Source organism: Cajanus cajan, chromosome 4, assembly GCF_000230855.2.
Source record: "Cajanus cajan strain Asha chromosome 4, NIPB_CcT2T_4, whole genome shotgun sequence".
NCBI lineage: Eukaryota > Viridiplantae > Streptophyta > Magnoliopsida > Fabales > Fabaceae > Cajanus > Cajanus cajan.
Window position 1 is genome coordinate 43,143,070 of NC_138520.1, and position 69,326 is coordinate 43,212,395.

At 32.3% G+C, this 69,326-nt stretch overlaps 2 protein-coding genes across 3 annotated transcripts; one reads left to right on the forward strand and one right to left on the reverse strand.

Annotated features, from left to right (window-relative positions):
- The first annotated feature begins 10,623 nt into the window (after positions 1–10,623).
- On the forward strand, positions 10,624–20,713 carry LOC145957305 (DExH-box ATP-dependent RNA helicase DExH10-like). The gene is made up of 12 exons (XM_083073537.1): positions 10,624–10,636; positions 10,728–10,960; positions 16,581–16,763; positions 16,878–16,922; positions 16,986–17,036; positions 17,592–17,681; positions 17,783–17,875; positions 18,106–18,259; positions 18,357–18,485; positions 18,530–18,684; positions 19,375–19,467; positions 20,106–20,713. Exons 1-12 carry the CDS (start codon positions 10,624–10,626, stop codon positions 20,214–20,216), a joined length of 1,350 nt encoding a protein of 449 aa, XP_082929663.1. The 3' UTR covers positions 20,217–20,713.
- Positions 20,714–42,276: 21,563 nt separating this feature from the next.
- UNE10 (basic helix-loop-helix (bHLH) DNA-binding superfamily protein) lies at positions 42,277–48,659 on the reverse strand. Of its 2 annotated transcripts, none has more exons than XM_020347297.3 (6): positions 48,279–48,659; positions 47,239–47,878; positions 46,156–46,257; positions 45,987–46,052; positions 43,813–44,199; positions 42,277–42,633 (listed from the first exon to the last, which is right to left on the reverse strand). In XM_020347297.3, the coding sequence occupies exons 1-6, from the start codon at positions 48,377–48,379 to the stop codon at positions 42,550–42,552; spliced, it is 1,380 nt and encodes a 459-aa protein (XP_020202886.1). In that variant the 5' UTR covers positions 48,380–48,659; the 3' UTR covers positions 42,277–42,549. The 2 variants fall into 2 exon arrangements, with proteins under 2 accessions (XP_020202886.1, XP_020202885.1); XM_020347296.3 differs by having other exon boundaries at positions 47,236–47,878; positions 48,279–48,653.
- Between the last annotated feature and the right edge of the window lie 20,667 nt (positions 48,660–69,326).

The following is a 69,326-nucleotide window of genomic DNA, read 5'->3' on the forward strand; positions in this document are numbered from 1 at the left end:
TATGCTGAAGAGTTTTGTTTTAGTTTGTTGAGACAATCATTGATCTTAAAAATGACTAGACATCTAAAAAAGGACTACCCATAGAAGTTTCTGACCAATGAGGAGTTGAGTGAAGTGTCATTGTGTGAAGTGCAATCACTAAGATGTCAAATCTAAGGGGTGTTACCAATTACCTATATAAAGGTTGGAGTTATCAATTGTTTCACCTTGAAAAAAACTTTTTACTTTCCATATGTTTAATAAGTAAAGGGGATGAAATTTTGTTTCCTATTGTAAATTAAGGACAATTTTCTCTAATTTTTGTTCATGTACCACTCTTCAACCTATATATGGGCTTAACAAAACTTGGGCTCACCTCAATTGTCAAAAATCGCTAAAGTTATCATTATTGTCATCATAATTTCCTCTTTTTTTTCTATGTTGTTTAGTTTCCATAATAACTACATCATTAAATCTTTAATTGAGTGATGTCAAAAGAACTACCATTGCACTAAAAACCTTGAAACTTGTAACTTTCTGATTTTAACAGTAACTATTTTATCAAGGATTTAAACATTCAAATTTTGAATTCAATTTATCACTTCATCTCTTTATCTTTATAGAAAAATTGTCACTCACTTTAAATTATATTTCTCTTTACTCTTTTTAAATTGTTGCATTAAATATTTCACATTTGTATCACTGTTTCCTTCGCAAACCCTAGACATGGCTTCTGTTTCAACTTTTGATTCTCAAAATTGCAATCAATCTCCCAAACCTTAAGAGACGCTAATTGAAAAGGAAACAACTAGTAGTACTATTCTAGTTTTGGTGGTGGCAACAACGTTGGTAGTGACAAAGATGATGGTAGAGGGGGGGTAGTCGCAATAGTTGTGTTGGCAATGATAATGATAGGGAACTACAATGGTGGTAATACATGATAATTTAATTTATAATCTTTTAATCCAAGTTACTTATGTTAATTTAAGACTTGAGATTGAACATTTTCATCATTATCCTTGCTACTACCACCACAATTGTCATTGTTATACCATTGTTGTTGCCACCACTTTGATCTTTGTAGTATATGTAACTTAAGGTTGAGTGAATCAGTATAAAATAAGAGTGTTCTCTTCATTCTCCATAACACTTGCTTTGGATGATTTCCTTTTGAACTTATATTTGTGTGTCGATTGTGAAAACAATTTTAAAATTTCACTACACATTCAACCTCATTTATTTATTCATTCATTGTCTCAAATGGTATTAGAGCTCTTGGGATTGAGAGAATCGAACAATGAAGGGGAGAAAATCCAAGGATGGAAAAATATTCAAAGGAGTTAAATATGACTACTCACTAGTGAAAAATAAGTGTACAACATCACCTATTTAAGGTTTTAGTACACCTAAGTAGTATAACACGTGATGGTATTTTTGTAAATATTGACAACTTATATGTATATGTCAGGTGTCTAATGATTGACATAAAATACTATATTCATTTTGGTTAAATTAATAATCAATGTAAAAATAGTATTTTATGTCGTTCTTTAGACAAACCGACATATTACTCTTTACTAATTAAGACATAGAAACAAATTTGACACTCTTCTCCTTCATGTACATTGTCCCTCTTGTTCTTTGTCTCGTTTATTGCTCCTCATTATTGTCACTGCTTATTTAGGTATGCATTTGCTTATTTATTTCCATTTTGTTTGTGTTCTATTGTTAGTGGTTCTATTTACATTTTTCTATTGTGTTTCAGGTATGAAAAATGGTGCATGGGGGAGTTTGTATTTTATATTTGGTTCTATTCTTCCTCTTCTCCCATTTGGAATCATTTTTTATGCATCGAGGGAAAAGGGTTTTGGTGGGTTTTGAAAAAGAGAAGATTTTGGAGAAGGGAAAAATGAATTTGTCGAACGCGGATGGGTCGGGGTGGAAGGGGTTTTGGCACGTCAGATGTGAGGGGAAATGGGCTTGATTGGGGAGACAAAGGCTGAGAGGATAAGCCATGGGGTGGGGGATATGGGTTTGATTCTTTTTTTGGGAGGGGGGATCAAAGGATCGACAAAGAAAGAAGCGGGGGATACGGGTGAGATACGCTAGAGCGTTTAATTGTAAGTTGGTTACAATTTTATCCAACTTTACATTTCATGTCACCGACATCTACGTCAGTCATAAAACCAACTTAAAATGTCTATTTCAAACAATGTAAAAAACCACTTTTACACTAGTGACTGGAAGTAGAGAATGTTTGTGTTCTTCAATACATGCCACATGAATATGTGAGACGTTCTAGAGAATGAAAACAACATCCCATTTAATGAGTATGGAGACGAAACTTCCAAAAAGTAGGAGGAATGATGAACAAGAGCGAAGATATCATTAAAACTCTAAAACACGTAACTCTATAATGTGCGCCCACTTTAGAGAAGAAGAATACATGAAAAGGCACATCTTCAAGACTGCTAAATAAAAATGAGACATCATAGCTCTCACATATGAAGGGCCTATTGATGTAAAGTGTAACAAGTTAAGCTTGTTAATACATAAGTATGAATTATTTATAGAAAAAAAAAATCAATATGGAGAAAGAAAGATGGCTTTTAGTAGAAAAACCTAAATAAAAGGTCTCAAAATAAGATAAAAGAAAAGGGATTAAAACATGTTTGCATACAAGTTAAAATTGTTTTTCACTAAAAAGTTTTTAGTAAAAAAGTTATCAAAGACGCTTTTAAACTTGTATCCAAATAGAATTTTAGTCATCCACTACGAATGTAAGAAACTTGGGAACTTCAAATTAGAATATCCTAAGCTCAACAAAGACAAGAAGAAAACCATCATCAGAAAAACAAGAAGAATAGACTTATGGATACATGGAAGGATAAGGACTTTTTTTGCATTTAAAAGGAAAGGAACATCATGTATTTGAAGAAACATGGAATATGTGAATTTTGGATTTTCACAAAATGCCAAAATCCAAGATTGCAATAGATTAGGCTTTTATTGCTTTAAGTGTCTAGAGCTCATGTAAAAGAAGTTTTCGTGATTAAAATGGTTTCTAAGAATTAAAAAAAAAAACTTAAAACATTAAAAGAACAAGTTTTCTAATATTAAAATGAATAATGCCAAAATTAAAAGAAAGAAAAAATTTAGTGATTGTGTAACTAATTATAAGAAAATAATAATCAATTACACAATTGTTTGAAAATTTCTGAAGAGAGCAAAACACTAAGATGTATTTGATTAATTGAGAAACACTCAATTACACAGTTAAATTTAGATTTTCATGAAAACTAAGGATCACTCATGTAATCAATTACATCACGTGATAATCAATTACATAGTGATATTATGTTTCTTGGCTAAAATGGTTACTCTAATGTAATTGATTACATGGGAAATAATTGGTTATGCCAAAAATCATATTTTACTTATGTAACCAATTACAAGAAAAATGTAACCAGTTACATTAGTCAGAATAAATGATTACATGCATGCTAATATAAGTTCTGGAAAACCCAGAGTTTTATAAGATCAATTTAATTAATTACATAAATGATTTAACCGATTATATCAGTTACTAATCTTTTTTCAATATAAACTATTGTGCTCCATAACACTAAACACATGTGATATTTTTCAAAGTGCATCAAAAGTTAAAAATATTCTTTAAACTTAAAAGGAGAGAAAAACACATGTGAGAGAGAACAAGAAACACCATGAATCAAAAATATTAAAATATTTGAAGCTTTTCACCAACAATCAAGTTCTAGTTTAAGAAACCATAAAGATCATTTGATAAAGCTTTAGTCAGGTTTATTCAATTCATATTGTCATGTATAATAAATTCATTTTTAATTTTATGTAGTTCTTATTCCATTTTGAAAATGGTGTAATCTTGAGATAATGTTTCTAAAGTGTATATATTAAGAATGTGTTTGCAAATTGTAAATATGAAAACATGGATCTCTACTAGGGATTTTAGAGAGTCTCATGATTAATTGTTGGTCTAGTTTGATTTTTTAATTACATCCTTGCTCGAACAGAGGAGGTTCAGTAATCAATGGTAGATTACACAAGATTTGATGTAGCTTTCAATTTGAAAGTAAACAATATAAATCTTTTGTGTGCTCTTCTTTTTCCTTCTCTATTTATTTCTGACCATTCTTGAATGTCTTGATTTATATGATAATGTTTGTTTAATTTATTCATATAGTTGCTTGAGTTCAAAATAGTCTAATCAACCCCATTGAAGAAATCTTGGTTGTTAAAGAAATTTTCTTTTTTTCAAAGAATTGATCTTAGGGAATAATGTTTTTGTGAAAATTTTAGTCCACCAATTCTACACCATTTTCTTGGTGAGCTATTGTTTTAGAATTGGTATCTAAAACTTGTTCTTGTAAGTCATTAAAGTCCAAATTTTGGAAAAGAAAATGGCTCACAACCAATAATTTTTCAAAGAGGGTGGATCAGTTAATAACCCTCCAATGTTTTCCAATGAACATTATGCATTTTGGAAAATTAGAATGAAAATCTTTGTTGAATCAGTTGATCTCGGAATTCAGAATACAGTAGCTAATGGACTTTACATTCCCACTAAAAAATGGATGGAATTATTGTTAAGAAAGAATGGAAATCTCATATCGATGATGAAATAAAGAAAACTCAATATGAATATAAAGTAAATAATATAATAACACATGTTTTGTCCTTTGATAAGTTTTTTCATGTGTCATAGTGTCAAAACACAAGAAAAATATGGGATGCCCTTGAAATTACTCATAAAGGGACAATCAAGGTGAAGAGATCAAGGAAAAACACACCCTAACAAAAGTGATAGATGTTTTAGATGAAATGTAGAGAGACCATAGTTAATGTTCAAGAAAGATTCTCTCATATACTCAATAATTTTACAATCCAAGGTAAGATTTTGATAATTAGGAACTATTTGTGAAAATTTTCAATTGTTTTAACAAGTTGTGGGGCAGCCTAAGGTGACTATAATGAAGGAATCCAAGGATTTATCAATCGTGTCACTTGCTGAACTATTCAAGAATCTAATAGAGCATGCATAAGAACTCAACAAACTACAAGAAATTGAATAATGAGAAAAGAAAAAGAAAAGGAATAACAATCAAGGCTAAAACTTCAAAAGGTAGTGAATCACTTGATGAGTCTTTAGAGGAGAAGAAGACAAAGGATTCCCTTTAATGGTCAAGAAATTTTAGAGGTTCCTTCAAAAGGGCAACACAAATAGATGCTCAAATGCTAAAAAATTTAACAAGAAAGATGAATCCACTCTTAAAACCTTTAGTTGTTGATTCAAAGAGGAGGATGACCCTGGAGAAGATGTTTTCATTGCGTTTGAAATGAATCCCAGTAGTAATAATGGACAAAGTCCAAATATCGAATCCAAAAGAGTAGGTTCAATAAAATACCAACTTATTCATGGCTTTTAGAAGTTTGAAGAAACAAAATTTGATTGAGAAAAATTTAAATTAAAAATTTATTATTAAAATTTAGAGGTAAAAGCCCTAAAGACCACCTATATAAAAGAGCTTCAACATTACAAAAATGCATAGAACAGCATTGTAAATCAATTAATTCATTTTTTTTCTTTGTAAACTCTTTGTAAAGCTTTTTTTTTGTTTAAAAGTTGTATCACTTTGTGTGACTAAGACAACACTTTTTTTATCTTTACCTAATTTGAAATTGTGTGTTTTAACTTAAAGCATGAAGAGGCTTTGTGTTTAAAGAATACTTGGTGTTCAAGCTCGGAGAGGCTTCATTGTTCAAAGAATAATTAGGTAGTTTGCTTGAAGAGTGAAATAAAAAAATACTTAGATTAAGTAGAAGTTGCTTTTGTGAATGAATACTTATATCTTTGTGAAAGATAGTAGAACATGATCAAGTTGATTAAGAACTGGATGTAGTCTCGATGATTTAGATGAACTAGAATATAAATATCGTGTTATTTGGTTTGCTTCATTTGCATTGTTTTAGGCTTACGTTACTACTTCACTATTTTGAAAAAGTTTTAAGTTTTCGATTGAGATTATTCAACCTCCCTTCTGGTATCTTTCTTTTCTCCATGCTCATAAAGGGAAAAATAACAGGAGCATGTAAGATAGGTATACATTCTTCTTTCTCTATAAATAATGTCCTTTATGTTTAAGGATTATTAAGATACAATATTTGATTAACATAAGCCAATTGATCACCATAAGAAGGTAGAATGATCTTTACAAGGTTAGGCTAGATGAACAAACAAATCGAAAGGTTTCTTGTTTAACTTTCATGAATGAAATCCACTAGATAGGGCACAAGGTGCTTGGACATGCAACTTTTAGCCTATTTTAAGGTTGGAAAAGCATAACCTCTTCGTCTAAATCTTATTTACCACTATGAGATTTTAAGTGAAGCTTGTTAGAAAGGTAAACAAAGTAAAAACATCTTTTGCCTCCAAAAATATTGTTTCCCCTTTTAGACCTTTCAAACTCTTAAGCATTTATCTATTTGGTCCCACCAAACCCATGTTTATCAATGAAAACACTATGGATTAGTTGTAGTGGCCGACTATACCCTAGATTGACATGGGTTATTTTCCTTACCCACAAGGATGAGTTTCAAACACCTTTTGCTCTTGAGTTTCTCTTGGTCAGTTTCACAAACACCCCTTTCTCAACATTAACCTAGAGTACTGTAACCTCGTAGTGATGTTGTTGGGGAGAGGGCAAGGATGGTGGCATGAGATTACAATGGTGGCCAAGGAAAAGACCCAACAACATGGGGGGAGGTTGTTATGGGGCAACCTCAACCCATTAAGCACTTGCCTGAGATCGTTCATGTTCATGTTGATGTTGAAGTGTTCTTGTTGTTGTTGATGTTGGTGGTAGAGGTGGTGGTGGTGGTGGTGATGATGATGATGGTGATCTTCCAATTCCATGAATGAGACTTGAGAGGGTGAGAGGGAGAAAATAAGGGGAGACAAAGAGTGAAGGAGAAGCAGCAGAGTCGGATCCTAGCCTCCATGACTTTGCTTCCACCAACCATGATTCTTTTGCAGCCACCATTATCATCACTGTGCCCACTCCACCCGCCACTAGTGCCTTTGATGCTAAGGGTGCAACTTACATCGGTACAGACCCCTCCATCGAAAGATGGCCTAGATAGGAGACTCTAACTCTTCTTGAGATTAGATCTCCCTTGGACGTTAAATTCAAACCTGAGGCCTCCATCAACGTGATGCCACTGCGGGCCCTAGCCGATCTTGGAATGAATTCCTACAAGCTGGCTAAGTTAGACCAAGGTGACTATTCCAGGGTACAATGCCGACTCACAAAGAGCCATCGACAAGATTCGTCTCTTATGTGTGTCGGATTTGAATACTGAGGTCACTTCTTACGTGATTGATGGTGACACCTCCTAAACTTCCTGCTTGGATCCATAGTGTGGTACCTTCTATCCTTTATCCATGCTTCAAATACGTTGATGAGAAAGGAGAAATTGGGTATTTATCGACAAGAAGCCTTTTTTTTCATTTTGAAGGAGTCTATGCATATTGTCTGTACGGATGTGTGTCTTTATAATGACGGCCCAGCCAAGACAATGATGGATGACGAAGCCCACCAAAAGCCGAAGCACAGGTTCATAGACCTTTTCGAATGCCAAAGTAAAAAAGCTAAGGGAATTACGGTCAATGTTATCTCAAAGAGCATGACCCCGTTGATAAAATCTCTAAACCAGGGCTAGGAGAATTGCTTCAACTCTTGATAAAGATGCCATTTCCTGCATTACAACAACCTTCTCAAGTAGAGGACCCTAATGGAGCGACATTTGTCCTCTCAATGGAACATTTTTTTTCCTCATCTTTCATAGGGTAGCTCGAAAGTCTTTTTCTATGCTAGAAAGAATCGTCACCGATGGTGAGATAAGAAAGAGAAAGTACAGTCTGATTCCTTAATTAATTACCAAGAGAAACTGAAGAGCAAAAGGTGTTTGTCCAACGTGGCTCTCATTTAACACGTTGGTAAACCCATTCAGGACCACGTGGGCACTCCTTAAATATCGTGTGTGAAATTTAGATGGAAGGCAAACATTGCAAGCATTTTTTACAAGTGGGACTAAATTGAGTCCAAAAATTAAAGTGAGACTAAATTGAAACTTTATAATATTGTAAGGGACCAAATTAGAGTTTTAACCATTTTTTTTATTATGTAACAAATTTGAGATTTTTTGTGTGGTAAATCAAATCAAAATTGTTATAATTTAATATTTATTTTATTATTTAGGTACACTAATTTATGTGAATCTTTTAGAAATTGAGGAAGAAATATGTTGAAAGAGATACCCAAAATAAATATGCAAACTTTTTAATTTTTTTTGATAGGTTAGGATGTTTGATCTGTTTTCATTTGACAGGCCAATTGCATCTAAAACTTTTATGGTAGGCCTAAACGGGTTGGGTTGACCCATTTTGCACCCATAGTCTTTATATATAGAAAAAGAGATAGTATTAATAGTCTTTAACAATATAAACTATATATAATATTTGATAAGATGTTGCAAAAATAAATTAACAACATTTATACATAATTAAATAACATTTTTCAAATGTTGTCTAAAACTCCTTTGGTTGAATGAAACTAGGTCATATAAATTAATTTGTTTGTATATTATATAATTCATACCTCATGTGTATATGTATGTGTGTGTGTATATATATATATATATACATATACATACATATATCTATATATACATATATATATATACATAAGGAGGGATTCGTTTACTCTAGGAATGTAGACACCCGATTTTGTCCAGACTCGAAAATAAAGAATGGACTTCTATTATGAAGGAAAGGAACTCTCGAAGAATGAAAACAATATAATGTTATGTCAAAAGGCCTAAAGCCCAACAAGTTTGATTTAGTAGCTCGAAACGGACCGTTCCAAAACTAGAACAGGTTGTTCTAAAGATGGAACTGGTCGTTCCTAATCTGGAACAGGTCGTTCCTAATTTAGAATGAGTCGTTCCAAACTACTAAAAAGACTTGAAACCCTAGCTGAGAATAGGCTAGAATGCGTCGTTCTAGCATAGGTTGTTGTGAGCCAGATACAAATTTGGAACGGACTGTTCTGGAATCAAAACAGGTTGTTCCTAATTCAAACTTAATACATAACAAACTGACCCGGAACAGGCTGTTTCAGTCAGTTCTGATGTCTATAAATAGTATACTCGGGCACTACTCCAAGGGCCATAAAAAATCACCCAAAGGGTCTGATATAAATTCAAATTTTCTCTCTCTCCTTCCTCCTGTATTTCTTGAGATTCTGTGAGGTATTTTTTAGTGTGAAAGGCAGCCAAAAAGCGCCTAAAGATCCCAAACTTTGAAGATCTAATACAGCTCAATTAAGAGGTATTTAAATTAATATGCTTCTCTCTCCCTTATCTCCCTTACTAAAATATTGTTCTAAATAAATAATCATCATGTAGACGTCTTAGGGTTAACCGTGTAATTTAAATTTCAAGCATGTAAATAACTATTAATGAAAAGGATCTAATATTAAATTCATTAATTCTTATCATGTTAACTTCATCATAGGGTACCGATCTAGGGCGCTGTAAGGGTGCTTAATACCTTCCCTACACCAAACCGACCCCCGAACTTAATTTTAGTTGTTAAGGTCATTATTAGACTTTTGAAAATCTTTTCTTTTTACAATGTTTTGGGTAAAACATTGGTGGCGACTCCATGAACCATTATTCAAAGCCATTAATTGAGGATTAGTGTAGTTTTTTGGGCATTCCCTAATTAATGAGATTTTTCAAACAAAGGTAGTGCAAACCATTAGTCGTAAGATCAGAATTTTCCGAGTTATGACATATGGTGACTTTGTTGGGGAAGCTTATAGAGGGTCAGGCTCAAATAAACGATGAAGTTAAAAAAATAAGAATAATAGCTTAAATATCTTTTCCCCTTTACTTTGTTTGTTTATTGTTTGGCTTTGCTAATGGTCCATATGTTTAAATTTTGCACATATCTAAAATAACAATTGTACACAAACCATAGCACACAGCAGTTCCCTCTATACCCGGGGGCATGAGAGCGTAAACATAGGGAGTGGTTGACATACGACCGGCCCAAGACTGGCCTTAGAGCCTACGAGCCTTGTCAAAAATAACACTCAAGATGATAACCAGATACTCTAGCCCGAAATACTGCAACAGACCTTAGAGTTTGCCAGGTGACGGCGATAGAGGTACTGGGTCCCTATAAAGGGGGCACCTTGGGGTCTTTAAGGACTAGTGAGGAAAATTATAACCTTCCTATACAAAGCATTTTGTTTGACAAGGACCCCAGACCACAGATTTATGCCGCTCATAGATTCGTTTTGTTTGAGCATATGTTTGTTGCATTTGTTGTTTCATTTCCCAAATGAATGAGGATTAGAGCCCAGTCAAAAACAAAATTTATCCTTCTATATGGCCCAATTTAAGCATCATATAGGCTAGCTTATTCTATAAAAAATACAAATTCACGCATCATAATCCTTAGAAAAAAAACATGATAAAATGTAGGAAGAAAGAATCCATCATGCATTTTTGTTAGAGTAATAAACCTCCTCTTTAGATATGGAAGGCATAGGTAATAGCATGCATGGACCATTGAGGAAAGTGAACATTCCAAACTCCGCAATGCCAAGAGTAAATGACTTATGTGCCGTAATGCAAAAAAGAAGTCAAGATAGAATTTGAAAGACGCTATGGAAGAATCCTCGACTTGTTGAGGGTGTCCGTCGATCCTGCTTTCATGAGAGCTTTGGCACACTTCTGGAAACCAGGGTTCCGTTGCTTCCGATTCCCGCATTTCGACACAGTGCCCACCCTTAAGGAATATGACCTAATGATTAAGTGGCCCAAATCTGAGGGAGTCTACTTTACTCAAGAAGGACGTATATCCTTAAATAAGGTAGATGAGTTAATTAGACTACCTCCTCACCTATCCGTTTTGGAAGGCAATGGGGCGGTCAAAGGATGGAAGCTCTCCACTTTGGAAGAACATTTTTCCCTTCTAACTCATTAAGGGAATTGGACAACTTTCAACAAGACCCTACCTTTAATCTTGTTTGGAATAATCTTCTTTCCTTTTCATGAGAGGGTGGTAGATCACGCTATAATTGACGCTTTTTTTGCTTGGGATGCACACTTGAAAAGCCCAGTACCTGTCATCCTTGCCAATACCCTTATCGCAATCGACTTCTGCAACCAGAAATCAAGGAAACAAATGAGATGCTGCAACTTACTCCTTTATGTGTGGGCATTTACTCATTTCTTCGCCAAGAACCATATGGGAAAGCTACCTGATCCTTTGAGAAGTTTTCCTAGAATTCCTGCACCCACTACTAGAAAAATTAATATTTGTGACGAATTTTGTGACGGAAAAAATAGCATAGCTAATAGTGACGCATTTTGTGAGGGAATTTTAAGTTCTGTGACGGACAAGAATTTATTGACTTTTGTGACGGATTTTGTGACGGAATATATTCCGTCTCTAAAAATCCGTCACAAATTTCGTCACTGAATCAAAAAAAAAATATTTGTGACGGATTTTGTGACGGAAAAATTTTCGTCTCTAAAAATCCGTCACAAATTTCATCACTAAATAAAAAAAATGTTTGTGACGGATTTTGTGACGGAATGAACTTCGTCTCTAAAAAATCCGTCACAAATTTCGTCACTAAAATGAAAAAATTTAGTGACGGATTTTTCCCTCTCAAAATTCCGTCACAAATAGGTTAAAATATTTTGTGAAAAAATTTGTGACAAATTGTTCCCTCTCAAAATATTAAAATTTATTTATGAAACTTTTATATTTAAGAATTATGCATAATTAAAGAAAATATGTTAATTTTTTTAAAAAAATAATAAAATTAAAAATATTTTATTTCATTAAAGGACTGAAAAAATTATGAAATTCATTTAATTAAATAAAAATTGTCATTTTTGAACATAAGAAACTAAGACATTCATTAAAAATAATTTAAAAAAAACTTGTGAAAATAAAAAAAATATATTAATTTAATTTTGGCTTAATTACATTTTTTATCCCTCAAGTATTGTAATTGTGCAATTTTTATCCCTAAGATTTTAATTGGATAATTGTAGTCCCTAAAGAATTGTAATTGTGCAATTTTAGTCCTTTAATTTTTAATTGAACAATTTTAGTCTCTCAAAAATCATAATTGTGCAATTTGAATCTCTCCCATTAAAAATTTAATAATTTTAAAATTTCAATATATATATATATATAATAATTTAAAATTATACCATTATTTGCTTATTTAAGTTAACATATACTATAATTTTTATTAATGTAACAAATGATATATATTTATTATTTCTAAATAAATAAAATTTATATATTATTAATAATTTATTATTGCTAATAAATTAATATCAATAATATTTTTAGTATATTTATAGATAAATTGATAATTTGATAAATATAACTTAGTATATATTAATATACTTTTACAAAAATATAAATATAGTACATAAGATATGTATATTTATATTTTTGTAAAATTATATTAATATATAATGTTATATTTATCAAATTATTAGTTTATGTATAAATATACTAATAATATTATTGATATTAATTTATGAATAATATTATAAAAATATAATATATATATATATATATATATATATATATTTTATGTATTTATTAATAATAAATATATATCATTTGTGTGACACCCTCTACCCCACATACCATAACACAAATAACAAAAATTGAATAACATAATCTTTTTCATAATTGAAATACCAAACATGTTTAATTCAAATCAAAACTCATGTATTTGTGGAATTTAATAGATATTCATACATCTCACGCAACAAGGAATACAACAGAACAATCAAAAAGCAAAATATAAACTTGCATAGTTTATTTGTTTCTCTCAGGGTTCTCTTAAGAACCCACAAAGTACTTTAATCCATACAATAAACATCTTACTCATATAATTGTCTCTTACAATTGCATTCCCTTATGGTGTGTTTGGATGAGTAATTTTACAAATTCCAGGAATTTAAAATTCTTGGTATTTGAATTACTTTGATTTCAATTTCTATCATTGTTAAAATATTTTGTTTGGATAAGTCAATTCAATTTTTTTAAATTTTAAATTGTTAATTTGGATATGATAATTTGATTCTATCATGATAAAATTGCTTTTAAAAATATATTTATATATTGAGATTTTTAAATAAAATTTTATAAAAAAAAATGTTAACCAATTTTTAAATATTTAATAATTTTAAAAATTAATTTAGATAATATTTAATAATTTATAAAGTATTTTTGAATATTCAATAATTAAAAATATGAAGATATAAGATAAAATATATGAGTGAAATAAGGGGAAAAAAATATGAGGAATTTCAAAGTGTTACATTTTTGGGAGAATTTGAAATTCTACTATTTCAAAGAATTTCACAAATGCTCTGGTAATCGCTTACAACACTTGGTAATCGATTACAAGGGTTTAGTTTCAAAATGGTTGGGACGTTGTAAAGTTTAAATTCAAATTTTGAAAATTTCTTCTTCTGGTAATCGATTACATGTAATGGGTAATCGATTACCAGAGTACGTTTTTAAGAGTGACTTTGCACATATGAGATTCATCCTTTGGTAATCGATTACAATTAATGGTAATCGATTACCAGTCTCTTAAAAACAATAATTGCCTTATTAAAACTTAAAATATTGAAAACCCTTATTTTCAAAACCTTATTAATATAAATCATATTTGGGTTTTCTTTGAAATTCTTTATTTTAAATGGCCAAGAACTTTATGCAATATTTCTAAAGATTTCTTTTTACATATTAAGCTAGGTTGACAAGACTTATCTAAAATAAAAAATAAAAAATAAAAAAATAAAAAATCTTTCATGAGAGTGATTATTCATCAATATTAAATTTTATTAGAGGTTTGGATAGATAAATTTATAGTAATATCATATTATTTAACATTGATTTTATCTTTATCTATAAAAAAAATGATATCTTATTAAAATAATGCATATATAATAATAAATAGTTAAGTGAGTTGTTAGTGGGTTTAGGGGATGGGTTGGTAAGTGGGTCAGGTGGGCCACCCGGCCCACCACGGGTTCAACCCGGGTGGGCCGGGTCGAAAGTGGGCCGGGTCACATTTTTTGACCCATCATAAATTTTTTCATTTTTTTGGCCTGGCCCGACCCTTTTTCAAGGTGGGCCAGGTTGACGCACGGGCTGAAGCCCACTTTGACAGCTGTAACAAGCAGACACATACTGGTAATCGATTACATGACCATGGTAGGCCACTAGGCCAAAAGGTATAGCTGATAGTCAGAGCGCAACTCTTTTTACTTAAGGTCGTAGAAGCCCAAGTTTGAGAACGACCCATTTTGGGCTACTTAAAAATCAAAATATTACAAAAATTAATTTTCATAAATATTCATTATTAAAATAGTAATAATTATTAAAAACCTTTAAAATATTCTATAAAAGTCATTAAAATAACTATAAGAAGATAATGTCCTCAAATATAAAATAAATAATAATTAACTAATTTAGTTATTTATTGAAAAATATCTTTCTAATTTCATAATTTTTAATTTTAAAATTTAAATTTTTAGTTAAAAATTAAAAATTTCTTATTTTTTGTTAATAAAATAATATCCGTTAATTTCTTAATTTTTATGCTTAAAAGCAAACTTATAAAATAATCTAATTTAGATTTATGAAAGAAATAAGCACAACCTAAAAAATGGAGATATTTTATTTTGCATGAAAGTTATTAATATGACAGGTATTACTCGATCTTGTGTTTTCAATTCATTTTTTAAAATTATTACTTAAATTTGAAAATAAGAATTTTTCAATTCATCTTCCAGTCATGTCAACATTATCCACACAAATCATACTTCGGGCATTGGGATGGGAATATTCTGGTTTCCATGTATCCGGAATCGTTCCCTCAAACAGAGTACCTTGATCTTTTAATTTTGATAAATCCTGGAACAGAGATTGATTTATCACTATTGGAAAATAATTAAAATATTTAATTTAGCATCATAAAAAAAATAACCATTATAAAATATAATTTAATTAATTTCATTATTTATTATAATACTTTTAGTCACTATATTCGTAAAAACATTATATTTTAAAATTTTAGTTAATTTATTATCATTTGCTCACTTTATTAAAAAGTGATAAAATATAATTAATTTTGAATTAATTTAATAAAATAAAAACTTGAAAATATATATTTAAAATCTGTAACAATTTCATAAATATAAATATTTAATTAATTTTAATATATACTAAATTTATTATCAAAAAAATTATTATGATTTTAGTTATAATTTTTATTATCTTTTAATTTAATATTGAATATGTTTTGATTATAAAACATAGTAAATAAAATCTAATATCTGTATGAATTTCTTTGATAAAAATATTTAATTAATTTTAATATATAATAAATTTATTATCAAAATATTAATTATAATTTGAGTTATAATTTTTTATAATCGTTTGGTTTAATAATGTCTAAAATTGGCATAAATTTGGCTTAGTTTTTTTCATTTTTGGGCTCCCGCTATTTTTTGGGCTCCCGCTATTTTTTGGGCTCCTGCTAGTTTTTTGGGTTTATGAATTTGGCTCATAAACCCACTCAGAGAGGAACCAGGGGAAACCCTAAACATGTTAAAACAACACATCTCCTTCCGAAAGACATCTCATAAGAGCTCTTGCCCTCGCCAGCCACGACGCCTCCCTCGCCAGCCACGACGCCTCCTTCTCTGTTAGGTATTTCATCGATTCTCTATTCTGTTTGTGGCTTTCTTCACTTGTCTCAGCCATTGTCATTTCCTCCGTTCGAGTTCCCTTTCGTCTTCTTCACTTGTATCAGCCATTGTCGTTTCCTCAGTCTTCGCGGACGCCATTGGGTTAGGTTTTGTCGCGAACGCCACCGCCATTGTCGCGCAAGTCGTCGCCTCCCGTGACGCTGTAACCCAGAACCAGAAACAGAACAGAGGCAACGAGGTTTCACCCTCCTACCTTAGACGCATCGCCAGAACCCTAGTCAAATCGAAGCGTTACCACCATGCTCTTGAGTTTCCATTTTCATTTTCATTTACTAAAAGAAAAACTTATTTCATTTTTTTTTCTCTTAGAAGTGTTTATGAAAATGTTTATTTGAACATGCTTATAGTATTGTTATTTGACAAGAAAGGAGAAAAGAAAAAAGATTTAGATTTACAATTTTGGCATTGGTTTTATTCTTTTGGCTAATTACTAAGGTATGTTGTTTACTACAGAGACTACAATCGTTATTTGAGGAGCAACAATCTCAAACAACAGAATCCATAGATTGAGGTTGGTGAAAACTAATCCATAGATTGGTGAAAACTAATTCAATATATTTTGTAACCTACAAATTTTTATATTTCATTTTTTTTTATTGTTTACTGTGTCTTCAGCTCTTTTTCCTTATTGTATTTTACTGAGTTAGATGGACCTTTTAACATTTCAGATCAAAGTAAAAGAAGGTGGAACTGATTGGGGCTGGGGTGTTGTAGTCAATGTTGTTAAGAAACCTTCTGGTGGTGGTTATATTGTTGATACTTTACTTCATTGTTCACCTGGTTCAAATGAAAACAGTTTACGGCCAAAACCATGTCCACCCCGCCCTGGAGAGAAAGGTGAAATGCACGTGGTAAGTTGACATTTCAAGATTTTACATGATTTTATTCATGGCTTTTTGTTGTAACTCTAACTATATCAGAAAAAACTTACGTTGCTTTCTCTTGTCTGCTTCCTTCTGTATTAGGTCCCTGTTCAATTACCATTAATCTCTGCCCTTGGTAAACTGAGGGTATCTATACCTTCTGATCTCTGACCCTTGGAAGCCAGGCAAAGTATACTGCTTGCTGTACAGGAGCTGGGCAATCGTTTTCCCCAAGGGCTTCCAAAGCTTAACCCTTTAAAGGTAATTTTTTTCCTCACACATGCCACAAGTTGCTGGTATGTTATTGTTCTCTATCATATAAACATAGAGTTAGATAAATAAAAGTTGTCAACATTTGACCTCAAAAGTAGGCTTGACTGCACTATATCCTTTAGTGATTCACCTGCTAATAGATGCATGCTTTTTACTTAAACTACATAACAACAAAAGATTTAGTTAATTGATTGTTTTCTGACATTCTATCTTCTCATTATAAGGTTTGTTCCGGTATTTACATTGCATAGCCAAAACTGTGAATTGCCTTTCTGTGTCATATTTTATCCTTCATTTCATTTACCTTGTAACTTCTCTGTTTCATTCTCCTGCTTTTAAATGGATAAGGTTCTTAAATCACATGATTTCTATTAAAATAAAGTACAATATTTTTTTTTTGGTAAACTCTAGTCACAGATTTTACTAGGTACACTATTTTCTGATTATTTTAGAGAACAAATTGGAAGACAATAGAGCTTGACTGATCTTTAACAGAATCAGAACAATAATTATGTTTTGTATTCTCTAAAATAATATTTCCAGGACATGGATGTACGGGACGCAGAGATAGTTGAACTAGTCAATCAAATAGAAGAACTTGAGAAAAAATTGTTTGCCCATCCTATGCATAAGGTTTGTTAAAATGAACACTATTTCCCCTATTTTTATGTTATAAATGTGATGTTGCTTTTCCTTTGGTTTGAGTGTTACCTTAATATTTTGTTGCAATTTAGCATCAAGATGTGGATCAAATTAAATGCTTTGAGAGGAAAGCAGAAGTGAATCATGAAATTCAGCAACTGAAGACAAAAATGCGGGATTCCCAGGTATGACTTTGCTAATCTGTCTTTCTTTGCTAGATTTACATATTAAGTCAGATCACATAAGGTTGGAACTTGATGGGAGTCTAGATAATGTCTGCATTGAATTGTATGTTTTCAATCTCCATGTGACTTTGCAAATTAACGACTTAGTAGTTGATAGATTGTTAATATGGTGATTTTATTCATGACAAATTTTGAATGCATTACTATTTAATTACTTGAACTCTTTTCAGCTACAAAAATTTTGTGAAGAACTAAAGAATCGCTCACGAGTCTTAAAGAAGCTTGGTCATATTGATGCTGATGGTGTAGTTCAGTTGAAGGGACGGGCAGCCTGCTTGATTGACACGGGCGACGAACTCCTTGTTACCGAATTAATGTTTAATGGTGAATCAATATTTGTTTCCTCATTGTGCTTTCTGTATAGTTTGCAGTTCAATATATTTTGTAACCTTTTTTTTCTTCATTTCCCCTCCTCCATTAGGTACTTTTAATGACCTTGACCATCATCAAGTTGCTGCCCTTGCGAGTTGTTTCATACCAGGAGATAAATCAACTGAGCAGATACAACTGAGAACAGAGCTTGCAAGGCCTCTGCAGCAGCTTCAAGATAGTGCCAGAAGGATAGCAGAGGTAGATGTTTTATCACTTAACCTGAATTTTTTTGGGAGTTTCTGTATTTAAATATAAATGGGATCATCACCCTTTTGTCACAGATACAACATGAATGCAAATTGGATATAAATGTAAATGAGTATGTGGAATCAACAGTGAGGCCATACTTGATGGATGTGATCTACTCATGGTCGAAGGTTAGTTACGCCGTATTTTTGGTTTGAAGCCTTGTCTACTTTTAAGTCATTTACTTGACATCAAAGCCTCTATATGACCAAGTGGTCTACAGTTTTTGATCCTTGCTGCCCCATTCCTCTAATAAAAAATAGTTTAGTTTCAACACCAAGTTGGTTCAAATAAAAATTGCCCCTTGACACTATTTTTTGTTTCATGACATTTCATATTTACCTTAACATTGAAAAATAACTAGAAATTGGTCTGTGCTGAATGCTAATTGTTGAAGTCATGATGATGTTTTAGTTTTTTTCGTGTAAGGACAAAAAATGTAGAGTTTTTTAATAGGGACCAGAACAAAGCAACAATGTTTTATTTTAGGTGTCCTGACCAGTGTGTGGGTTTTTATAAATTTTAACTTATTCTCTAAGCATGACCTACGTTATGGGTTAGTGACAAGCTCCATGGTCTACTAGTCTTAATTCATTACCAAGTAACATATAGTTTCTTCAGCATGGACTTGTGCGTTCATTGTGGCCCAAAAATTCATTTTATGTTGCAACCCAAGACATGTATGTAGTCATCTTAGCTGCAGTGAAACTAATGATGGGTATGCATTCTCATAAGAGTGGGAGAAAAAAGAAAAGAAAAATATGCTCTTTTTAAGTATGTATATTAATTTCTCTCGCCTTTCCTTTTAAAATTTTCTCCAGGGAGCAAATTTTGCTGATGTTATACAAATGGCTGACATCTTTGAGGGAAGTATCATTCGGAGTGCTAGAAGGCTTGACGAGTTTTTGAATCAGGTATACAAATGTCCACTCTTTATAAAATAACCACTTGGTTTCATTTTTGACTATGATCTAGCTTAAAACTTGCATCTTGCAAATGGGCCCTTCTATTCAAGAATTGGAAAAGAGCAAGTAAATCTGAAGCTGGGGGTTTGACAGCACGACTCAAAAAGTGTGCTAATCTAGACCCTTGCATTGTCAGTTGTTTTATAACTTAATTACGGATGGAATATCTGATATATACTTGAAGTTTGAAGTGTTTAATTGCCAAAAGTGAAAGTGTAATTTGCTAGAGTCAAAAGTAAGTGGTTCACCTGTATTTTTGATTTAGTTGGAAAATCTTTCCAATTACGCTTTAAACATTAGCAATTCTTTAAATTCCTTCACTGTAGATAACTCGTGTTGTCATAAATTATACTGCTACTTATTGGGACAAAAGAAAGTCATTGCGCTTTGTGCCTCAACTCAGTTATTTAAATGTTGCAAAATATTCAAATTTTGCCTTTAGGGGCTTATAAAATTAGCATTCCGTATGCTTGATCATTCTCCAAGTTATCTTGACACATTTTTGGTCGATTTCAAAATTTGGAAATTAAAGGAATACAGTTATATGATGAATTTCATAGAGTTCTGATTGCCTTACTTCTTTGCAGTTGCGTGCTGCTGCTAATGCAGTTGGAGAGGCTGCCTTGGAGCAGAAATTTGCAGCAGCAAGTGAAAGCCTTCGACGAGGTATTATGTTTTTGAATTCTCTGTATCTGTGACTTGTTTTCCTCCGGGCCATTCGATTGGTTATATTCATGGTTATTTCGGGTGGCAGAAAGTTTTTACTTTCCGGGTGCGCTTACTTCCTTCTCTTACAAGATTTCTGGTGTATTGATTCTGGGTGCGCTTACTTCCTTCTCTTGATGTTTGTATTGTTCTTTTATCTTCATTTTAAATGATATCATGCATTTTCATAAAAAAGACTTGATATTTTTGTTTTGATTGAAATTGTTTCAATAATAGGCTCTGGTAATCGATTACAATAAATGGGTAATCGATTACAAGAGAACCTTTTAATAAGTAAATTTCGAACATATGATTTTCATTGTCTGGTAATCGATTACATGTATAGGTAATCGATTACCAGACTCTTAAAAACAAATGGTTCCCTCAAATTTAGTCATCAACAGTTAGTGAGGGATTCATCCCAGTTAGTGACGGATAAAATCCGTCGCAAATTGTGACGGATTTAATCCCTCACAATTTGTGAGGGATTTAATCCCTCACAATTTGCGAGGGATTTAATCCCTCACAATTTGCGAGGGATTTAATCCCTCACAATTTGCGAGGGATTTAATCCCTCGCAGTTTGTGAGGGATTAAATCCCTCACAAATTGTGACGGATTCTACTTAATTAAAGTCATCACAGTTTGTGACAGATTTAATCCCTCACAAATTGCGAGGGATTTAATCCCTCACAAATTGCAACGGATTTTTATTAATTTCTAAACATTTATTATTAGAAATTAGTGACGGAAATTATACTGTTTGTGATGCCTTAATTCCGTCACTAATTGTGACGGAAAAAATAATCCGTCACTAAATATTTTGTGACGCCAAATTTTGTGACGGAATCATTTCCGTCACAAATTCCATCACTAATTGATTTGTGACGGATTTTATCAAAATTAGTGACGGATTTGTTCCCTCTCTAATTTTAATTTTTCTAGTAGTGACCAAGGAAGTATGCCATGGCGTGGAAAGCCGAGATGGAAGATTGTACCGAAGACACCCTCACATGGATGTGTCCATGGTTTCGGCCGAGTCAAGTGTTAATCCGATGTGGAAATTTCCCTAATCTATCTTTACTAGGATTAATAGGATGCATAACCTATTTCCCAAAGCTGGTGTTAAGGCAGCTCGAGAGAACATAGACCCTACCAAACCAAGAAGATCTTGGAGGGATTTGTTTCCTCTACACCTCAGGGCAACAGTCACAAATTGACGTCATAAAGGAGGCTTGGAATAGGCCACTTTATTTCGGAGATGATGAGCTTAGCAAGCTTCAAATAGCTTCCTCAAGTTATTATTAGAAATGGAGAAACTAGAGAGAATCCATAGATACGACCAGAATGACAAACCAAAGCTAGCAACATCAAACCAATTCCTTAACCGAGAGGATGGAAATTTTGGAAGCCCAGATAAAGGCCTTTGAAGAAAAAGAATGAGGAATCCAAAATATACATTGATAGTTTGGAAAGGAAATGCAAGAAAAAGGACATGGAGATCGACTAAAGGATGAATGCACCGACAAAATTACAAAGCTGGCAAAAAACTCCAAAGGTCAACTTAGACAAGCAACTCATTGAAGCCTCGTCAAATGTGGCACAACTCGAGGTTAGACTCCAGGAAGACACATTGGCAAAGGAACAAGCACAAAGGGAGTTGCTAAGGCCCAGTCCAAGATTCAGTTTTGGTGGGAGATCATGCAAGAACAAGCTATGATCATTTTCAAATTTTAATAGAAAGAAGAAAAGGGGCCCGAACTCTTCAGAGAAGTTACCCACCAAAGAGACCAGGCTCTAGAAGAGATTCAAGAGCTAAAAATGATGATCGGATACTATCAAGAAAAGTCCAAGGAAGCACAGTCGACCTGTGATAACATGAATAGGGTAGTCTATGAAAAGATCAAAGCAATGAAGAGACATGTCTTAGAAGTAGAGAACAACTTACCTATGCATCAGCCCAATTTAAGTTTCTTTAGACTTCTACGATTTTGTCAAAACATACTGAAAAACACTGTATGAAGAATGTTCACTAAGCAAACAAATCAATAAGAATGATATTTGTTGAATTCCTTAATTTTCTTTGCATCCTATACTACATTTCATTTAGAACATACGCCTTTCTAGTAAGCTAACAAAGAATAAAAAGAGAAATTTAATCTGTGCATGTCAATCAGATAATGAAATCACTTGTGATCAAATACCGGAACATCACATCAGGAAGTACTTTGTGAAAGGTCTGCAAGCACACCAAAAAACGAAGGGAAAAACATGCTCAAGCTGACCATTCGAATGCCAAGTCCTTTCCCTTATGAATGTGACAAGGTAATGCCATGGATCTATGACGTGCAAAGTTCACCGTCATTGGATTCATCGAACATTACCAGAATTAGGGGAATGACTAGGAACAGACGCATTTATACTCCCAAAGACTCAGAAAATAAGTCCCCAAAAGGAAACGACAAAGAGGAAAGAAGGATGAAACTCGACAAGGAAGATGAATTCCTCAAATTCATTCAACAAAGCGAATACTCCATCATCGATCAGCTTAATCATACTCCCGCAAAGATCACATTGCTTTCGTTGATCATGAGCTCGAAACCACATCGAAAGGCTCTGTTGAAAGTCTTGAACGAAGCCTATGTTGCACACCACATATCTCAAGACAAATTTGAAGGGATCGTAAGCCACATCACGGCTAACGATCACTTAACCTTCACAGATGACGAGATACCCAACACTACAAGAAAATGACGATTTTGCGACGGTTATATAGCCTACATTGCGACGGTTAGAACTGCCGCAAAGACAACATTGCGACGGTTTGGGAACCGTCGCAGAATTGTCCGTCACCAGGCAATTTTGCGACGATTATCAGAACCGTTGCACAAACTGTCGCAAACTTGGAATTGCGACCCTTTCATTAACTGTCGCACCAACTGCCTCTATATTAACATTGCGACCCTTTCATCAACTGTCGCACCAACTGCCTCTAAATTAATATTATGACCCTTCTTTTAGTCGTTGAAAATTATAATTTTTTTTAATTTTAATAAATTTATTAACGTAACAATCCTCATATTTGGCCTCTCAAAGGTTCTATTTCACGATATTTCACTATTTAGCGTGTTTTATCCTTACTTGTGCAATTTCTGGGAAACTTCCCGGAAGGTCACCCATCCCTGTACTACTCCAGGTCAAGCACGCTTAACTGTGAAGTTCTGATGAGTAGGCTACCGAAATGTATATGTATGTTGTCAGTATAACTTGTACAAATTAATTCATTTAAGTCATCCTCAAATATACAATCTCATATTTGTACTATAATAATAATATATAATAATTTTATATTACGAATAATAATAATAATAATATATTTAGTTATTCTTTATTTATATGTACTTACTTTTATAATTAACATCTACTTATTTCTATTTAAAATTATAATTTAAATTATTTAATTTTATAATTTATAATGATAATATAATTTATAAAATTATAAATATTTATTTATTACATACTTATAAATTAAATTTTAATATTTTAAATAATTATTAATTAATTTAATATATTTATTTACCTTAAATCAAACATATAAAATTCAAAAAAATGTATTTATCCTTGTTTTATTTTCTAATTATAAACTATTAATAAAATACTAACTTAAAATCTTATCTAATTATATATAATATTCTCATATCAAATTTAAAACCAGATATTAGTTATACAAAAATATTAAGATCATATAGTAAATTGTCAATAAGATTTTAGTTAAATAATTTCAAATAATTAATGTTTCAATTATATTGTTAATTAGCAAATAATTTATTCCAAAACTAATTAATTTTTTTATATTAATTATTAGTAAAATTTAATAACTTTTAAATTAACAATTAATTGGATCGATGAAATTCAACACATACCATGAGTTATTGAGCGGAATAACTTTACCAAGAGTTATTTTGTAAGTTATCTTAAATCAAACATATAATATTCAAAAAATGTATTTATCCTTGTTTTATTTTTTAATTATCAACCATTAATAAAATACTAACTTAAAATCTTATCTAATTATATCATAATATTTTCATATCAAATTTAAAACCAGTTCTTACATTTTCGACAAATATAAATTTTTCTGAAATATTCCATCAATAATATAGCTTTTCCTACAAAAATTTTATCATCGAAAATATAAATTTTCCGACAGATTGAATTTAATTTTATAAGAAATCATCTTCGATTAATATAACATTTTGTATATATGATTTAAGAGTAAAAGATTTTCAATTTAACGGTTGAATTTACAAAATTCACATTTAATATAAAGTTATTGAGCGGTGTCACACTTAGTAAAATTTAATATAATTACATTGGCGTAAATTTTACTAAGTATTACACCGCTCAATAACTTTATATTAAATGTGATTTTGGTAAATCCAACTGTTAGATTGAAAGTTCATATCTCTCATTGATTATATATACAAAACATTATATTAATCCAAGATAATTTGATACTTCATTTTTATAAAACAAAATTGATGTAATATATTCATTTCAAAATACACTAAAATATAAACACTTTGATTACCTTCTAGTTGTTCAATTTTAACAAAATTTGATATACAATTATAAAGTGATATGAACTTTCAATTTAACGGTTGGATTTACAAAATTCACATTTAATATAAAGTTATTGAGCAGCATAATACTTAGTGAAAGTTACACCAGTATAATTATAATCCCCTATATTATATATATATATATATATATATATATATATATATATATATATATATATATAGGGACGGATGCACGTTTGGAATAGTGGGGCACTTGCCCCACTACTATTTGACATATACATAATTTTTTATCTAAAAAATAATATATTTTAAAAAATAAAAATTATATTCTAATAAAATAAAATATAGATTCAGAAAAAATATTTATTTATTTGATATCTGTCAAATTTTTGAAAGAAATTAATTCTCATGTGACAAAAAAAATTTCTTAATAATGAATTAATTTTTTAAAAAAGTTTAATTATAATATATATTGATATATATATATATATATATATATATATATATATATGTCTTAATATTCACATATATAATGTAATATATTAAAATAAATAATTTTTTGATAAAATAAAATTTGTACCATGAATGTTTATCTTTTGTGTTTTTTATTTTCCATTTAGAATTGTTATTATAAGATATATTTTAAAATAAATTATCATCTAAAAATATATATTAGATATTAAAAACATATTTATATCATAAATAAATTAAACTAAATTTTTATAAAATTTAACATATTTATTTTTATATTTTTAATAGTGTTAAAAAGATGGAATTTAAAATAAAATTTATAAAATTTAACATTGTAAATTATTGAATAATATGTGATCTGATAACTAAAAAATTAAGTTATAAAATGATAATTATATTTATTTATATACTCTAACACATCTTACATACAAGATAAATTCATAAGTTTGTTGAAAGATAAATTTATATTCTAGTGACGATTTTGAAATTATATAAAGAAAAACAATCGTGTACCTCATGTTAAAGGAAGTATATACAAAATTGTTAATAAAATATAAGTTTATTATGATAATATACATAATACTTCAAAAAAATAATTTTAAATTTAATAAAAAAAATTGTCTTGTAGATTGCGACGGTTTATAGTAAACCGTTGCAATGCTGAAAATTTTGCGACGATTTATGACTAACTGTCGCAATGTTATAAAAATTTGCGACGGTTTATGATTAACTGTCGCAATGTTCAACAAATTTTGCAACGATTTACGATAAACCGTCGCAATGTTGAACAATTTTGCGACGGTTTTTGATAAACTGTCGTAATGTTAAACAAATTTTGCGACGGTTTATGATAAACCATCGCAATATTCTACAAATTTTGCGACGGTTTACGATAAACCGTCGCAATGTTGAACAATTTTGTGACGGTTTTGAAAAACTGTCGTATGAAGGGTCGTAATATCAAAGCGACGACGGTTTCTAGATAACCGTCGCAATTTGTCCGTCGCAATTTATCATTTTCCTTGTAGTGCAATGGTCGACTAGACCATAATAAATCCTTACATATATCTGTAAAGTGTAAGGAGTTTCTCATTATCAAAGTCTTGGTAGATAACGGGTCTTATTTGAACGTGTTGCCTAAAAGTACCTTCGACAAACTAATGGTCAAAGAAGCTCAAATGCAACCAAGCAATATGATTGTTCAAGCTTTTGATGGATCTTGAAGGGAAGTGATGGGAGAAGTTGTCTCCTTAGAAGGCCATGGATACATCAAGCAAGGGCGGTACCTTCCATGCTTTATCAAAAGGTCAAGTTTGTAATAGATGATAAGCTGGTAGTCATTCAAGCAAAGGAGGATATGATTATCAGTAAGCCATTGACCATCCCTTATGTAGATGCAGTTGAAGAAGCATTAAAAACAACCTTCCAAGTACTAGAAATTGCTCATGTGGAAAAGATCCCAAACAAGAAGAACCTGGCAGCACAAATTTTGTTCAAAAATGGCTACCGACCGGGGTGAGGGCTCGGTAAGAATGCCCAAGGAATAAAAGAATTACCAAACTACATAAGCAATCCAAGGCAATGAGGTTTGGGATATGAACCAAAAACAAAGCTCGGAAAGGAAAAGCCAATCACCCCTACTCTATATGAGATTTTTTAGAGCGCCAACATCCGAGCAAGCGGAGGAGCAACCTTGGTGATTAGATCAACTAGGTCCCTTTCAAAGGATGGTTTTCCCATATTCTTGAGTATGAATCACGAACTCGGGGCTGGCCCTAGGCCCTTGAGCTACATTTAAAAAGGGCACGTGTAAATCAAGATTTTATTCTTAATGCCATTTTTTTATATATCACTCCTTTTACTATATCTCTACTCTAGGCCTCTATAAGGGTATCATATGAAGAAAAGCCTTACAATAAAATCTTGAAAGCCTAATTGGAGTTAATAAAATAAAAAAGGGGAATCCCACATCTCAAACGAACACTACAAAAAAAAATGATGACGAGCCCAGCAGGAAACCCACTAAAGGAGGCTACACATAAGAACTAGGGCAAGGTTCGCTAGGGGACCTACTAACAAAATGGTAACCTAGGAAAAAGCAAGGATCAAAATAAAAATATCCATTAGGAAACACATTGCGAGTAACCTAGTCAAAAGTTAGGACAATAAAGCAACAACCTGAGTCAAAAATCAAAAGGCAACTTAGGGGGGATAACTCAATCAAAACACGACCCTCTGATATCACTTAATCTCTTAAAAAAAGAAAGGCTAAGTACAAAATCATTTCCCTACAACGGATACGCCTTGTTTATTAGCCTAAAACACTAGCCTACCTCGGCCAACCGTTCTTCTAAAAACCATTTCTAAAAAAATTTCCTTCTAAAAATTTTGCAAAAATATACTTATAAATATCCTTTCCACCCTTTCCTACATGGCATTTAGATAATCTTGAGAGATACACGAAGAATGCATAGTAAATACTCACAGGGAACGGTTAAAACATCTTTTCAAAAAGGGGGGTTGAGGAACATCTTAACCAAGACATTGTCCATAACAAGCAAAGAGCGGTAAAATAGGGACAAGAAGAATATTTCTCGGTAATCAAAGGAACAAGGGCACAAACAGGCAACAAGTAGTCTAAGTACATGGACAGATTGGATTTCCCGAAAATAAAAATAAATTTGAATTTAGGACAGAAATTACATGCATGCTGTAGGGACATATGGAAGGGTTTAAAAAGGGGGCGGGGGGGAGGGAACGGGTCATTCTAGACCAGAACACCCCGTTCCAAGTAGGCAAAAATCAAAATGGGTTGTTCCAATCCAGAACGGGCCGTTCCTATTGAAGGCCATCTAGAACGGCCCGTTCTAAAGGGAGAACGGGTCGTTCTGGGATCGGAACAGGCCGTTCTGCGCCCTTCGCCTATAAAAAGGGTTGTTCCCCCTCATAATCCTTATTCATTTCTCCAAAACCCCCTCACTTTCTCTAGAGAACTTTTGGCATTTTCACACACACATTCATCATCATGCATAGAGGTAGTTCTTCCTATGGCGTAGGCAAGAGGCTTCGCGTATCATCCCAACCATAGCATCCAATTGTACAACAACCACCGTTGCCAGTTGTACAGCCACCACCGTCACCAGTTGTACAGCCACCACCATCACCGGTTGTATAGCCACCACTACTGGTCCCCAGACCACCCGCTATGAGTGACACACAGCTTAGACGGAGACAACGTCTAAACGACTTCGAGTTCATGTTCGCACGATAGATCGACCTCCTCATTCTCAAGCAACTGGGCCTCTTGGGGAGAGTCCTAGACTACCTAGCGGCCATTGGATAGGTGTTTCTATTGGAGCCACTTGGTCAAGCCTATCGGTGGGCCACGATCAACTTCTTGGCATTTGCCAAGATGTACACAACCACAGCTCCAAAGAGGCCAGATGTGTAGATGGTCCTATTTTGGATGGGTGGAGCTCGCCACAACATCACGTTGGTAGAGTTCAACCGGATAGTTGATTTCGTCCTAGAGGAGCAGCTGATGATGTTGGAGTACACAGATAGCCTCCTTTTCCCCATGTTTAAGACCTTTATAGATGGCATGTGGCAAGAGCTCATCAGCCAAGCGGTCATGCTAAGAACCACCAAGGCCTCAGGGATCAGAGACTTGGCACTCTAAGTGGTTCACAAGTTGATGACGGGACCATCCATAAACGCTACCAGAGCCTGGGTTCCGTCACTCAGAGGGATCTCTTTCCTCTATATTGCATGGTTTAGGGGATTCAATGCAACCCCGGATGATGGAATCATGTCTAGGAAGGCAAGGGGTGACACATTGAAGGAGCCAAGAGGAATTGGCTAGACATGAAGGTTTAGGCCAGTCAAGGCCCAATGGGCCCGATGGGCCTGGAAGGCCCAATTTGAGCTTCACATGGGCCATCTCTTAATAAATCCATTTTTCTTATATTTTGTACATATTATATTAGTATAGGTTTCACATATTTTGGTCTTGTATTTTGGACCACATAGAGTAGCATTTTTGGGTCATAGGCTTATTGGGCTTAGTTTTGGGCTTCATGGGCCTTTGGACTTTTGGTACCCAATATTGGGCTCATTTTCATTCTTGTAATTTTTCCTATTCATTGTATTTGATTGACCATTGTATTTAGGTCATTAGATTAGGATTTAAGGAGGATTATTAGTTTAAGTGAATTAGGAAAAACTAGGTTTAATTTAGCATGCATTTAAGTTGCATTTTGAGTCACATGGATGGTGCCACCTTGGCTGAACATGTGTGACTCAAATTCAACCCTAAATGCACACTAAATCAAACCTAAATACACCTAGCATCAATGTGAACCGGACTTGCACATGTGAGTTAAGTTTTGAATTCAAAATTCAAAACTAGGTTTAATTTAGCATGCATTTAAGTTGCATTTTGAGTCACATGGATGGTGCCACCTTGGCTGAACATGTGTGACTCAAATTCAACCCTAAATGCACACTAAATCAAACCTAAATACACCTAGCATCAATGTGAACCGGACTTGCACATGTGAGTTAAGTTTTGAATTCAAAATTCAAAACTAGGTTTAATTTAGCATGCATTTAAGTTGCATTTTGAGTCACATGGATGGTGCCACCTTGGCTGAACATGTGTGACTCAAATTCAACCCTAAATGCACACTAAATCAAACCTAAATACACCTAGCATCAATGTGAACCGGACTTGCACATGTGAGTTAAGTTTTGAATTCAAATTCAAAATTTGAATTCAAAATTTGGCGCCACATGTGAAGCCTCCACATTGGCGCCAAGTGTCCCTAATTCCGGATCCATTTAAGCTTCCTCCTTCACTCATTGTATTCACTTTTGATATATGAAATTTGAGAGCAAATATTCTTCCAAGTTTCTTCTAAAAGTCACCAAGAGAGAGCCATCACTTTTTAGGAACCCTAGCTAGGTTTCCTACCTTTTGAAGTGAGCTTTCCTTTGTTCCTTAAGCTTGGATGCTTCCATCCATAGTCTAGGAACCCTAAGTCCGAAAATCTTCACTCCTTCAAGTGTCTTACATTCGGATTTCAAGCTCCATTGAAGAGGTCCAAGCATTGGTGAATCGAGGAGAAGAACACCTATCACTTCTCCTAATTTTTGCCATCACCGGAGCTTTCTTCTCACACCACGTGCAGGACTACGGTAAGATATCGGGCACAACAAATCGCACCGGTTACATAGTAGTCTGGTCGATGCTCGCACGAGTCGTCGAGCACTACAGGGTTTTCGACATCAACTCAGAGATGGGTCTAGACCCTCGCCCTATTGACGCACTCACACTCAGATCTATGGGCATCACCGAGCTTACCTAGGGAGGGTATACATCCATAAAGGAGCTCAATGTAGACGACATACTATTTGACTACATGCCTAAGTTACAGCCGTAGCAGCAACAACCACAACCTCAGTCATAGCAGGAACAGCCGGTACATCCACAGCTGCATGCAGAGGCGGATATCGAGGCCATCCACTAATAGATTGAGAGATGGCAGTAGAGCTTTGGCAGCCATCTCACAGGCATACAGGAGGAGATGCACCAGCAGCATCACCAATAGTAGCATTGGCATGAGCAGATGATGGCTTGGCTACAAAGGCGATTTTCGGATCCTCCAACTGAGGATTAGACTAGTGATAGGACATTTATCTTTTATTGTATGTTTATCTCACACTATACTCTGAAATTATGTCTTATTTATGAGATTACAATTTCGTGCCTACATACTTTTTCTTTTCAAAAGATATATAAGTATGCGAAATACAAAGAGAGCAAAATAAGCATGCAAAAAAATTATATAAAATAAAAGGCAAAAAATAATAACATGAGAAAAGGCAAAGCTTTCATACCAGAAAAAAAGCCAAAGCTATAAATAAAAAGATTGCTAGGAAGTCCTCAATCCAGGGATAAACCTACAAACAAGGTCCCTTCACAATAATGATCAGCTCAGATAGCTTGACAAGGTCAAGCAAATCCTCGATGACATCACAATGATCGATCATCCACAAAAGAAAAGTCACAAAATCCAAGTAGAAGGCGCCTGGAGAGGCATCACAATACTCATTTTGGCAAGAACAGCACCATATTCCAGCCAACCATCTCATACTCCAATGAAGACGCCTGGAGAGGCACTACAATACTCACATAGTGAGGCATCACTCATACCACTAGCCCTAGTTTGAAATGGGGGGCATCTCAAGCGTTCCCCTACTTATCAACCCGAGGAGCATCTTGTAACACCAATTGGAGGACACCGTCGAGTTCCCCAATTAGAAGAGCATTAAGGGTTTCTAAACCCCCAAAACTAGCATTAGGCCAGCTGAAGCCTCAAATATCAGTCCAGCTTGGAGAGTCTGAGCTCAGAACATACTACAAGAGTAGTAAGGGTTGCTAAACCCCCAAAACTAGCATTGGGTCAACTGAAGCCTCAAATATCAGTCTAGCCTAGAGAGGCTGAGCTGAGAACATACTGTCGCAACCCAAAAATTTCTGATCTCGCGACCTATGGTTTAGACATCCTTTTAAAGATCTCATCAATTAAGGAATGCCCGGACACCATACTAATCCTTAATTAATGGTTTTGAAAAATGAGTTCATGGAGTCGCCACCAATGTTTTACTCAAAAAATTGGAAAAAGAAAAGGTTTCTAAAAATCCAATAATGGCCTTGATAACCAGAATTGGGTTCGGGGGTCGGTTATGTGTAGGGAAGGTATTAAGCACCCCTACAGCGCCCTCAATCAGTACCCTATGATGAAGTTAACGTGATAAGAATTAATAAATTAAATATTAGATCCCCTTTATTAATATTTATTTACATGCTATAAATTTAAATTACACAATTGACTTAAAAATATCTACATGATTGCTTTTATTATTCCAAGATTTATCAAAGACAAGAAATAAAAGGAAGAGAAGAAGATTGACTAAAATACCTCTTGATCGACCTCTATTGAATCTTCAAATATGGAGATTTTTAGGTGCTTTGTGGCAACCTTTCACACTACAATATGCCTCACAAAAATCAAGAAATACAATAGGAGGGAGAGAGAGAAATTTCAAGCTCTAAGGAGTCTTGGACGAAATTTTGTGGCCTTGAGAACTGTGCTCGAGCTGTCTATTTATAGATGTCAAAAAGTTGCCAGAATGACCTGTTCCAATATCAGAATGGCCTGTTCTGAATTCGATCGTTCTGTGTTAATTTTGTAACTGGAACGACCCGTTCTTAAACTAGAATGACCCGTTCCAGAGATGAGTTTAACACATAACTGACTACAATGGAACGACCGTTCCAAACAAGGGTTTTTTAGGCCTTTTTAATAACTTAGAAAGGCCCGTAGCAATTTAGGAACGACCCGTTCCAAATTAGGTTTTAGCCCTTTTTTAGGAGCTTGGAACGACCCGTTCCAGATTAGGAACGACTCGTTCCAGTTTAGGAACAGCTCGTTCCAAACAAGGATTTTAGGCCCTTTTAGGAACTTGGAACGGCCCGTTCCGGGCTACTAAAACTAGCTTGTTTGGGCTTTTAGGTCTTCTGACGTCATGTCCTGTTATTTCCATGCTTGGGAGCTCCATTTCTTTGATTATGGACGTCCATTTCATTGTTTTAGTTGGTTAGGAAGAAATTGGGTGTTTACACATACTACATGAGTAGTAAGGGTTGCTACAACTTGCTAGACCCCCAAAACTAGCATTGGGCTGGCTGGTGATGGCAAAAACTAGGAGAAGTGGTAGGTGTTCTTCTCCTCGGATTCACCAAAGCTTGGACCTCTTCAATGGAGCTTGGAACCGAATAAAATGACACTTGAATGGAAGATGTTCACGGATGGAAATAGCCTAAACTATGGATGGAAGCATCCAAGCTTAAGCAACAAGAGATTGCTCACTTCAAAAGGTAGGAAACTAGGTGAGTTTCTAGGGTTTTGAAGGCACTCTCTCTCAAGGTGAATCTTGAAGAATTTAGCTGAATAATGGTTCAGAAAATTCAATATATCAAAAGTGTTTACAAAGAGTGAAGAAACAGCACTTATAGGTCCTAGAAGCAATCTAGGTGGCGCCAAATTCACTAGCCAATATTGGAGCCAAAAATTCAAATTTCAAATGGAAATTTGAATTTGAATTCAAGGCTCCATGAGCTTAGTCCGTGAATATGGGGCTGCCATGCATCTAAATGTCATTTAGGGGACATTTGAAGTGTATTTGGAGTTGCACATGTTCAGCCATGCTTGGAAAGAAACATGTGATCCAAATGTATCTCAAATGACTACTAAATGAAACCTAGATTTTAGCTTCTTGGTCTATTTTAGTATTCCTTCAATATTCCTATGCTAATGGCCTAAATACAATGGCCAAACATATACAAACATTAGGAAATAATAAAAGAAACAAAATGAGCCCAATATTGGGTACCAAAAGCCCAAAGGCCCATGAAGCCCAAAACTAGGCCCAATAAGCCTATGGCCCAAAAATGCTACTCTATGTGGTCCAAAATACAAGACCAAAATATGTGAAACCTATACTAATATAATATGTACAAAATATAAGAAAAATGGATTTATCAAGAGATGGCCCATGTGAAGCTCAAATTGGGCCTTCTAGGCCCATCGGGCCCATTGGGCCTTGACTGGCCCAAACCTTCATGTCTAGCCAACTCCTCTTGGATCTTTTAGGTTGTCACCTCTTGCCTTCCTTAGCATGATTCCATCATCCCCTCCCTCTTGAAAAGTACTTGTCCTCAAATCTCGAGGATGTATGGAATAAAAATTATCACCTACATACACAACATGCCAAGTATAAGAGGTAAAATTTTCATGATAAGAAAAGGAATTATGGATCCTAAGAGGAGTCCGTCTATCTAGCCTAAGAAAGAAAAATAAACTATCAAAATTAGACTCCCTAAAAATAGAAATAGGATCCTCTTCTAAGTATAACCTAGAATGAAATCCTAAAAATGTAATGACACTATGGTTAAGACAATGAAAAGAATGATTCTTAAAAACTACAACATCTTGCCTAAAGTACCCTAAATGGTAACCTAGGCTTTTACTAGAATATAAAGAAAAAATTACTAGAAAACGTCCTAAAAATTTTTGGATTTGATTGTTTATTGGATACTTATAATCATATAAACTAGATTTGTCTTGTAGAGAAGGAATCATATTAAGTTCAAAAGAGTAAGATCTTCCCATAAGAGCAAACAGAGAATATAGATTATTAAAAGTTGTATCCACCAAACAATGTAAACCAAAAATTGGGTGCTTTATTAAGACCACAAAAATACTTTCTTCCTTGTACACCTCCAAGGAAGTAGTATAAGGAGTAAAACTAGGAATAGTCCACTCCTTCTTCACTATATCTTGAAGTTGAGATTCATTTTTCTTTAAAATATTTTGTTCTAGAATCTCTACTTCATGACTAGTGGTAGCATAAGGGTAAGAGTTAAGGTCTTTATGTAAGAAAAGAGTATTTGGCAAATGATTTTCAGTGATAGAAAAACTCTCTTCACTCATAAGTCCTTTAGAGGAGATATTTTCCTCCTTACTCTTCCCTAAGATACATGCCTTTTTTATTTCTTTTTTTCTTGTTTTTCTCAATTTTATTTTTGCTAAAAGTTTTTCTTCCTTTTGTCTAATAATGTGAATTTCTTCCTCTAAGATTGCAAGTCGTGCTTTTCTTTCAAGTTTTTCTTTTTCTCTCGTTAACACTTCTGGCTTTGTCCAAAGTGTTAGTGATTTAAGCTCTTGAGTAGGATGTGAAAAACTTTTTGGGGAGCTTAGGTCACTACCACTTGAGGAATGTTTTCTCATAATTAAACAAAAAGAGTTTTCAAAAATAAGTTTTCAAAAAAAATTCCTAAAGAAAAGTTGGCTAAAGATTACTAGCTAAACGTGGTTCTAAACAACACTAAGCCTTTGGAACTTAGAAATTGTTTCCCTTAAACGTCCACAAGCAAGCATATAGCAAACTTGACAATTAAACACATTGAATTTAAAAGCTTAAAAACAAGAGAAAATGTTAAGCAAACTAGTTAAGTTTCAAGAATTTTTAAAATGCAATGCAAAAAGAAAATATTTTTGGTCTTTTCTAGGAATAAGACTAGCACTTGGAAGTCTAAGTATACAAGTTGCACTATCAAGGGAGGTGAGCTACTAAGAGCCACTTAATAACCAAGCCTTTTCAAGTGGAAATCACTAAACTTCCTTATGGTAATCTCAATTCCACAAAACTTTTCACAAATGTTTAATGATTTATGATTTTCACAAGTGTTTTTGAATGCTTACTAAACGTGAACAATAAACTCTACACAATGCTAGTCGAATTAAGGCAGAAAAGTAAATAATTTAAAGAACAAACAACTCAAAGGAAGCAAGATTAAGCAACTAGTCGTTTTGCCCTAAGTGGAAGCTTGAAACATATGAAATTTCCAAGCCACTTCCACTAGTACTACACGTGAGTGAGCTACCAAGGGTTAGATATACCTGACCAGCTTCTTAATACTCCCTCCAAGCTTTACAAAATTGATTTAAAATACAAGAGAAATTGCAAAAATTTAAACTACACTAGAAAACAATTTGTGGCGGCTTTAGTGACCAATTAATGACGGATTTGTTGTCCAATTTTTCTAACACTTGTTTAAGTGTTCCAATCCACCACTAATCTTTGTTTTTGCTTGCTCCTGGACCCTGCACAAATAACACAACAATGTGATGAATGTAGGCTGCTCACAAGGTTAAGGAAATGATCACTCTTGTGAAGGTAGTTTAGGAAAGTTTTGGTCACTAAATTAGGTCAAATTTCAAAGTAGTTTGTAACCAATTCTTTCCTACTTTTTGTTGAGTCAATGTTTGATCCTTAAGCAAGGATTTGAGGCCACTTCCAGCACATAATTTTTAATCAAAGAAAACAAGACAAGCAACAAAAGCACAATTTATAAAGCTTATACCAAAATTGAAGAGTAAAGTGTTTAAGACAAGACTCAAAGATATTCAAAAATTAAAAGAAGCTAGCACACAAAAGATAACCTATCAAAGGCACTAGAGTGGATTACAAAATCAAATCTAAGATTAGAAACAAAATTAAGACATAAAATATGTGGCTGGACTGAAAAAATTATAGACAAGAACACACCAAAACCGAGAGCTAGGTATACAAGATTTTTCACTCCTTTTGGCTTTTTCTTTTGCTATTTTCTTTCTTTTCTTTTTGCAAAATATTTTTCACTTCTTTTTCTTTGATTAATCAGGAGTTTAAATTCCTTTTTAACACTTATAGGTCTCAGCCTTAGGCTAGAAAAACTGCAGTAAAAATTTTCACACAAAACAAGAGGTGTTCACTTGCATTTTGTAACTAGTGTTTCACAATTTTATAGTGTTTTTAGGTCAAATTTTTAAGCATTCATTCTTTTGTTTTTTTTCTCATGCATTTAGAACACAAACACCTCTGTTTTGCCTCTGTTTTAAGTGTATAAGATTTGTTAAAAGTTTCAGCCACACAATAAGACTCAAGGAAACCTAATAGGAATTAGTGTTTAGTAATTTTTTTGACAAAACTTTTAACAAGACATAAAGGAAACCTAACTCTAAGCAATTTGCTAGAACTAATAGCAAATCAGGAACTCAAATATGTAAAACAAAAGCACATATAGGTAAGGTTCAGATTCAATAATAAAATATGCAAAAAATTTCAGACACAAACAAAAACTAGGTTAAACAAGCTATTCAAGGAATTTGCAACATATAAGAACTAAACACAACTTACTAAGACAAAACAAGGATTCAAAAACAAAAATCTAACGCAATGGATGAAGTCCAATCACGGACACATGCTAGGAAATGATAGACTCAAACAAAAACAAAAAGAAGCACAAGAAAATAGGTCCTAAACATATTGATTGTGAAAGAAAATCAAAATACAATCAATCAATGGATCTATGGATAGAAATTTTTTCAAAAAAATAAATAGATCCGAAATGAAACTCAAACAAGACACACAAGAACACAAAGACAACAATACAAACGGACCAAAAAAATTAAGGAAACTTATCTCCAAGAAGAACCTTGCTCTTGATACCAAAATTGATGGCAAAAACTAGGAGAAGTGGTAGGTGTTCTTCTCCTCGGATTCACCAAAGTTTGGACCTCTTCAATGGAGCTTGGAACCAAATGAAATGACACTTTAATGGATGATGTTCACGGATGGAAATAGCCTAAACTATGGATGGAAGCATCCAAGCTTAAGCAACAAGAGATTGCTCACTTCAAAAGGTAGGAAACTAGGTGAGTTTCTAGGGCACTCTCTCTCAAGGTGACTCTTGAAGAATTTAGCTGAATAATGGTTCAGAAAATTCAATATATCAAAAGTGTTTACAAAGAGTGAAGGAACAAGCACTTATAGGTCCTAGAAGCAAGCTAGGTGGCGCCAAATTCACTAGCCAATATTGGAGCCAAAAATTCAAATTTCAAATGGAAATTTGAATTCAAATTCAAGGCTCCATGTGCTTAGTCCGTGAATATGGGGCTGCCATGCATCTAAATGTCATTTAGGGGACATTTGAAGTGTATTTGGAGCTGCACATGTTCAGCCATGCTTGGCAAGAAACATGTGATCCAAATGCATATCAAATGACTACTAAATGAAACCTAGATTTGGTCTATTTTAGTATTCCTTCAATATTCCTATGCTAATGGCCTAAATACAATGGCCAAACATATACAAACATTAGGAAATAATAAAAGAAACAAAATGAGCCCAATATTGGGTACCAAAAGCCCAAAGGCCCAGAAGCCCAAAACTAGGCCCAATAAGCCTATGGCCCAAAAATGCTACTCTATGTGGTCCAAAATACAAGACCAAAATATGTGAAACCTATACTAATATAATATGTACAAAATATAAGAAAAATGGATTTATCAAGAGATGGCCCATGTGAAGCTCAAATTGGGCCTTCCAGGCCCATCGGGCCCATTGGGCCTTGATTGGCCCAAACCTTCATGTCTAGCCAACTCCTCTTGGATCTTTTAGGTTGTCACCCCTTGCCTTCCTTAGCATGATTCCATCAGCTGGAGCCTCAAATATCAGTCCACCCTGGAGAGCCTGAGCTCAAAACATACTACAAGAGTAGTAAGGGTTGCTAGACCCCTAAAACTAGCATTGGGCCGGCTGAAGCCTCAAATATCAGTCCAGCTTGGAGATCTTGGGCTCAGGACATACTATAAGAGCAATAAGAGTTGCTAGATTCCCAAAACTAGTATTGGGCCGCCTGAAGCCTCAAATATTAGTCCAACCTAGATAGGTTGAGCTCAGAACGTACTACAAGAACAGTAAAGGTTGTTGGACCACCTCAAAACTAGTACAAGAGCAGTAAGGGTTACTAGACCCCAAAACTAGCATTAGGCCGACTGAAGGCTCAAATATCCGTCCAACTTGGAGAGGTTGAGCTCAGAACATACTACAAGAGTAGTAAGGGTTGCTAGACCCCCAAGTAAACCATTGGGTCGACTGAAGTCTCAAATATCAGTCCACCCTAGAGAGACTGAGCTCAGAACGTACTCCCTCATCATTGAGCCACGAATAAAGATCACACTATCATGGGACAAGCGGAGGTAGCAAGAAGCATTTATACTAAGACAGAGACCTAGATGGCACATTTTACCACTCTTTACACCTGATGGAGCATTCACCAACACTCAGTTGCTCTAGGGGGCAAAGGTACGGGTAAACACCATCTATTTGAAGAAACAACGTGGAGGCATCTACTGTCAAAGCAAGAGGGAAGACCCGAATGAAATGTCTACGTCTTTACTTGCCTTTGGAAAAGCAAACACCTAGCTATCCAAAAAGACAAGTGAAGAGGGGCAATTGTAGACACCCAATTTCGTCCGAACTCGAAAATAAAGTGTTAGTCAAGTAGCCTTGTATAACTTAAGAGGGGGGTGAATTAAGTTATCCAATTTTTAGTAAAGCTTTCTTATAGATTATACTTCTTTGAAAAATTGTATATAAAGATTACTGATGCAAAACTACTCAAACACAATTAAATAACAAGTAACTAAAAGTGTAGGGAAAGAATAATTGCAAACTTGTTTTATACTAGTTCGGCCAATCTTGCCTACGTCCAGTCCTCAAGTCTCCAACTTGAGATTTCCACTATTCTTGTAATTCTTACAAGATTTGAATCCTCCAACACCTTGGAACACCCTTTCCTTGTGTTGAGATTCAAAAACCAACAAGGAGAAAACTCTTTCTCCTTTACAGATCAAATGATCAAGTGGGTATAACAGAGTAACTCTCTTTTTAAGAGTAAATTTTACACTTTGATGATCTTAATGAACTCTTTAGATAATAATGCAAATGAACTTGGCCAAGAAGTTTTTGTAAATATGTTTTTCACAATAGAGTTCGTAACCTTCTTCTAAAAAATTATAGGTATTTATAAACAATTATTTCTTAGGTTGTGTCCTTTTATGAAGAGTTGTAACTCTTTACAATATTTCAGAAAAGATACTTTGGTAATCGATTACAAGGAATTGGTAATCGATTACAACGGTTTTAAGTTCAAAAATAATTTGAAACGTTGTATCTTTTAAATTCAAATTTTGAAGTTCCCTCTTCTGGTAATCGGTTACAAAGTCTGGTAGTCAATTACCAAAACACGTTTTTAGCATTTGAATTTTGAACCAAGAGTTTTCTTCTTCTGGTAATCGATTACTTAAATTGGTAATCGATTACCAGACAGATATTACTAGTTTTGCTTTTTGAAAACTTATGAATTTAGAAGCCTTTTCTTACCAGTCAAAAATATTTTTGTATAGTCTTTTCGAACACTTTACTTTTCACTTTCTTTTTCAAAAAACTTATTCTTATATTTAAAAAGACTAAATTTAAGTATTTCTTGAAATCCTTATTTTAATGGCCAAGTAAAATTTGCAGTTTCTAAAAGTTCCTTTTACATATTAAGCTAATTTGACAAGACTTATCTAGTTAATTCTTGAGATCTTGTTTCTTGATCAATTTGCTTTAACTTGACCTTTTATTTTCTACAATGTTTTGGCATCATCAAAATTCTGTGCATATGTTCTTCCACATAAAGAAATGAACTTCTATTATGAAGGAAAAGAGCTCTCGAAGCATGGAAACAACATAATGTGACGTTAGAAGGCCTAAAGCCCAACAGGTTTGATTTAGTAGCCTGGAACGGGCCGTTTCAAAACTAGAATGGATTGTTCTAAAGCTGGAACGGGTCATTCCTAATCTGGAACGAGCTATTCCAAACTGCTAAAAAGTCTTGAAACCCTAGTTGAGAACGGGCCAGAATGGGTCGTTCCAACATACGTTGTTATGAGCCAGGTTCAAATTTGGAACGAGCCATTCTGGAATCAGAACGGACTGTTCTAGAATCAGAATGGACTGTTCTGGAATCAAAATGAACCGTTGCAGATTCAAACTTAATACATAACAAAATGACCCGGAACAGGCCGTTTCGGTCAGTTCTGACGTCTATAAATAGTAAACTCGGGCACTACTCTAGGGGCCAAAAAAATTCATCCAGAGGGTCTGATATAAATTCAAAATTTCTCTCTCTCCTCCTTGTATTTCTTGAGATTTCGTGAGGCAGCCAAAAAGCGCCTAAAGATCCCCAAGTTTGAAGATCTAATACAGCTCAATTAAGAGGTATTTCAATTAATATTCTTCTTTCTCCTTTATCTCCCTTACTTTAACAAATATTGTTCTAAATAAATAATCATTATCTACATGTAAATAACTAACTATTAATGACAGGGACCTAATATTTAATTCATTAATTCTTATCACGTTAACTTCATCATAGGGTACCAATCTAATGCGCTATAAGGGTACTTAATACCTCCCCTACACATAACCGACCCCCGAACCTAATTTTGGTTGTTAAGGCTGTTATTGGACTTTTGAAAATCTTTTCTTTTTCTAATGTTTTGAGTAAAACATTGGTGGCGACTTCATGAATCATTCTTCAAAACTATTAATTAAGGATTAATATGGTTTTCGGGTATTCCCTAATTAATGAGATTTTTCAAAAAAAGGTAGTCCAAACCATTAGTCGTAAGATCAAAATTTTCCGAGTTACGACAAAGAGTCGTTCAATAACTCATATTCTACATCAAATTTTAATGATCCAACCGTTGAATTAAAGTTCTTAATGCATAGATAAAATCTACAAATTAAAAAAAAAAAAATTGAAAATCATTCGATACTTCATTTCATTAATTCAATTCAATGTATAAAATGATTTTATGATTGTCCGTCAAATTGAATTAATAAAATGAAGTATCAAATAATTTTTATTTTTTAAAAATTTGTAAACTTGATCTAGGCATTAAGAGTTTTAAATTTAACGATTGGATCATTGAAATTTAATGTAAAACATGAGTTATTGAACGAAATAAGTCTAGGTAAATTTACTTTTAGAGTAAACGGATCCATCCTCTCTCTATATATATATATGAGTAAGTCTATCTAAATTTATTCTATGTAATAACTAATATTTTATATCAAATTTCAACGACCCAACTGCTGAAATTAAAGTTTTTAATACATACATTAAGTCTACAAATTTTTAAAAATTTGAAAACCATTGGGTTGTTTTATTAATTCTAATTGACGGATAATCATAAAAATATTTTATACGTTGATTTGAATTAATGAAACGAAATATCAAATAGTTTTAAAATTTTTTAAAAATTTGTAAATTTAATCCATGCATTAAAAATTATAAATTTAAGAGTTTTATCATTGAAAATTGATGCAAAATATAAGTTATTGAATAAAATAAGTTTAAGTAGACTTATTCCTAAAATAAATAGTTCATTTATATATATATATAATAAACTGATTGGTGATGCTAATTTTGTAGTTACTGCTACAGCTGTGTTTTAGTAGGAAAAAAAAAAGTGAAGCTAGAGGAAAAGAAAAATTGATAAGATCGACTTGAATCAGGTTAAACCCTTTATTCAACTAAATAGCAAAACGCGTTATACAAGTCGCAAATTATATGAACATACATATGAAGGTAAAATAGCCAAGAAAGCACCTAATCTCAACAAGTTACTAACCCCAAATAAGAAAGGACATGTACATATATTCAGCTATTGTTTCTCATCGCTTGCTTTGGAGCTAATATACATAATTCTCACAAAGAATAAGTATCTTGTTTGTAGCTCAACACTATCACAGCAGAAGAATCAGCTAGCTCAGTTCTTGGAACCAGAAGCTGGAGGTTGATGCAGCTGCTGATACATTGCAGCAAGTCTACTGTAGGCATCCATGTTCATGGGCTGCAAATAATTATTATATTTTGTTATTTATGTATCCTATCGATTTAAGAAATCATCATTGTTTTCTCTGTATTTTAATTATATATATAAAAAAAAAAAGCATAACTAAAGAAAATAACATTTTAAACAAAGAATTTATAACCATGCATCTGAGTTGAGGAACAAAAAATTTCGAAAAGTTAAATAAAAGTATATTCTATATAGCTTTCGAATCTTTGATTTATGAGTTATGCTACGCTTTCCAAAAAATTATCCGAACCGTGTTCCAAATGGTTAAAATAATAATATTTTTTAATAATTTTATTATAAAATAATTATTTAATTTAATATTTTAAATTTAAATTATTATTTTATTTATTCGGAAAGGATTTCGGCATAAACGGTTGGAAGCCGAATATTTTCCTTGATTTATACAAAGCCATCAATGTAAATGACTTATCTTGTTTTATAGTCAACGGTGTAGATAATTTAAAACATAAATTGAGATGTTATTTTGAGAAATTTCTTTGGTCCATTATAACTTGGGAGAGTAACGAGGTCTAGATAAATATATTAATTAATTAATTTCTCACGGTTCTAACAAACCAGTGCGCGATATTGATGCTGCAATGAATTCGATTTGACTGATTTCTAAAACCTTATCATTTGTGCCTCACAAATTCAGTACCGGAAAACTCCGGTTGCTATCAATCATTATTGAACTTCTTACCTTATCCACAATAAATGAGTTAACAAATATAAAAAAAATCAACTTTATCATGGAACCAAAATCAAAGTAATAAAAAAAGTTTGAGGTAACAAATATATTAAAAGAGACACTAAATTCAGAAGTCAAATGTAACTGAGACATACTAGAATTATATATTTTATTGTATATAAAGATTCAGATTTAAACTCATAGTGTAGTCACTATCATGTACCAAAAATAAAAAAGAAGAGTTATTTAAAAGTTCCCTTCTACTTCTCCTTTTAAAAATTACTTATAAAATAAAAATTATTTTGACTTTAGTATTAGTTAATGTCAAATTCCTAACGAGTAAAAGTACTTGTTAAGAGGAAAAAAATGATATAATATATAATATTATAATATTATATATCTTTTATTTAGTATTTTTCATTTGAGGATTTTTAATAAATATAATTAAACCCTAGTGAGCACTTAGCTAAATATTTGCTGACCTGTGATTGGCACCCAAAAAATGTGGACAAAGGGTCAGGCATCACGGTGGCCGGAGTTCCTTGAAGTCTGTCACTGCCGCCGACGGCAACGGCAGCGGCATCCCAGGAGGCCGCCATGGGCATGAAGGCAGAAGGGTGGAGAACCGGAGGGATGCCAGGGATGTTAGCACGGTTCATGGAGTTCATGTCCATGCCCATTCCCATCCCCATCCCCATTCCCATCCCTAATCCCATGCCCATTGGAGACATCATCGACATTTGAAGCTGTTGTTGCATGGTCAATGGCAGCATCATCGATGACATGTTGATTCTATTCATCATCTGCACTTGTGCTTGCAACTGCTTCAAATATTCTATCACCTCATCCAACATTGAAGCCTTGTCAGTCTGTAACAAAAAAATTGAAGAAGATGCATATATATCATGAAAACCATAAAGTATAATAAATAAAAAAGTCTCTAATATATATATATATGAACATACATCTACTATCTAGCAAATCACATATAAAAGTAATACTTCTTTGATGAAATCTGTTTTTCTACAAGCAATTGTTTTAATTTTGGTAGTTAACTAAATTCCATACATTAAAGGTTTATTAGTAATACATTGTCAGCATAAAAAATTCCATATATTAAAGGTTTATTAGTAATACATTATCAGCGTATATAAAAAAGTTTTACACAATCAAGTAATCAAAAATTATAATTTATTTAATTTTTAAAATAATTATAATAAAGATTAACAAATTTATCATTTATGTAGATCGTAATCAAATGATATTTTATACTATCAATATATCATCATTAAACTCTGTTATAATCAAATAAGCCATGCACTAAACATTGCATGTTGCTGTTGAAATGTTTCTTTCTTGTTTTCCCCTCTTGTCTGTATATCCTGGTTAAGCGTGGGTTCTTTTTCTTTGGTCTTGCTCGCTCTTTTCCCCCTCTGATTTGTACTTTAGTGTTATTGGCGAAAACGTTAGTTGTTTTAGTGTTTATGGCATAATTGACATGAGGGCCTACTACTGTAAAGGGTTTCCTGTGAGAGCAGTTAGGTGCCTCTTCACCAAACAGCCTCCTGTCAGAGTGTGACAACATGTAATTGGATTTTGTGTGGACTATATGACTGCACATAATACCCTAGCTAAAATTCTCATAGCCATATATTATTACAAAAAAGTTCAAGAGCACAATTATATATCCCACTGGCTTTCAACAAATTACAATCTTCATGCTTTTAAAACGGTAATACCATATAGATAATCATTGAAAAGAATTATAATTATGTACTAATGTGAATTACATATTGAGATGTTTAAATATTAATTATGCAAATTAATTTTGTCGACACAAAATATGCAAGACGTTTTCAGATGTTTATTTAGTATATTAGTCTTTTAATGTTTGAACCATATTTTGAAGGACGGATATAGTAGAATGAATTTGCATGTTGAAGCTTTTAGTTGGATTGAGTATAATAAATGGTATGAAAGGTATCTCTACCTTATCAACAAGGACGAATCCATAAATAAGAAAAGCCAAAAACGAACAAACAATAACATATCATATTAAAATGTAAGTACATGCATACAAGTCAAAGTAATAGATTCAAAATTGAAAATCATGATGAATAAAAAAATAGTTCATCATACACAGATATTTTACAAAGTAAAATAGAAAATAAAATAAAAAAATCTGAGAGGAACCCATTCACACCTTTATTCATCCATGAGACTGTATAATTTAAGCGTTGGAGAAAATCCTAAAGAACTTACAAATTCAAACTAAAATGTAGATTGAGAAATATTCTATATTTTTCTTAAAATTAAAAAACTATTCTATCTCATAATTTGTGTGAAGAACCCAAGAACATGAAAGCAAAAATATGCGGAGGGAGATCCATTGTGAAGTTATTATACTTATAGTGGCTATAGAATCCTGTGGGGACCACTACTTGAAGTCTACGAAAGTGAATATATAGCAAAGAAAGATGTTACGTCAGTATATAGCAACTGTTCCTGTTCCTCTCACTGATTTGGGACCAATAGATACTAAATAATTGGCTCAGATACCACATACACAATATCACGATTTCAATAATAATAAAACAAACAATCATGATTAGCTCAGAAACCCCACCCCACTAGTTGCAAACTATATGCTATATACCTTGCTGGAATTTGGGACCAACTTTTGCAATGTCTTCATTCTTTGGTTTATCTTATCCCTCCTTTTCTGAAAACCCAATGCAAAAATGAACCAATGAACAACAAATTCTTGATTTCGTTCTTATAGAATAGCATCATATCATAGCAATAACTTGCAAAAGTTTATTCACCCTTTCAGATTGGTTGTGTATAGCCGCAGCCCTGCTCCTTTTAGTGGACACCGACGATTTTCCGTTCGCTCTCTTTTTCTTCTCCTTATCCCCATCTTCACCCTTAAAGAATATATCATAAAATAAAATAAAATTTATTAGTTAATTAAGAAAGAAGAATTAAATCCTCAAGTTTAACCTTTAAGCTTAACTATATCAGTTATTGTTATAAACATGTATAACTTTAGAAGATCAACTTAAACATTTACTAATATCAGTTTTGTTATAAAATAGAGAAATTTTATTTGTACAATAATTTTGTGCAACTTAAACATTTACTAAAAAATGTATAAATTAATAACAATTTTACAGTTAGTTTGCGATTATCAAAATGGCGAGCTAATATCGCGGCAAAGGGACTGGAATTTATGATCATTAATTATCAAGGAGAAATTGTTCCGATAAAAATAAAATTAAATAAAAATTATATTTGTTTAACTTTTCATTAGACAAAAAAGAAAAGGAAGCTTGAAATAAAATAATTGAGATAATACTGACATTGAAAGTGTTATATATACAATTATTTAAATTATCAACGTGAATCTCATTTTTAGAGCTTATGGCTGAAAATGGAAGAGAAGTAGAAAGAAAAATGGAGAGAGAAAAGGACAAATAAAAAATGATATTATGAAAACTAAAGAGAAAGAAGAAAAATTAAAATATGGAGGCTAAAGTGAGAAACGAGATGGAAGATTTATTAGGTGTATATTAAAAGTATCCTAATATTATTTGATTTTATATTATAAAATAGTTTTACACTTTCATTTTAATACTCTCATGTTAGGAAACACTATAGAAATTTTTTTTTAATAATTTGATATTTTCGTTTTATAAATCAAGATATGAAAAAGAAGACAGAGAGAGAGATTGAGCAAAAAACATAAAAATAATGGATATGAACGAAGTGTATGCACCAGTGGGTATAGAAATTTATGTACCCATATGAACAATAATTTAGGTTGAGTCTGAAATGAGAAGAAAGAAAGAAAAATAAATTTATGTATATAATTAGTGTAATAAAAAAAATTGGATAGTTATTACCACTGGTTTACTGTGGGAAACGGAATCGTGGTCGTCAACGGTCGTGGTCTTGGTGCAGTGCTTAGCGGAGCTGGTGTTATCGAGAGAGTTAATAGAGGTGGAAGTGAAAGCCACACCGAACTCCCTGTCGCACGTGTCAAGGGTCACGTGCTTGCTATCCCTCCCAAACGTGGCACTGCCACTCACGCTCTGATCCCTCCCACTCATCTCGTGCCCCTTCGCCCCCTGGTTACCGCAGCAAGACCCCACACGTGTGGAGCACCCCACCATGCACGTGCCGCCTGGGACCGACTCCACGCCCTGCTTCCGCGCCTCCCGCTTCGAGCACGGCACCAGTGCGTCCATCCCCACCGTGTTCGCGGTGGCGCCGCCTCCGCCGCCGTGCGCGTGGGGGTCGAACCACGGCACCACGAAGCCCCCGCAGACGCCGACGCCGTCACCGTTCAGCGACGGCTTCCCGCGCTGCGGCAGGCTCGTGGCTTGGTTCACTATGGACTCCAAGGTGCCACTCGCGCGAGGCTTCTCCCACGTGTACTTATTCGCGGCGCTTGTTGGGGGTTTTACAGGCACACGCGGTAGCCCTAACCCATGCATAGAAAGTTGTCCATTTTCCCATGTCAGTTCCGCAACTTCGTAGTCTAACCTGAACTCACCAAGTCACACAAACCAAACCACTCATTAACGTTATCATCACAAAATAACACCTCGGAAAAGTACGACAAATTGTTATATCATTCATCTGACTATATACATATTTATATATATATATAGGACCACGCCAATCTCTATTATATTAACTCTTTCCCATACTTAAAATTGTATTATATATAGAGATGGAATGAGCATAAAATCACGTTGTGTCTAAAAATACACTCATAGACAGTCACAATATTACCAGTAAGATTAGTCTCTGATCTAATAAAAAAATTTATAGACAATCACAGTATTACGACTCTGAATCGAGAAGAAAAAAATATATATATAGAGATTGACGTGATGACATGGTGATGCATGATTTGTGTAGAAGAGAAGAGAGAGCTAACATGGGAACATCAGGGGCAGTGGAATTGGAGTTGGAGCGAAGAGAGAGTCTTGGGGGTGGTGGGTTGTCGTCGACATCCCAGCTTGGAACACACTGGCTCATTTTGGGGGAAGAATATTGATGTGTTTGTTGGAAATAGAAGTGAGTTTGTTCACATGGGAGAAGAGAAGTGAAGAATAGTGGGAATGATGAGAGAGGCAAGGCTAGGGGGAAAACATTGATTATTGTTGTTGGTAATGAATAATGAGTAATGAGTAATGAGTAATGAGTAATGAGTAATGACCCTCTTCTAATATCAAGGAATGGAGGGAAACAAGTTTGTGGATTTGGTTTGGCTAGGGGAAAAGAGAGAATCTAGTCCATATGTATGGAGTGAGAAGGTGGGGAAAAAGTTTTGTGCGGAGTAGTCAGGTTTGCTTTGTCGTTTCAACGATTCTCATTTGTTACCTTTCTATTGCTTACTCTTCACTATTCATCTACGATTACCGTGTATCTTGCGAGCTATGATAAACGTACATCCATTCGTACACTTAATTGTGGCGTGCAAGTTGATGATAGGAGGAAGGAAAAATAAATTAATGTAATGTACTATTTAATATTTTTCTTATAAAAATGACTAAAGTTTTGAAAGTTTTACTATCACTTGTCAATATAATTTTACTAACTAATCTTACCTTTTTAATGTAGTCGAAGAATTTATGAAAAAATAAATTAAAAATAATATTACTTTAAAAAATTAGTCATTATGTGGTTTTTTTATCGATAAAAAAATGATTTAACATGATAAAAGAGATTATTAACATGAGGCGTGTCATGAAAACATTATACATTCAACATTTTATTTATCGATGATTCAATATATATTTTTTTATCAATAATAAATAGTGACGATGTTATAATATTAACATAATAATTATAAAAAATGATAATTATTTTATAGAAATTAAATATATTTATAATCATTATTTTATAGAAAATATATTTATAATTAAATTTTAATTATTTTTATTTTTATTTAAAATTTTATTTAGTCTTCTCATTTTTTAAATTATATATATAATATTAGGGAATGTCTAAATGTTTTGAGGTAGATGACATATTAAGGTAGTGTTTGTTTTTGCTGATTTACTGTTCATGACGAACAAAAGGCGAAGAAAGTGCGTGTTTGTTTATGCTGATTTGCGAGGAAAGAAAGGCGAAGAAAAGCGGGAGAAACTGCTTTGCCATCCTCGCGCAAAAGCGAAGAAAAGAGATGAAAGCCACGTAAGATTTAAGAAAATACGATAATACTCCTCCCTCATGCATGCAGAGACTGTGCCATTATAGGTAAACTTCATTTTTCTTTATGCATGAGGGAGGGTAGGAATGAAGCATAATCGATTATGCATGCCACATAATCGATTAAGCTGGGCATAATCGATTATGGCAGCCCATACATAATCAATTATGGTGGCACATAATCGAGTATGGGTCAGCATAATCGATTATGCATGGCACATAATCGATTATGTGCCATACATAATCGATTATGTGGCATATTTTCGCTTCCAGGCGTGCCCAGAACGGGCCGTTCCAAATAACTAAAACAAGGGTAATTGAGTAGCCTAGAATACGGGCCGTTCCTAAACTGGAACGGGTCATTCCCAAACTGGAACGGGTCGTTCCGAAACTGGAACAGGTCGTTCCGAAACTGGAACGGGCCGTTCCAAACTAGTAAATTGGCTTAAAAATCCTATTTGAGAACAGGCCGTTCCAAATTGGCATAAAATGCAATCTCAAATTTGTAATGTGAAAAATTTCTTAATTTTTTAATTGGTAAAAATTAACTTATACAATTAACAAATGTATCTTCATTTCATTCTAATTTATGTCAATGATTTATCAATTTTTTTAATTTATTAATTAACTTTCAAAAAATTTATTGTACATTTTTTTTATATTAAGAAAATTCTACTATTTAAATATTGACATCAAAAAGTGGAAATATAAAAAAAATAAAGTAATACATGTTTATAAAATTAAAATAATAACACTTTCATAAACATTAATAAAATAATGTTAGAAAATATAATTATCATAATATATTTTGTTATTATTATTTATTATTATAAATATTATTAATATTATCATTATTATTAATATTATTATTATTTATTATAATTAGTATCATTATTATTTATTATGATTCTTATTATTTTTTTAATATTTATTATTATTCTTATCATTATTTATTATTCTTTTAATAAATTATACCTATTAATATAATTTTATTGTAATTATTATTATTTACAATAAATAATATTATACTCATTTTTAATCCAAGAATAAAAGTGTAAATTACATATTCATCTATTAAATTTTTAATTTTTATCTATCATTAAATTTAAAGCAAATATTTAAATTAAATTATTTTTAAATTAATATTTTATATTTATTTTTTTAGTTAAAATTTTTATATTTACCTTTTAATTATAATAATTATAATTTTTTTTAACCTAAGAGCAAAATAATAATCTTATAAAATCATTAATTAAAAAATTTATTTTTATCTATCATATCAATCAATTTTTTCACAAACTTTTCTACACTTTGCACTTATTTTTCCTTAATTTAAACAACCTCACTTTCCTTTCAAATTCCTCTTTTTTCACTCTCCCTTTTTTATTCTCAAATCCAAACAAAAAGCTTAAGGAATGATGAGAATTAAACTTGCAGTCTTTATTGTTAAATAGATATCAAGTCATAAATATTTTAGTCGGCTTGATATATTCGTTTTTTTTTTTAAATAACAACCGACATATATATATATATATATATATATATATATATATATATATATATATATATATATATATATATATATATATATATATATATATATATATATATATAAAAGCGTGTGGGCTTTTAAATAGTCAAAATCTTTCCGCGTTATTCGGAATGGTTTGAATTTTTGGTAAGTTACTCCTAAAACTTTTTTGCTTTATTATTTTGATATTACAAAAGAATTTTTATCTAAGCTAGACACATAATTCTTTAAATAATAATTTTAACTTTTTTCATCTGAATTTTTATGCTTATTTGAGATTTTTGCATTCTTTACTCTCTCTCTCTCTCTTTTTTTTTTTTAATCACATTACTTATTAAATTTAACATCTTCTCTCTTTATACATCTGTTACCTTGACTGAGCAATGTTTTTAATTTCCTAAATAACTTACCAAGTAAATATCTAATACCCAGCTTAATTAATTTAATCCTTTAAAAATATAGTCACTAAATAATCTTCAAAATTTCAAACGTGAGATATTTCGATTCTTCATTTTAAGGGAATCGCCAACCAATACCATAAGAAGAAATCAGTTTAAATAAGAAATTAAAATGGAGAATTTTTTTGATTGAGAATTACATTATATTAAAAATATGTTACGTAAGTTCTAAGTTTTCACTTATTAAATTTTCAAATTTATACATTTTATGCCTTACTTTTTAAATTTGAACATTTTATTACTTTATTAAGTGATCATCTAAGACATTAATCATTAACTGAAATTGGCGGTGTTACATATAAAACATTGATGTGACATAATCTGTTCGTAGAACCAATATCCTACGCTAAATTTTTACCAAAAAAAAGAAAAATTCTACAGGTTCCGAAATATGTTTCAAAACATATTTCCAAATTTTAAAAAAAATAATTTAAATTATAAAATATTAAATTAAATAATTATTTTATAATAAATTTATTAAAAAATAAAAATATTTTATATATTCGGACGCTGATTCGGAACTTTCTTTCGGTCGATTAAGCAATTCTCCCAAAAAAATATATACTATGTTAGATAGAGACCAAATAATGACACAGATAGGTTAAATTGTGTAGTAAAATGTACAAAATTTTAAAAATGTGTGTAAATTAAAAACTAAGAGATAAAATTTACAAATCATAAAATGTCACTGAAAAACAATAATAATTAAATTTAGAGTGTTTCACGTTCGTAAATATGAGTCTGTTTGATGAGTTTTTAGAAATTAAATTGAGTTGAATAATTGTTGTAACAATCAATCTGAATGATCAGAGTTATTTGACACCCGTGCGTGTCCACTTACATGAGTAATGTATCATGTTTACGTGAAACAAACATCTTCGTAACAAGATAAGGATGACATTTATTGAATGCATTGTAACATGTGATATGAGTTTTGGATGTCTCTCTGATTGGACGGATCCGGCTTTGAAGTGAACGTGCCTTTCACTGTATGCAAATACACTTTTGTTGTATCGATGCACAATGCTTATACACGGTGGCACATGGTGCCCAATAGTAGGGATTAAAAAAAAAAAAAACTTGTACATATGCATGTATAGTAGATAAAAATCGTTATAAATTTTAAATGAATAATTAAATGAACATTTGATTAATAATGAAATGAAGACGACAAATAAGATATGTATTTGTAAATATTTGCATTTTAAAAATGTTAAAAATACTCTTGATTATATATAAATTAGTTTGATTAATTAATTTATTTTTATATTAAATATATATCATAATTATTTATTTTCAGTGCAAATATATGTTATAAGGTTATTTTTTTAATATAAATATATGATTTCAAATTATTCATATTTTTTTTAATTTTATTTCTCATATTTTTATTTATATTTTTATATTTTATTAAATATTCATATATGTGAATGCTTAGAGGAGGGTTCAAACGACACCGGTGTAACTTTTACTAAGTGTTACACCACTCAATAACTTTATATTAATTTTGAATTTTGAAAATCTAACCGTTAGATTGAAAATTCATATCTCTTAGATCATATATATCAAATTTTGTTAAATTTGAACAACAACTTGAAGGTAATCAAACTGTTCATATTTTAGTGTATTTTGAAATGAATATATTACGTCAATTTTGTTTTATGAGAATGAAATATCAAATCATTTTGGATTAATATAAAATTTTGTATATATGATCTAAGAGATATGAACTTTCAATCTAACGGTTGAATTTTCAAAATTCACATTTAATATAAAGTTATTAAGCGGTGTAACACTTAGTAACTTATTAAGCGGTGTAACACATTTAATATATATATGAGGAGGGTTCAAACGACACTGGTGTAACTTTTACTAAGTGTTACACCGCTTAATAACTTTATATTAAATGTGAATTTTGAAAATTCAACCGTTAGATTGAAAGTTCATATCTCTTAGATCATATATGTCAAATTTTGTTAAAATTGAACAACAACTTGAAGGTAATCAAATTGTTCATATATTTAGTATATTTTGAAATGTATATATTACGTCAATTTTTTATTTATGAGAATGAAGTATCAAATCATCTTAGATTAATATAAAATTTGACATATATGATCTAAAAGATATGAACTTTCAATCTAACGGTTAGATTTTCAAAATTCACATTTAATATAAAGTTATTGAGCGGTGTAACACTTAATAAAAGTTACACCAATGTCGTTTGAACCCTTCTATATATATATATATATATATATATATATATATATTCATAAATAATGCAAATAATTAGAAGCCACTAACTGTATTGGCCCTGGCCCGTCGCCATTCCTAGTCAATAGCATATTTTCATCCGCTAAATAATGTCCATTGATTTAGTATCTTTTCGAATGAATGGATGCTGACCTGTTATTTTTTTTTTTATATCTTTATTGTGAACATTTATTTTTAATCCTCCAGTATTTTACGTGTTTGCAAAGAGGTAATCGTGTAAGGATTTGGGTTGGGTGACAGTGGAAGAAGGTGATTGGACTTTTAGAGGAGACATCAGTTAATTTGTTGAAAGAATAATTTTAAAATTTTCAGTAAGCATAGGATATGTTTTATATTTTTAATTTGTTGGCACAAGATTAGTCTTAGAAATATTAATGATCAGCTTTCTTACGTTATAAAAGTAAAAATATTCTTCAATTGAATAAGAGATTTTAAATCAATTTTATAGGTCACTATTTTTTAATCAAATGTTAATACAACTTTTTATCTTTAAATTTAATTTTGTAATAGTTGAGTGTTGAAGAATTGGAATATTATTAGCGAGACAACAAATATTTATTATAAATTACACTACTACAATATGATACATTAACGTTACCTATCCACTACGATCTGAAGAATAAAAGGTTCATGTACTTTTCCTTTTATTTACTTCATTTCTTTGTGAAAAAAGTAATTTCCCAATGATGTATAGATAAAATAAAATATAAAAAAGTTGAATATCGAAGAAGTGCATATTTTTATTTTAATTTCTCATTATAATCTAATTATTTATTATGTTTATTATTTTTAGATGACTAATATACTATACAGGTGGAAGTGGTATGTTGTGGCAGATTTTGATTTAGATATAAGATGTTCAGGTTTTGACAATGATATGTTAGAATATAATAATTAAGTGGCTCACTGAAATTTTTTTTTATTACATGTGATTTTTTTTGCGAATTTTTCATAAAAATTTGCAGGAAACGTTGTTCTTACAAATTTTTCTGCGAAAATTTATTTGCAGGTAATACCTTCATGAATAATATATTTTTGCAAATTTTAAAATTCGCAGGAAATTTTCCTGCAAAATTTCTTGCGAAAAAAATTCGCAGAAAAGTTTCTTGCAAAAAAATATGTGAATTTTTTCGCAAGAAATTCTGCAGAAATATTTTTTACGAAAAAATTAAAGAAATTACTATAAATTCTATTTTTTTTAAGAATTCATAATCTTTTATTTCTATGCCTTCAACATGTGATACATAATCTTTTAAATTCGAATATTGTAGATTATAAGTCTAACACTCAACCACACAAATCAACTTGTAAGGTAAGTGTTGTCCCAACTTATATACTCTTTAATTGTTTTATTTTCAATCGACGTGGGACTTGAAGTTTTTTTAAAATATTAAACTTATGAATTTAAATATTTTTTTATTTTTCCTACGAATTAAAATTTGCAGGAAAATCTGCAGGAAAAGTTACCTGCAAAATTTTTCTATCATTTAGTAAACATTACTTGCAAATTTACTTTTGCAAGAAAATTTGCAAGAAACAAAATAAAATTCTTACAATATTTTCTACAAATTTTTACCATGGAAAAAATTTTCTATGATCATTAAAATTGTAGCAAAATTTGCAAAAATTTCTTGAAGATTATTTTTCATAAAAAAATTTGTAAGAAATATCTGTAAATTATTTTTCGTAAATAAATTCGTAAAAAAAATTTGTTAAATTATTATTGCAAGAAAATTTGCAAAAAGATTCTGCGAATATTTTTTTGTAGGAAAATTTGCAAGAAAATGATACTTTTCTAGTAATGAAATTAAAGGGCAGTTACATTTATGAATTTATGAAGGGATTCCCGACCTTGCTTATATAATGTCTGTGATGCTCCATTGATTCACACATTTAGAAGAGACTAAGACTAGAAGACTTCTCAATTCTTTCTAAAATTTCCTTCTCTAATATTTGTATGGTTTCATTGTAATAATAATGACCGCAAGTTAAGGTATGTTTCAATATTATACTTTATATTATTACTTATTCTTATTCCGTAATCTGTATCAAGGACTAATGACCAAGTAATGAATATTTTATTATATTCATCGTAGAGGCCCAACAACTAGTATCAGAACTAAACTTGCAACCATTTTATTCATATGGATTAAAATTGTATCAAGATCCTTCCAAATAATCTTGCATGATTAATTATTTATTTAAATTAATATTTATTTATTTGTTGATCTATTGAAATTGAATTAATATCAATACGAGATCTTAATATTATGATTACGGGATTTGACATACCACTATTGAAATGTCCAATTAATGTTTAGTTACAATTGTTGATTTTAATTCATGATGACAATTGGTATTGGACACAAATTATCATATATGTAATTCAAATTGTGAGTTATAATGTCTCTCAAATCTTGATGATTCTAAACATCATAAAGTTTCTTAAAAAAAAAGGAATATTTGTCTAGTGATTGTTAGAATTTCAATTAATTAGTGATTAGTTGTAGCATCTTTAATTAATTAAAATTATATATTTTGTTTCTTAAAATCATATAAAAAATTAAACATATATTGTGATTGATTATACTTAAATATAATAAGTTTATCTCACATGAGTTATTATTGTGTGTATAGTCAATTGGGATAAAATATCAAATTAAATTTCTTAAGGTTATGTGATTAATCAAAATGAGTAAAACTTTAGTCCATAGACATGTTTTATGTCATCAGATTCATAGACTTATACATAATTTAAATTTATCTCATATTATGAATAATGAGTGACCATGTTTAAACTTTACAATTATATAATTTACAAATATTTATATCGTAAATTATGATAAATGATTAATTTGTGTATTAATATATGAATTACATATTTGGGAGTAGCCATAGCATCCCAGAAAATTTTACAAAAATGAGTTATTTTATGAGGAAGAAATAATTAATTAAGGTTATGGACTAAATGTCATGATAGGATATTTCTATACCCATAGGCATGATTTATTTTATTATGATATTTATTAACCATATATAAAGTTTGTAAATTTTGTGCATGTTTTGCATCAAAAGTTTTGAATTTACTAATTTATGAGTTATCATAGCATTAATATTATATTATAAAAAAGGATATATAATTTATCATCCTATATAGACATTCCAAAAGTTAGTCGGAGTCAAATAGTGAAAATGAATTCTTGACAATGAAATTTGAGAAAATAAGGGAAGTATATGATACTCTTGAATATCACTTTAAATAAAATATTTGTTGGATGCTATGAGATTATATCACAAGCATAATGTTTTTGGTCTTAAAGTTGTCAATTCTATTGAATACCAATTAAGAACTCTCAACTAAGTATTCTTTTCAAGAATATTAAAGGTGAAAGACAAGGCAAGCAAATTGACATAAAGTAGACATTAAAACAGAAGAAATCTCTATTGAATATATTGTTGTAGAATCAATGATCCAGTATAAGATTGCTAGCTATAGTATTTTAGGATCATATACTCAAAGACTTGCATTAAAGTTTGTCTTTTTGATTTTATGACTTTGTGCACGTTAAAGTTAGTTATGAATGGATTCATATTGAATCAATAAAGTTAGGACCCTATATTTCACTAGAAAAGGTTACACATTGTAATATCAAGTTATGATTGTTTTTTTTTTCCGATGATAATATCAAGTTTAAGTTGACATGTTATGGTCATACTTGATTGTCAAAAATAAAGATTATCATTAATAATATATGAGCCAACTAGAAGAATATTAGAATATAAAAATTAAGTGGCTCATAATTAGAATTTATATAACCGTTATAAGTTTCAAATTTATACATTATTGGTTTTTAATGAAGGAGGCAAATTAAAGGACAATTATATTTCTGAGTTTATGAAGGGATCTCTGGCTTTGCTTATATAAATCCTGTGGTGCTCCATTGATTTACATATTCAGAAGAGACTAAGGCTAGAAGAATTCTCTATTCTTTCTAAATTTTCCTTTTCTAATATTTGTATGGTGTCATTGTAATAATAATGACTGCAAGTAAAGGTATATTTCCATGTTATACTTTATATTATTTATTCTTATTCCATAACCTGTATCAAGGACCAATGACCAAGTAATGAATATTTTATTATATTCACTCTAGAGGTCCGACATGATATACACCTCAATGTTATAATAGTTGATGAAGATGATGTACAAGATGATATAGATGTGGTAAATGTTAAAGAAGTTTTTCAATATACATGTGTTGCTATGTTTTGTTATTTCATGGAAAAAATATTAATTATGTATCAAACCAAAAATTCTCTATTGATCAATATTTTTTTAATTACCAATATTTTAATTACCTTTAGATATTGTCTTTTGTGATGTTGTTTTCCCACGTGTCTTGTGTAACATCTAATTTATTTAAAAAATAAATTAGAATAAATTATAATTTATAAGAGAAATATTTTATATTTTAAAATAAATGGGGAGAGCTCATCAAAAACAATTTATACTTTAGGCCTAATCTGAAGACTATATCAAGAGAGGAAAATGGATAGGAGTTAGGTTATTATGTGTATTTTGAAACCATAGAGCACTCACAAGAGGAGATCTAGAGGAAAACACTAAGGGAAGCACAAATTAGTGGTAGAGGCTAGCGGAGAAGTATCGTTCCACGAGAATTGTCACTCCATGTAGGGGGAGTGGGATTATTGATATCTTAAGTATATACGAGGGATAAGGATAAATAGGTGATCCCTAAGCCTCTTAGGTTATCTATTTGAGGGGAATCTTTTGTGTATGAGGGTTGTTATGTATGAATTTTGAGCGTTTTTAGTGAATTGTGATGAATTGATGTTACTACGATGTTTATTATGATTTGATTATTTGACTGAATGAATTCTTAAGTTGAAGTCTTTGATGCATATGATGAGTTAAAAGAAGTAAAATTATGAAAATTGCGAATCTGCAAAGTGTAGGTTCTACGACCACGCGGGACGTGAAGATGGTCAAGTTGGGCGTGGGGTTGCCAGAGAGGTTCTAGACCTCTAAGGGTTGGGGTGAGGTGTTGCGCTTGGTGCCGTTTGACATAATTTTTACATACATAATGACACTAGGTGTGACCTAGACCACACCAAGCGAGACTAAGATAGAGAGATTCCAAACTTTGCCACGTTGGGCGTGAGTGGTCTCATGTCGGCCATGAGTTTGGCAAAGAGGTTCCTCACCTCTCTATGCCGAGTGTGAATCCATTCTCATTGGGCACTACATCTTTTTACATTTAAGATGTTATACTTTACTAATTAATTAATTAATTAATTAATAAGGAACCGTGAGGGGAGATTGAGATTGTGGACTAAGAGGATTAATTAATGAGTTGTAATATGTAGGGAATTAACTAAAATGGTGTATTCTAGTGTGTGAATATTTATGATGTCATTGGTGGAATTACAATGAGATGGATGTCTTAAAATGAGTAATAGTAAAAGATAATACTATGATGCGTGATGATATTTAAGGTTCGATAATAATGATGTTAAAATGATAAATGTTATAGTATGTGATGAGAATGTATAATAATGATGATATGCATATGAAAAGGAATTGATGTGTGAGAATTATATTGATGTATGATATGTTAAGTTGTTATTAGTGATATGTTGAGATGTGATGATACCTTGAAATGTTGGAGTGTGAAGATAAGAATATATTATGATAAGTACTATAATGAGATATGATAAATAAGTCCAGTGTTGTGAATTGACACTCAAGGAGTTGAGAATGCATTTGTGTGGTTGAATTGATCATTTTATGGCCATCCATTTCATGCATTATTTCACAAGATAGTGTAAGTCTATGTAGGTGGAATATCATACGTCATCTACTTGTGCCTCGAGTGTGTTATGGTGGAGAAATCTATATCAGGAATGGGAGATTACTATGGCCAGTCATAACACTTTGACAAGACCCTGATAGATATCCCTTAGTTAAGGTGGTTCAGAGGGCACCACAATTGATGGGTGGTCTCTACATTATTCAATGGGACAAACTCATTCCATTACTCTTAGACTATTTTGTATTCTCGATGATGATGAAGAGATTGATACTACATGTATGTAGAGTTAGGAGCATGTATTACATGAGTTTTAATCATAAATATGTTGTATCATTTGGTTGAATGATGTTTAATGGCGGATGAAGATGTTTTGATGTTAATATTGTTATGTTGAGATTGAATAGATGTGTGATGTAAGAATTATATTTTATTATAATGTTTTATTATTGTTGTTGTTGTTATTATTATTATAAAGTGAAGGAAATGAATAGGTAATCAGAGTCATGGATAAGTAATTGAGGATGGGTTAGAGGGAGAATATGTTAGGTTTAAATTTAAAAAAGAAGAGATGCGTCAATTTTTGCTCACGCCATCACTTTCTTTTACGCTTAGAATAAATAGGAGGAAAGGAGATAAAAGGAGATCATCTCGAAGACCTATGTTCCTTGGTGTTGTTAGAAAAGAATGGCTCAATCCAAGAGGGGGGGTGAATTGGATTCTATGACACTTTAAAATTTTTTGGAGTTCTTAGGATCTTCATTTCAATTCAAACTTTTCTAATATGAATTTTCAAAGAAGCTCCTTAAAGACTTGTTAATGAAAAATGAGTCCTAATGCTTTCTTGGCTAATCTTTGATAAACTTCAAAGTTAAGAGAAATCAATATGCAATACTTTGATTCAGTTTAATGCAATGTTGTGCATACAAACATGTTAATCAAGAATGATCTCTTTAACACACAACCAAGATGTTACTCAAAGTAAAATATAAGGGTAAGAGAAGATTACACAAGTCTTTTATCCTGGTTCAGCCACTCCACATGTGACCTACATCCAGTCCTCAATCATAACCTGATCAAGATTTGTTCCACTATCTTAATGAAGAAGTTTTACAAGCATACTACACATGCATACACTCCTACATTCAAGATAATCACTTTCTTGACCCCAAGAAAACACCTCTTGTAGAAACCCACTACAAGAATTCCTTACCACTTGAGACACCTACTCAAGATTTACAATTATTCACAAAGAATTAAAGGAACGAATTCACCTAGAAACTGAACAAATCAGATAGTGAACTTAGAAGAAAATCTTAATCTTTCTCTTTTCAAGAATGTGATGATGATGATGATCTTTTCTCAAAGCATTTCGAAAACGTTTTACTTCTTGGTTTCACAAAGAAAACTCTCCAAGAAGGTCACAAAGACTTCACAATAATGTTTTTCTCTTTTTGATTCTCAGTTCTATCTTTTTCTATCTTGTTCTGAAGTTTCAAAATGTAAGAGGACTATTTATAACATTTTCAAAACCAGATAATCGATTATTTTAAAGGATAATCGATTATTTTGTTCTTCATGATTTCTGGAAATCAACCAAAAACAGATTAATCGATTATTTTGCAGGATATTCGATTATTCCAGAGAGTGATTCCTGGGATAATCGATTATTTCACAAATAATCAATTATTGCAGCAAGGCATTCTTTTTACCTGTTGCTGGAATAATTGATTATATTTAATGATAATCGATTATTTTGAGTCAGTTTTCAAAAACTCTATTTTATGTCTCAAAATAACTTTTCAAGTTTTTAACTCATCATCATACTCACTCTTAGTCAGATTAGATAAAGATTAACCCATGCACAAAGCACACACATGCAAAATAAGCTCAACAAAACAATACAACTTATTAGCTACTCCTATTACACAACATAATAGCCATATTTTCTTCATGACTTTGTTTTTGACTTGTTGATGTCCTTGGTCAGCTTTGATTCTCAGAATCCATACTTTGTTATCATCAAAACCTTCATTCTCCAAGTTTGAGTTGATTCACCACTCCATGAATCTCAACAATCTCCCCCTTTTTGATGATGACAAACCATACAAGCCATTTTGTTTTGCAAACCAATATTTCCACATTTCAAATCCTGCAAAACAATCTCAAAACCTTTCTCCCCCTTTGGACATCATCAAAAATAAACTAATATATATATGTCCAGATTACACATGTATGAACTTATGCACAATACTCATTTGCTCATAATCAATGCCACAAGACATAAGCATTGCTCATAATCTCCATATGATTCACCAGCAAAACAACATATCACCACCCAAAATCACAAACATGCAGTACATTATCTCATATCAAAGTCCAAAGAATTATCAAATATACCAGCAAACACCAACATATATGCAACAACACTATCACATATCAATGTTCAAAAACAGAACATTGCACAATCAGTCATCCAAATCAAATCATTCCAAATCACAATATAGCAACAATACAACTCACATTGCACCAGAATTTAAATTGTTCAACAGAATAAACCAAGATAATTGTTCAGAAATTAAACGAATTACAACCCAATTGAAAAATAAAATTAAACTAAAATTCCTAATTCAAAACAGAACGCTACAACACTAAAATCACTCTGAGTCCTCCAGCATCCCAAGTTGAGCCTTAATTCGGTTAATCTCATGATCAAGGTTATCAAACCGATCAAGAATACCCGAATAAATCGACTCGTGCCTCCTAGACATCTCCATTACCGCATCTAGCTTGTTAATCATAATTTGCTCAAATGGAGAGAATGCTTTAGGCTCCGATTCTTGTTCTCTTTCAGGTTCAACTTCTACTTATGGTGGCTGGTCTTCATCATGAGATGGAACACCATCTTCATCAGTTGCAGGTTCAGGAGTCGGAGGGATATCTCCCTTGAATACCCATTTATCTTCCTGTTTCAGCATCCCCATATGATGCAAGGAAGATTTCTCAATTTTGTTCAAGGCATGGAGAATTATCTTTTTCTCCCCTTTCAGATCCACACCTACTTTCTAAAAAATTCTAGACAATAATAAAGCATATGGTATTGGACCATCCTCCTTCCTCCTAGCCTTCCACATGTAGTCATTCACCACGGACACCCAATCAATTTTAATCTTTTTCTTGATTACATGCATCAACAAAATGTCATCCCTTGACATTTGAGCATGATTATGCAACCGAGGCTTAATCATCCAAGCTATGATAAAAGAAATTAAGCGTGAATTTTTCTTCATACCTCCGGCCAGAAATTTTGTATAGTTGATGGTCTCCGGGTTCCTCTGACAGTCTCTAAAAGTTGTTAGCTCCTCAAAATCTGCAAAGTTGAAGGGTTGGGGCTTTGTACTCCCATCTCCGCTGAGCCCGTCAGCTTCCTTCAAAGTTGGACCGTCAATCTTTATGAGCTTGCCCTTCACCACTAATTGCATTATCCCTTCATTTCTTGAGGCAAAGCATAAAAACAACCTTATAAGCTCAGGGTAATAGGGTCCTTCTAACTCCAAAAACTTCCCAAGTTCCTGGTGTTCCAAGAGAGGAGGAAAGCTAAACCCCTCATTCTTGAACATTCTAGCTTCAAGGTCTTCGGAGGGATGATTCTTCTACTCGCATACCATTCAAAATAGTACTCTTGGGTCTTCTCATCAGCAAACCATTTTGAAATGAGTTGCTCTGTGGGTAGAGGACCTTTGCTCCCCCTAACTTCTAGCTTCTTTGGCCTTTTGGAAGATGAAGCCATTGTTAGGTTAAAGATTGGTTCTTTGGTGAAGATGAAGAAGATGAAGAAGATGATGATGTTAGGGTTTGAGAGTTGAGAGAATGTGGGTGTTTGACAAATAAGAGGGTTTGGAAGTTATAGAAGCCGTAACACCGGATTTGGGTAGAGGAGAGGTTCCACAAATGAAGAGTAGTGGGAAGTTGAAGGTTGGCGCGAATAAAATCGTTCAAAGACCGTTTGGAAAACCAAGGGTTGCGCAAATAATCGATTATTTGTATCAGTAAAATCCTTTGAAAAACCATTTCTGCACTAAATAATCGATTATTTTTGGAATAATCGATTATTCCAGAGGGTCATTTCCTCTAAGTTGCCCAGATAATCGATTATTGCCCAAATAATCGATTATTCCAGAGACTTTTTGTATTCTTGCTTCCTAGATAATCGATTATTGCCCAAATAATCAATTATTCCAGAGACTTATGGAATTCCTCTTCTCCCAGATAATCGATTATTGCCCAAATAGTCGATTATTCTACTAGGCTCACTTACAATAATCGATTAAATTTTAAAATAATCGATTATTCTAGAGAAGTTTTTGCTTCTCTTATTTCTAACTTTTTAAACCATTCCTAAACCATTTCAACTCTTATACTTCTCTCTTTTATGCATCATACATCAATGTTTTACACATACATAAACCAATTTTCAATCAAACAATCAATCCCAAGTACACATTCACAATCAATTCTAACAAGACTCATTGATTATTCCTAGTTCAATTCTTAATTGATTAAATCTTTCTCTTGGTAGAGGTTTTGTAAATATTTCAGCTAATTGTTTACTAGTTTCAACAAACTCTACAACACAATCATTTTTCTGAACATGATCTCTTAAAAAGTGGTGTCTTATCTCTATATGTTTTGTCCTAGAGTGCAAAATTGGATTTTTGGTCAGATTTATTGCACTTGTATTATCACATCTTAACATAATTTTATTCAACTCAATTCCATAATCTCTTAGTTGTTGTTTCATTCAGAGAATTTGAGCACAACAACTTCCAGCAACTATACATTCAGCCTCAACTGTACTTAAAGCAACATAAGCTTGCTTTTTGCTATGCCAAGAGACTAGTGCACTTCCAAGTAGGTGACAAGTACCACTTGTGCTTTTTCTATCAAGTCTACACCCAGCATAGTCTGAATCTGAGTAGCCTATCAGACTTAGTGTGACCCCTTTTGGATACCACAAACCTAAATTAGTTGTCCTTTTCAGATATTTAAGAATTCTCTTTACAGATTTCATGTGAGATTCTATTGGATTTATCTAAAATCTTGCACATAAGCACACAAAAAACATTATATCAGGCTTACTAGCTGTCAAATATAAAAGTGATTCAATGATACCTCTATATTTTGAGTTGTCAACAGCTATGCCTTTCTCATCCAAGTCAAGATTGAATGTGTTTGATATTGGTGTTGCAACCTCCTTACACCCTTCCATACCAAACTTCTTCAACAGTTCATTGCAATGCTTGCTTTGAGTTATGAAGATTCCATCACTCATTTGTTTGATTTGCAATTCCAAGAAAAATGTAAGCACTCCCATCATTGACATTTCAAATTCACCTTGCATGGTCTTAGCAAATTCTTTGCATAGAGAGACATTAGTAAATCCAAAAACAATGTCATCCACAACATACATTGTATCATTTTTAAACTTTTTCACAAAAAATGTATTATCTACTTTCCCTCTAACATAATCATTCTCAATAAAAAATTTGCTCAACCAATCATACCATGATCTTGGAGCTTGTTTCAAGCCATAGAGTGTCTTTTTAAGTTTGTACACATGATTAAGATACTTAAAATCAACAAAACCTGGTGGTTGCTCCACATACACTTCTTTTTGTATTAAACCATTAAGAAAAGAACTTTTCACATCCATTTGATAGAGCTTGAAATTCATTATAGAAGAATAAGCAAGAAGTAATCTAATGGCTTTTATCCTTGCTACATGGGCAAAAGTCTCATCTTAATCAATTCCCTCTTCTTGATTATACCCCTTAGCCACTAGCCTTGCCATATTTCTTATAATAATTCCTGATTCATTAAGCTTATTTCTAAAATCCCACTTGGTTCCTATAATTGGATAATCAGTTAGTAATGGCACTAAATCCCATACTTCATTTCTTTCAAACTGATTTAGTTCCTCTTGCATAGCCATTAACCAATGTTCATATTATAGTGCTTCATCTATAGTCTTAGATTCAACTTGTGAAACAAAAGCCATAGCATTACAAATATTCTTGATGACTCTTCTAGTTGATACTCCCTTACCAATGTTTCCAATTATATTTTCCATTGATAAGTCCCTAGAAGTGTTCCATTCCTTAGGCAATTGTTCACTTGTATTCTCAGTGGTTTCATTTGATTAACTCTCTTTAGGCTTTTCATTAGGTTCACTTTCTAATAGAGGTTGATCAAGCAAATCAGTCAAGTCTTCTATTTCAGTTTGCTTTGTCTCTTGTTTGTTAGTCTCATCAAACACAACATGAACTGATTCTTCAACAATTAGAGTTCTCTTGTTATATACTCTATAGTCTTTGCTATTTGTAGAATATCCTAAAAAGATTGCCTCATCAGCTTTTGCATCAAATTTTCCAAGTTGCACTTTGCCATTGTTCAGCACAAAACACTTACACCCAAATACTCTAAAGTATGAAATATTAGGCTTCCTCCCATTGTAAATTTCATAGGATGTCTTTAGAATGGGCTGGATCAGAACTTTGTTTAACACATGACAAGCTGTGATAATAGCATCAACCCAAAAATATTTTGGTAATTTGGTCTCATTCAACATAGTCCTTGCTAATTCCTCAAGAGACCTATTTTTCCTTTCAACAACCCCAGTTTTTTGAGCTGTCCTAGATGCTGAAAAATTATGATTAATACCATGCTCCTCACAAAATTTTTGGAATAGAATATTTTGGAATTCACCTCCATGGTCACTTCTAATTGAGGTGATATTTGTGTTCTTTTCATTTTGAACAAGCTTGGCAAATTTCTTAAAAGCATGAAAAACATCATTTTTGTTTGCAAGAAACATGACCCATGTGAATCTTGAATAGTCATCTACAATTACTAACCCATAGTAGTTCCCACCTAGACTCATGGTTCTTGAAGGACCAAACAAATCTATGTGAATTAATTGTAAAGGTCTAGTAGTTGAAATTTAATTTTTGCTTTTAAAGCTAGCCTTCACTTGCTTGCCCTTTTGACAAGAATCACATAGTTTGTCCTTACCAAACTTGAGTTTAGGTAATCCTATCACTAACTCCTTTCTACTAAGTTTGTTTAAGTGATCCATGTGAATATATGCAGCTCTTCTATGCCAAAGCTAAATATTGTCTTCTTTGGTTATTAAGCACTTGGTGTTGGAAATTGCTATTGAGTGCTCTAAGTCAACCATGTATATGTTGTCAATTCTTTTTTCCAATGAATCTAATTTCTTTTGTCTTTTTATCATAGATCAAGCAACAAGTATTATCAAATTCAATTTTAAAACCTTTATCACTAAGTTGACTTATACTCAGCAAATTATGTTTCAGCCCTTCAACAAGCAATACATTCTCAATCAATGTTAGGGAGGAGGAGTTACCAATGTTGCCATGACCAAGAATTCTCCCTTTGTTGTTGTCACCATAAGTAACAAACCCTTCATTCTTCAATTTCAGACTTGAGAATTTTGAAGGATCTCCAGTCATATGCCTTGAGCAGCCACTATCAAGATACTATAATAAGCTTTTGGCTCCTAAGCATTCCTACAACAAAGATAAGAAAATTGATTTAGGTACCCATGTGAAGGGTCCTTGATGGTTAGTTCTTAGCCTTTGGCTCTTTTTAATCCACACCATTTCTCCATTTGGAACTCCATACTTCCTAGAGTAGCAATTCCTTATTGTATGACCTTTCTTACAACAATAATAGCAAGTTGTTTGTCTAATGAAATTGCCTTTGTATTTTCTGAAAACTTGGTTTTTCTTAAAAACTCCTTTCTTTGATTTTAATGGCATGTTCATGCTTTGATTAAAACCAAGTCCACTTCTATCAAAAGTATTTATTTTCCTTCCCAAAATGATATTCAAATTTGCATTTCTATTTGTTAACTTTGCAAGAGTAATTTTCAAATCAGCATTTTTCTTTTCCAAAGTCTTGCAATTTTCACAAACACCTTTTGAAGAAGGGGAGGTTTCACAATGAGCTTCATTGAAGTTCAAAATAGTTTGAAGATTGTCATGCTCATTTTTCAAATCTTCAAGCTCTTGTTCAGCTTTAATTAAAGCATTTTCATACCATGATAGCTTGTTTTTAAGCTTTGAGTTTAAAGCATCTAATTTCACAGCCTCTTTGTGAATTTGAATGAAGGCTTCTTGAAGTTGATCATAGTTCGGATTAGATTCAAGGTCAGAATCACTTACTATTGTGTCTTGATCAGCTCCAGCCATCAAACACAAATTGTTCTCTTCAAATTCAGATTCATCACTTGTTGTGCTTGATTCATTGTCTTCCCAAGCAATGTAGGCTCTCTTTCCTTTGCCATTTTTCTTCACTTTCTTTTCCTCTTGTTGCTTCTTTAAGAGGTTTGGACATTCAAATTTTATGTGTTCTGGTTTCCCACACTCAAAATAATTGTAGGAGGATGTACTTGCTTCCTCTTTCTTGTTAGTCTTCTTATTGAACTTGTAGGGGAATTCCTCTTCTTTCTTAGGAATTTTCTGAACTTCTTCACCAGCAAGTTGAAGTTCTCTATTTTTGAATCTTCAGAGCTTGATTCTTCATGCACTTCTTTGCCTTTGACTGATTTCAAGGCTCTTAGTGACTCTCCCTTGCCCTTTTTGTCTTGTTGTTCATTCTCCTCAAATATATGTAGCTTTTGCTCATGCTCTCTTAGCTTTCCAAAGAGAGTAGCAAGGGTCAATGAAGTCAAGTCCTTTGATTCTTCTATGGCAGTCACCTTTGCTTTCCATGATCTGTCCAAGCATTGCAACACTTTTAAATTTAATTCTTCTTCTTCAAATTTCCTGCTAAGATCAACAAGGTGATTTATCGAGTATGTAAATCTCTTTTGAAAATCAAAAATTGATTCATCATTGTTCATTCTCAACAATTCATATTCTCTTATGAGAGTATGCTTTCTAGATCTCTTTACATCACTTGTTCCTTCATGAGTGACTTGCAAAGTTTCCCACATTTCTTTAGCAGATTTGCATTAAGAAATTCTAAAAAATTCATCAATAGACAATGCAGATGTAATGATGTTCTTTGCTCTATAGTCATATTGGGCTCTTTTTCTCTCATCATCACTCCACTCACTCCAATGTTTTTTCCTTTTCCCATCATCATCTTTGGTCATAGGGATATAGGGTCCATTTTCAAATGCATCCCACACAGCAATGTCAATTGCTTCAATGAAAATTCTCATCCTAATCTTCCAGTAGACATAGTTTTCACCATTGAAAACAGGAGGTCTATGAATAGACACACCCTCACCATAAGGTAGGTTGCTATTGGCCATTTTTGAAATCTTGAATAACACTCAAGAACCTTGCTCTAGATACCAATTGTTAGAAAAGAATGGCTCAATCCAAGAGGGGGGTGAATTGGATTCTATGACACTTTAAAAATTTTCAGAGTTCTTAGGATCTTTATTTCAATTCAAACTTTTCTAATATGAATTTTCAAAGAAGCTCCTTAAAGACTTGTTAATGAAAAATGAGTCTTATATGCTTTCTTGACTAATCTTTGATAAACTTCAAAGTTAAGAGCAATCAATATGCAATACTTTGATTCAGTTTAATGCAATGTTGTGCATACAAACATGTTAATCAAGAATGTTCTCTTTAACACAC

Bases quoted from the DNA above. Each gene is read 5' to 3' on its own strand.
- LOC145957305 (XM_083073537.1), top strand. The intron at 18,685-19,374 runs GTTAGTTACGCC...AATTTTCTCCAG, and splicing joins TGATCTACTCATGGTCGAAG to GGAGCAAATTTTGCTGATGT. The intron at 19,468-20,105 runs GTATACAAATGT...ACTTCTTTGCAG, and splicing joins TTGACGAGTTTTTGAATCAG to TTGCGTGCTGCTGCTAATGC.
- UNE10 (XM_020347296.3), bottom strand. From the start codon at position 48,379: ATGAGCCAGTGTGTTCCAAGCTGGGATGTCGACGACAACCCACCACCC. The intron at 46,053-46,155 runs GTGAATAAACTT...TTGGGTTTTCAG, and splicing joins TACACAACCAATCTGAAAGG to AAAAGGAGGGATAAGATAAA. The intron at 42,634-43,812 runs GTCAGCAAATAT...AATTATTTGCAG, and splicing joins TTTTTGGGTGCCAATCACAG to CCCATGAACATGGATGCCTA.